The sequence below is a fragment of the Hippocampus bargibanti genome, linkage group LG11, assembly GCF_051943395.1.
Source record: "Hippocampus bargibanti isolate YZ-2025 linkage group LG11, ASM5194339v1, whole genome shotgun sequence".
In the NCBI taxonomy this organism is placed as follows: domain Eukaryota; kingdom Metazoa; phylum Chordata; class Actinopteri; order Syngnathiformes; family Syngnathidae; genus Hippocampus; species Hippocampus bargibanti.
Window position 1 is genome coordinate 11,113,234 of NC_142744.1, and position 66,949 is coordinate 11,180,182.

Below are 66,949 nucleotides of genomic sequence, written 5' to 3' on the forward strand. Positions count from 1 at the left end.
AAGGTGTTTTTAGAAAAAAAAACACCATGTATGGTAAGCCGTTTTTGTCCGGAAAAACACGACCATGCCAGGCATTTTTAGCCCAAAAAAAACGACCATTTATAGTAAGGCGTTTTTAGCTGAAAAAAACGACCATGGTAAGGCATTTTTATCTGGAAAAAAAACCGATCATTTATAGTAAGGCGTTTTTACCCGAGGAAAAGCCCATGTATAGTCAGGTGTTTTTATCTGAAAGAAAAAAAAAACAAACACCATGTATAGTAAGGCGTTTTTAGCAAAAAAAACGACCATGTATAGTATAGGCATTTTTAGCCGAAAAAAACGAGCATGTATAGTAAGGCGTTTTTATCCAAAAAACACAACCATTTATAGTAAGGCGTTTTTGCTGAAAAAAAAAAAAAAAAAAAAAACCACCATGTATGGAAGGCGTTTTCACCCGAAAAAACGACCATGTATAGTGAGCCGTTTTTAGCCGAAAAAAACCCGACTATGTATAGTAAGGTGTTTTTGTCCGAAAAAAAAACGACCATGTATAGTAAAGTGTTTTTATCTGAAAAAACGAACATGTATAGTAAGGCGTTTTTAGACCAAAAAAAAAAACAACAAAAAACGATCATGTATGGTAAGGCGATTTTAGCCCCAAAAAACCCGACCATGTATAGTAAGGCGTTTTTAGAAAGAAAAAAAAAAAACACAACCACGTACAGTAAGGCATTTTTTTATCCAAAAAAAAAGACCATGTATACTAAGCCGTTTTTAGCCGAAAACAATGACCATATCTAGTAAGGCGTTTTTAGACCAAAAAAACCCACCATTTATGGTAAGGTGTTTTTAGCCCCCCCCCCCCCCCCCCCCCCCCCCATTTAAAAAAAAAAAAAAAACAAAAAAAAAAAAAACGAGCATGTATAGTAAGGCGTTTTTAGCCCCAAAAACCGACCATGTAAGGCGTTTTTATCCCAAAAAAATGACCAAGTATAGCAGTGGTCTTAAACTCGCGGCCCCCGGAAGAATATTTTGCGGCCCGCCTTGATATGAAAGATGAATGTTAGTGCGGCCCGCATGATTGATATGAATGAAACATGTGTGTGGAGCTGAACAAGTAGGCAAGAGAAGCCATGTTTAGGACAATTCATGTTCAATATTTTCTTTATGTGAAGAAGGTTAAAGAACTGTGAATACAGACATTTGAAACTTTATTAAAATAATTAGTTTTCCTGTGTTTTTTTCAGTCGTCTGTATCTGCCTTATGATCATTATAATTATTTTATTTATGACTGATTAATTTCTTTTTTATTCATTTTCCATGTATTCATTTAATTCATTTTTTTGTGTGTTAAAAATAAAGATTTTGAGACCATTGGAATGTTTTATCTGTGATTTTCTTGTGGAAATCCTGATGCGGCCCAGCCTCACCCAGACTCTGCCTCCAGCGGCCCTCGGGTCAATTGAGTTTGAGACCCCTGATGTATAGTAAGGCATTTTTATCAGAAAAAAATGACCATGTAAATTAAGGCGTTTTTGACTTGTGTGCGTGTTTCGAAATAGCATTAGAATACTTTGTGACAGATTCTCATGGAATTCGACAGGTTTGGGTCCTGGATTGAAAAAAATTCAACAGCAGATTCATTAAGAAGCTCCCGTCAGACACACCGAAGCCGCTGTGACATTCATCCCCAGAACATCTTTTCCACATTTTTTTCAACATTGTCTGTATCGATGCTGTGCACACCGCTGGAGAGATGAGATTACCGAGTGGATGGAGGGAACACCCGCTCGTGGTCCTGATGATCCCCACCAGCCCACTTCATTCATTCATGTATGTATGTATGTATGTATGTATGTATGTATGTATGTATGTATGTATGTATGTATGTGTGTGTGTGTGTGTGTGTGTGTGTGTGTGTGTGTGTGTGTGTGTGTGCGTGCGTGCGTGCGTGCGTGCGTGCGTACGTACGTATGTATGTATGTATGTATTTATGTATGTATGTATTTTTCTTATGTGAATTGACAACCTGTGAAACGGTCTGATGGGACCTAATATAAAAAATGAAAGGCAGAATTAAAAAGGTGAAATAAATATCAGAATAACTCATCGTAAACAAATGATTGCTCATTTTATCAACGGAAAGGCACATTTGACGGATTTTGGTTCGGGAGTGAGTGTACCCACATTTTTCTGGGGGTCTGGTCACCATATTCTCTAATCACGCTTGAACAGTTGTGTTTGCGACTGCTACCGAAGCACAGCTGATGTATCACACGTAACCGTCCGTGCGCTGTGATTAAGGGTTTAGGTTATCAAAAGCACAGATTTGCCCAAGCCGCTTTGAATCTAGGCGATGGACCAAAAAGCACGACTGAACAAAACCGGAGAAGTCAACCAACTTTTTTTCATTTTACAGAAAATGTTCAGAGGAGAATCCTTTGTTAGCATAGCTCAAAATTCAGGGCGCGCGGGGGGGTTAGCCGACGAAGGCAGCTGAACTGGATGTGGAACTTCGAACGTCTTGACTTTTTTTAGCCAAAAAAATCCATCCCCTGTAGGTCAGAGTGAAATCCACTCGTGGGTCACATTGTCAGTCTGCATTAGCGGCCAAATTCTTTAGAGTCTAAAAGACCTTGGACTGTATTACGAAACACCTCAGCGTGTGTCAAATAAAGCCAGATTGATTCTGCCAACCCCCTTTTTTTGAATCGGCGATATTGATTAAAATGCAAATGTCGTTTTTAATGTCTGACTGACTTTTAACTGAGGATGAAGGGATGGAAAAGGTAATCATTAAAAAAATATATAATAATAATTTCCCAGAGAATGAAGTCCCCCACCCGCCATGAAAGACCAGCTGTTTGATCGCCTGCTTATTTTCAACCTAGACGGTTAGCAAAATTAGCTCAGGCGGCTAACCTTTCCCATCAAAGGCAACTTTCGGAAGCACCTTTTGACAACAATCTAGGAAGTAATGAGTTGATGCTTCAAAGCAGACTCAACTCTGCTTGCTAAAGGTGCGAAAGGGACACTAGCTTGAATGTGGAACCAAGACTCCGCAACAGGTACAGGGCCCAAATTAAGACTCTGATACACTTATTTTTTCTCTTATATTCTGCTGAGGAGGCAAGATCAGCTGTTTGATTGCTTGCTTATTTTTAACATCGACGGCTAGCAAAATTAGCGCCGGCGGTTGACCTTTCCCATTACAGTGATACCTTGGTTACGAACTCCTTGGCTTATGAACGTTTTGGTTTACGAACGTTAAATTTATGAAAATTTTACCTTGGCATACAAACTATTTTTCGGGATACACACAGAGCTGCCACAATGAGTGATGTGTCGTTCGCGAACAACAAAATGGCAGCCGACTGTTTTTGTCCTCTATTCCCTGCCCCCAGTCTTTCGTTAAAGCCATGTGATTGGTCAAGAACGCAGCAGTGGGGCGGTGGGGGTTACAGACAGAGAGAAACAGAGAGTTAAACATTAAAGAGACAGGCAGACGACAGAGAGAGAGTGATAAAATGGATAGAAAACAGTGAAATTTGGAGTTGTTTCAACTTTGACAGTTCAAAGGCAGAGTGTAGACTGCAAGGTTAAAACATCCCATCAATCAGGCTCCACAAACAACCCGCACAAGTCTTCTGCACACTACGTCTTTTACAATTCCTGAATACATTTTTGAATGAAAGTAAATGAGTTAAAGGACAACCGACACCATTTTTTTGTTTCCTAACTGACATCAGAAAAACATTTTATAGCATCTAAAATACCCAAAACACGCAGGCTGATATTTTTAGTCAAATGGAAAACACCAATAAAAATAAGTTAAAGTGTCCAAAAACTACTTCAAAATGACCTCGGAGATGGTGAATTTCAGAAGGTCCCGCTCCCTTGTTCGTGACGTCACGCCAGGACGTCTTGCCTTGCTCTAGAACAGCATGGGCAAACTACGGCCCGCGGGCCACATACGGCCCTTTAGGCTTTTTAATCCGGCCTGCCGAACTTGCCCAAATTATAGTAAAAACAGTGTCTGAAACTCATGACAAAAAGTTAGTGGACAACAGGGCAGATAACTGAAAAGTTGCCTGCCCCATTTTTTCACAACTTGAAGCACAATGAGACAACCAATCACATTAAAAAACATTGTCACAAAGTATAACGTTTTTTTTAAACCAAGAATGTACCTACTACAAATGCTACCTTGCTTAATTTACGGTAAATGTGCATGGCTGTAGATTTTGCTGTAGTAGTCCATTCTCATTGTGGTGCACAACGCAACGTTTGCATTGCTTCCTACGAGCCACGAAGCCCCTTTCATAAGTCTCACGTACACTTTAAAGTCACGGTTTGATATAAATTTACGTTTTATAGCGTCACATATGTTGTTAGCTTCTTTTGAATCTGTCTTCTGGGCTGAGGTTCGGTGCATCTATTTTGGAAAATGACATGCAATTGCACGACTTTGTAACGGTTGCGAAAGTCCGGAAGAAAGAAGCAGGCTTCTGATTGGCTGCCGAGCCGAGTATGCAAATTTCAACTGCAGGTAGTCTGTTTGTGTGCTCGGCGACGGTACACGTGTATTGTTAGCGCGTGAAGGCGAGAGCGTCAGTGAGGAGTTTGTTGAGCGCGCGGTCAGGACAAACCATCGATGATTTGGCAGAATTTAACACAAGTAGGTATTATTGAGCTTGAATATTTCGTTGTGTAATATGTTTTGAATGTTGAAAGTGATTCCATTTTTCAATAAATGTTGATTTCTTTAACTTTGCCCCTTCGATGGAAACTTAAAAACAGACGCAATCTTGATAAACCACAGTGCATATGTTATTTTAATCTATTTCCATTTCCTCCTCCAAGTATCTGCGAAATAGTATGTAAAGGCCATATTCCTTGAGACAAATTTATTAACTGATCAGGGATATTTTTCACATTTGAAAGACAGTTAATAAATTGGGTTCTTACTGTGCTATGAGGTTTGTACACACTACATTTAAAGGACAACCGGCACCATTTTTTTGTGTTTCCCACTGACATCAGAAAAACGTTTTATAGCATCTAAAATACCCAAATCAGGCAGGCTGATATTTTTAGTTAAATGAAAAACACCAATAAAAATGATTTCAAAATGAATCCGGAAATGGCCAGTTTCAGAAGGTCCCACCCCCTTGTTCGTGACATCATGCCAAGACGTCTTGCCTTGCTCGAGAATCAAAACAATGGCTTCAGATTCGGAGAAGATGCTTTCTTGTTACTCATCCAGTTATGAATATGATTCAAATAGTTCCGAAGAGGAAAGCATAAATGTTTGCAATTGATTCAAGGAGTCCTCCCATATCAATTCGAGACGTCAATGACAGCAATGTAGCACCCGTTGGAAATGGGCTGATTTGTCAGCTGGGAATTTGTGTCAGCGAATATCAAATAGTTGTCTTGGTGCAACACACAACGATTCACCATGGCGTTATTTATGTGTAAGTCTTAAAACGTAAACTATAGCTATATGCTGTGGAATCTTTGTAAAATACGCTCAGTCGAAGTCATTTGAAGTGATTTTATAAATTATGGACATAACTTGTCAGGAGGCGTCGGTTGTCCTTTAATGCTTTAGGTTTAGTATTTCCGACCCAAACACTCCCTCCAAATGCTCCTGGCCCGGCCCCTCTGTCAAATTTTAGAACCCAATGCGGCCCGCGAGTCAAAAAGTTTGCCCACCCCTGCTCTAGAATCAAAACAATGGCTTCAGATTCGGAGAAGATGCTTTCTTGTTACTCATCCAGTTATGAATATGATTCAAATAGTTCTGAAGAGGAAAGCATACATGTTTGCAATCGATTAAAGAAATTTCCGTATATATTTGAGCCGTCAGGAGTCCAATGTCGCGTCCCAGAAAATGCGCAAGATGGCGCCTAAGCTCTGTTGGAAATGGGCTGATTTGTCTGCTGGGAATTTGTGTCAACTAGTATCAAACAGTAGTCTTGGTGCAACATACAAGGATTCACCATCGTGTTATGTGTTTTCCTTCTAATTTCGCCATCAACACGAAGTTTTCAGACCAAACAAAGTACCAAAAATGCATTGTGTGTCGCTTTCTCTGTCAGGGGCGTTCCAAACGTGACGTCACATGAGGACTCGTCACCAACTCAAAAACAAGACTTCCTGAATATTCAGCGCGAGTCTTAAAACGTAAAATGTAGCTGTATGTGGTGGAATCTTTGTAAAATACGCTCAGTAGAAGTCATTTGAAGTGATTTTACGAATTATCGGCATCGGTTGTCCTTTAAATGTAGTTTGAAGAACAGCCGAGCTATCATTCATTTACTTGTTTGCCAAACTGATTAAAATAAAAGGGTGGAATATCAATGTTCGATCTGGACTGTGCCGGTGCCTCGTTTTCAGGGCTACGCTTCGCATGAATGGAATATGCGAATGAGAAAGTGTAATTGACTTTACAAGACCCCCGATATATGACATTGTTATTCGGTTTTGTCAATGCGTTGATACGATCATTTCCCTATATGGCGCACTTTTGATTTACACGGCAAATCTGAGGAAAAATCCGGGTTGGGCACGCAGCGATAATATGACATTCCGGGCTGAAGGTGTTTATGTAATTCCCCAGTGAAGCGTCTGCAGTGGGAATCGATAAGCGAGAGTTCTTTACGGGCGTTAGAGGAGTGACCACGTTGTGTTTAATGCACAGGTCCCAAGGCAAACCATTACGGTGTTTGTCACCGCTGGGGGACACCTGCGACCAATTAAAGGAAATCGGACACGCGTCGCTGGTGGGGAGGAGCGGTCGCGGGAATATTCTGAATGCGAGAAAGAAGGGCGGATTTTTTTGTACTCTGCGTACACTCAGGGATTGTTTTTTTTTTTTTTTTTTTGACGCTTTGGCGCTGGCTGTTCGGGATTGGGCGGACAATTGTGGCGGGGGAGGAGGGATGTCAACCTATAGGCTCTTATTTATAAATAGCCCTCTGTGTGAGTTTTTCGCAACTCCTGTTCTTGCCATTCAGCCCCTGTGACAGTGAGTAATGAGCTCTACTTACCTCTGCATATCATTTGCTGGTGAGAGCCTCATTGCGCTTCCAAAAATGACAAATTTGGCCCAAATGGGGTGGTGAAATCCAAGGGGGGGCGGAGCATGAGACTTGTCAGTGGGTGGGATCACAGGTCGTTGAGGGTGGTGGCGCAAAACATGCACCTCTTTAATAAATTGTGAAAGTATATGCCAAAAGTTGATATTTAATCCAAGCGAATAGTTTTGTTCTAGTAAATTGATACACAGTATATAATTTTATTTTTATTTTCATTTAATTATATTAAATTAAAACACATATATACACATATACACATATACATATACAGTGATACCTCGGTTTACAAACCCCTTGGCTTACGAACTTTTCGGTTTACGAACATTAAATTTATGACAATTTTACCTTGGCATACGAACTATTTTTCGGGATACACACGGAGCGCCACAATGAGTGATGTGTCGTTTGCGGAAGAGCCCATTCTCCTAACAGGAAAATTGCATCCACTTGTTTTTGTCCTCTATTCCCCGCCCCCAGTCTTCGGTTGAAGCCACATGATTGGTCAAGAACGCAGCAGTGAGGGGGCGGAGGTCACAAAAACACAGAGCTGCAAACATTAAATATAGTCAGAGAGAGAGTGAGGCCGTTCTGCAAGCAACAAAATGGCAGCCGACTTGTTTTGGTCCTCTATTCCCCAACCCCAGTCTTCGGTTAAAGTCACGTGATTGGTCAAGAATGCAGCAGTGAGGGGGGGGTTAAACATTAAAGAGACAGGCAGAAAACACTGTGAAATTTGGACTCATTTCAACTGTATTGATCGTTCAAAGGCAGAGTGTAGACCGCAAGGTTAAAATATCCCATCAATCAGGCTCCACAAATAACCCGCACAAGCCATCTGTACACTTGATGCAAAAAGCTATCCACCCAGCTAAAAGAACACAATTGATGAGGAACTAGGTAAAATGATCGCAGAGAAAGCACCTACAAGGGATGATTCCTCAAGATGGTGAAAGAAGAAGGTTACGTTCCTCATCAAGTGATTAATGCTGATGAAACCGGCCACCCCATTCCATCAAGCCATCAACGACCATCACAAAGGTAAAGAAAATGACTTTACTATACAGTACAGTTTATTTCTTTAATTATAACACCATAGCACATTTATTCTACATAAAAAATATATAGTAATATATTTATATATAGTATATAAATATAGCAATATATATATATAGTATATAGTAATATAGTATATATCTCATCTCATTTTCCGTACCGCTTATTCCTCATTAGGGTCGCGGGGGTTGCTGGAGCCTATCTCAGCTGTCTTCGGGCATGAGGCGGGGGACACCCTGAATTGGTTGCCAGCCAATCGCAGGGCACACAAAGACATACAACAGTCACTCTCACACTCACACCTAGGGACAATTTTGGAGTGGTCAATCTGCCTGCCATGCATGTTTTTGGAGTGTGGGAGGAAACCGGAGGACCCGGAGAAAACCCACGCGGGTCCGGGGAGAACATGCAAACTCCACACAGGGAGGCCGGACCGGGACGCGAACTGGCGACCTCTGCACTGTGAAGCCGGTGTGCTAACCACTCGACTACCGGGCCGCCCTATAGTATATATATATATATATATATATATATATATATATATATATATATATATATATATATATATATATATATATATATATACACACACCAGGCAAGACCCAAGGTGTAGGTTGTGCAAAGAGGCACCTGAGACAGCAGGGTGTAAGATGCTGGCAGGGAAAGCCTACATGGAGCGCCATAACCAGGTGGCTGGCATAGTGTCCCGAAACATCTGTGCGGAGTATGGTCTGGAAACCCCAAGGTCAAAATGGGAAACAACTCCCAAGGTGGTGGAGAATGACCGAGCAAAGATCCTGTGGGACTTCCAGATACAGACCGACAAGATGGTAATGGCCAACCAACCAGATATCGTGGTCATAGATAAAGGGCAAAGGAAAGCCATTGTCGTGGATGTAGCGATCCAGAGTGATGGAAACATCAGAAAGAAGGAACATGAGAAAATGGAGAAATACCAAGGGCTCAGAGAGGAGCGGGAGAGAGCCTGGAAGGTAAAGGTGACAGTCGTGCCTGTGGTGGTCGGAGCACTCGGGGCAGTGACCGCCAAACTCGACGAGTGGTTGCAACAGATCCCGGGAACAACATCGGACATCTCGGTCTAGAAAAGCGCAGTGCTGGGAACAGCACGGATACTGCGCAGAACCCTCAAGCTTCCTGGCCTCTGGTAGGGGACCCGAGCTAAAATGGGGGACAGACACCACCCATGAGGGGAGGATTTTTTTTTAATATATATATAAAATCCCTTGTCACCGAATCCATTCGTAGTGCAACTCTACCAACACAACACAAACAAAGCCAAAATCTATAAACAAATGCGCTGAGGGTATATCATGAATGCACTGAGTTTTAAATCAAATAAACCCTTTACTGGAATAATAACACTTTTTTTGGGGTCAACGTGTTGACTGGCATTGAAGCTGATGTGATCCCCTTCGCCACTTTGTTCCTTGTAGACAGCTCATTAAAATCCGAGGTCGGTCAAGAGTCGGGAAACTGGGAAATTATTCTTTTTTTGTGTGCTGCGTGTGTTGCACTGGGACCAATGCTGCCTTGGAAATAAAATACAAATAAATGTTACATCAAAAGTCAGGGATGGATGTAATACGGCTCCCATGAGCCACCATCATATCGTTTTCCCTCTCGCGGTCGTTCCTTCTTATTGATCCGTTTTCACCTTTATGCTAAATATCGATTTCATTTTGGACAGGGTGAATGTTATTGTACTCAGACATCCTCATCCCAATCAAGAAGTAATCCGCGATGCCAAACAGCATGAGTAAATCCACCGGGAAGAACAAGAAACCAATTAAGTGAAGGTACGCCTGATTAATCCACAAAAGAATTTGCGAGCAGCAACCGTGATCGCACGCCAATATTTTGATCCAGGCTGTCATTTTTTTCCTCGAGTGTTCATTTCGTGGTTCATCCGTGAGCTACTTGAATGATTTTTTGGTTAGATTTGAGATTAATTTAAATTTGAGATCCATTTGAGATTAATTTCCTGTGAATAAAGTTCTTTGTATGAAATTTAACTCCACCAAATTCGGCGACATGAAAGAAGAAGTTAGCATAAAATTAGAAAGAGAAACTTTACCACTGCTCTGGATAGAGCTAACTACTTTATGAAAGCAGTTGTGTTCATAGGTAATTTTATGTTGCTGCTACGGTTACGACGGTTTATACACTTGCGAGTAGCGCTAATAGACCTCATCTCGTACACTTTTGAAATCATTAAATGAAGCTCACAAGAAGAGATGCAAACATAGTGGATTTAAATTAAAATAATATATCTGCCAAAATCCAAACTAGAACTTTGAGTGTTTTTTTTCTCGCCCTAATCAATCCAATTACTCACATCCAGTATGATGAATCGATGATTACTGACTGCTCTTACAATAACTTTCTGCCTTTCCCCGCAGATGCCCGACAGTGCTGCACTTTCACAAGTCATCTATAATCCAAGACCCTGTTTCCTGAGCGGGGTGGAGGCCGCGTACCTCTGTCAGGTCATCACAGACACTCTTTGGCTCAGGATTTTGTTTGTGGAGCCTGTACTGTGTGTTTGAGAGATGGAGAGATGCAGAGAGATTATTATTATTATTATTATTATTATTATTATTATTATTATTATTATTATTATTATTATTATTATTATTATTTCTGTGTAGGCTCTCAGTTGTACAGGACTGGTCCATCGATGAAAAGGTTTCTTCAGCCGTCATCTGTACTTCTTTGAAGGTGTCGGACGTTTCGCTTCTTATCCAAGAAACTTAGTCAGCAAACTAAAGTCTTACTGGTACAAAATAGGATTATGAATATTGATGAGGTGATACCGGTGGAAGTGGGGCATTCAGGACAGTCGTTAGTCAGAACAATAGGAACAATTAGTGGAGTGGCAGGGAGTAGTCCTCTGCTCCCCCCAACCCGAGAGCAGGGACCTATCATAGCAGAGTCTGGACAGTAGGGATATATATAGGACCTAAACTACCAGTAAGACTTTAGTTTGCTGAGGAAGTTTCTTGGATAAGAAGCGAAACGTCTGACACATTCAAAGAAGTACAGATGACGGCTGAAGAAACATTTTCATCGATATTATTATTATTATTATTATTATACATTTCCTTTATAAGCACCTTTCAAAATGTTCGGAAGAGAGAGAGGAAGAGAGTAAGAGAGATGGAGAGATGGACAGAGACAGAGAGTGACAGAGGCAGAGAGAGTAGGACAGAGTGAGAGAGAAATAATGAGAGACAGAGCGGGAATGAGAGAGAGAGACAAAGAGAGAGTGAGAGTAAGAGAGAGTGAGACAGAGAGAACGTGAGAGTGAGACAGTGAAAGACTGAGAGAGATAAAGAGTGAGAAAGAGTGTGAGACAGAGAGCATGAGTTTGAGAGATAGAGAAAGACTGAGAGAAATGAGTGAGAGAGACATAGCGAAAGACAGGGAGACAGAGTGCGAGAGAGAGAGAGAGATAGAGAGAGAGAGAGAGAGAGAGAGAGAGAGAGAGAGAGAGAGAGAGAGAGAGAGAGAGAGAGAGAGAGAGAGAAAATAAGAGACAGAGATGAGGAGATTGAGAGAGTGAGTGTGAGAGAGAAATAACGAGAGAGAGAGTTAGAGAGAGACAGAGAGTGAGTGACAGAGACCGTGAGAGTGCGAGAGAGACAGAGAGTGAGAGAAAGTGTGAGAGTGAGAAATAGTGAAAGACAAAGAGAGACAAAGAGAGAGAAATAAAGAAAAAGAGAGATTGAGAGAGATTGAGAGATAGTGCGAGAGTGACAGTAAGAGAGAGTGAGACATAGTGAAAGACTGAGAGAAAGAGTGAGAGAGAGTGAGACAGAGAGAGCATGAGTTTGAGAGATAGAGAAATACTGAGAGAGAAATGAGTGAGAGAGAGATTGAGAGAGAGATAGTGTGAGAGTGAGAGTAAGAGAGAGTGAGACAGTGAAAGACTGACAGAAAGAATGAGAGAGAGTGAGACAGAGAGAGCATGAGTTTGAGAGATAGAGAAATACTGAGAGAGAAATGAGTGAGAGATAGCAAAAGAGAGACAAATAGTGTGTGTGTGTGAGAGAGAGAGAGAGAGAGAGAGAGAGAGAGAGAGAGAGAGAGAGAGAGAGAGAGAGAGAGAGTAGGAGATTGAGAGAGTGAGAGATAATGAGAGGGGGAGTTAGAGAGAGACAGAGATAGTGAGAGTGCGAGAGAGACAGAGAGTGAGAGAGAGACAGATAGTGTGAGAGTGAGAAATAGTGAAAGACCCAGAGAGACAAAGAGAGGGAAAAAGAAAGACAGAGATTGAGAGAGACATAGTGAGAGTGAGCGCGAGAGTGAGACAGTGAGAGTGCGAGATAGTGAAAGACTAAGAGTGACAGAGAAAGAGAGAGAGTGACAGAGAGAGAGAGAGAGAGAGAGAGAGAGAGAGAGAGAGAGAGAGAGAGAGAGAGAGAGAGAGAGAGAGAGAGAGAGAGAGAGAGAGAGAGAGAGAGAGAGAGAGTCATCAGGTTTTATTTTTCTGTGAGCACATCACCCCTAGCGGCAGACCAGACCCAAAACTCAACAAGCACAAGTCAATGAGCCCACGTAAGCCACGACCTGACACAATAGGCGTCACGTTAGTTCTGCACGAGCACCGCTTTTCATCAAACAACAGCCAATGAGACATGAATCATCCCGTGAATCATCCCAACGATTACACAAACATTTGGATTTCTGTCTCCCAGCAGCTGTTCGATACATTTCCCCACCAGGATTGATTTGCCGGCGCTTGCGTCTTTTCTTTGTCTCGCAGCATTGTGATGTAAATCCGTGACGCACAATCAAAACGTCTTTGTTTCAACACTCAAATCGGACACTTGTTGCGTTTCAAGCATCGGTTGGCGGACGTACGTACGCTTGATGAAGATTATATTTCAGATGGATACCTCAGGCAGAGCACATTATAATAAACCTTTGTTCAAACCGGTGGTGTCAAAGTCATTTTAGCTCAGGGGACCACATGGAGGAAATTCTATCCCCAGAAAATCCAAACAAAACCTATATCAAGTGGAACCTCTAGCTACAAAATTAACTCATTCACTGCCATTCCCAAATTTATTCAGGAATTGAAAATATGAGGTAGAGCGCCATTCCCGAATTTGTTCAGGTATTGGTTGTTCTTGCTGGGGTGCCGATAAAGCGCTGGCCAGACATCTGGCAATGTGTTTTCCTTCCACAAGGAGGCAGCATTTCCCATTATTCCATGTTAGCGCTTTGTTCCAGCTTCAGCTGTTGTTAAAGCCCTACATAAACCAATATGTATGTATTGCATTGTATTTTGGACAGCTGCCCTCATTTCAAGCTCATATAACTCCAGATACATGTGATTTGGGATTTTTTTTCTTGGTGAAAGAATGGAGTCTAAGGTTTCTTATGCTGCATTAAATGTTTATGCAGTCTTAAAATTCAATATTCTGTGGTCCTGCAATTCGAGTGACAATGACAAAAACCCTGGCACTGGAGTGGACATATTTTGGCACGCCTGGCAGTGAATGAGTTCATGGGTTCTGGAAGAAAATTTGTAACTACAAAATTTGTCAAGACACGTTTTCAATGTAAATCACCTAATCCGTTCCAAAGCTCCCCAAAATTCAGGAATAAAACTTTCATGAAGCTTAAAAATGCAGTGAAATATGTCACATATAGATATTATATTATAGAACAACTAATGAAAACAAAGTAAAGAATAGAAATGATGTTTAATTTAACTGCCTCTTCAATTTTTTTTTTTTTTTTTTTGCCCTCTTAAATTCTCTCTCGGTAGTGGTTTTTGTCATCAGTCTTCAAAGATAGCTCTCCATATCACCTGTAACCATCAGAAGTACAATCACGACATTGTCATTTTTTTCAGATTTCCAATAAACGAGAAAGGCCTCAAGCCTCACCCCCCCCCCATCCCTCATCAATGCCGTCTGACAGATGCAACCTGAACACATGATCACGTCCTGTGGCGTTTCAATCAGTCTCTACAGTTGACATTTCTTAATCAGAGATGACGCTACGTTGGACTTCACGTAAACATAAGTCTTTTCCTAAAACGCCGAACTGTTGACCGAGGAGACTGGGGCGGGAGGCTCGCATTCTCCATCCATCAAAGCGACAAGACACACATCGATTTTTGACAAGATTGGAAGGGAAACTTTCAATCAGCCAACGGCGATTGGGTAATACAATTCAAGTTGCGCTTGTTTGTAATTCGGAGCAAATGAGAAACCACGTTTCTTGCCCCGCAAACCATCGAGTCGCAAGAACTGTTGTAAAAGTCCCAGTGGAATTCTCCAAAGGCGTATCCCTCTGATTTATTCATCTAAAGAACATTCCCTCAGTGTATAGGCAGATGACCTTGGACGAGGGCTTTGGCGGAATACTCACATTGACAATAGGACTGCCCCACTTTAACGACAGATTTGTCAACCGGAGACCTCATGCCTGTCTATGCTACACCTAGTCTGAATAAACTCAACCGATAAACACTTGGATCAATCAAAACACCGACCGCCGACCTGCTCCCTAAAGACAAAACGTCGTTTCCGATTCACACTTAATTGAACAAAAGAATATCCCAAAGTATTATGTAAGGCCTGCGCTTATTTATCCAATGTTTTTTTTTTCTCTTCCACCGCCTGTCGATTCTTCTCGCCATCTGCCTACTTCTCCTTGTATCCCCGAGGATGTGATTAGAAGTGGCTTTTCCCTCCCGGTGGGAAATCACTTGTGTTCCTTGCTAGTATGTCCACAGTGACAGATTTGGCCCGAGACACAGCAGCTACAAAATTACTCGACGGAGACCACTGGGTCTCGGCAACGGAATAGGTGAGGTGAACATAAAGATGGATGAGGATGGAGGGCTGGCCAGAGGGTTGATGTGAGGCTCCAAGACGAAACGGGAGAGAGAAATGGGATGGTGACAAAAGATGGTGAAGAAAAAAAATAGTTCAGCGAAGAGGAGGATCAATGAACATTTTTTGCAACTCTTCCATTCAATTGCACGAGGCGTGTGGTTAACAATTACTATACTGGTGATAAATTGAAGTGCCCCCCAAATAAAATCTCCCCGTGGCCTTACCGAGATACATTCTGAAGATTTTGATTGACAAACATGAAAATCCACGCTAAAACCCTTGCTATCATGATATTGGTCAAAAATTAAGCTGAAATTTGACTTGGATGGAAAGATGGAATCACTTTTCAGGAATGGTGAATGGTGTCATATGGCTAATGAGAGAGTAGATAGAATAGAAGTTATCATATTTAAAAGGTTCATGCCGCTGAACACAAAGCCCACAATGACAGCACAGAAAATCTGGTGTCAATCTGAGGTGAACAGACAAAGCCTGTTAAACTGTCATCTTGATGTAGGAGAACTGGCCTTGTGCTAATTTACAACTTGGTAAACTCCTTCAGAGGAAGAGGTCATTATCCAGGTTCCAAATCTATCAGTTCATGAAAAGGACAACCAATTAAAATGTCTATGTTCTGTTGTTGGTGCTTGGGATGTCCAGGTGTGTGGTATTCAAATCAAGAAGACTATGTTTTACTTATGTATCACTTAAATTTGCATATACTCTCAATAAATAGCTTGGCAGAGAGCTGCAGAAGTTGGGCGTCGGTCATGAATGGCTGCGTCCCCTGCCGGTAAAAGACAATCTTCCTGTGTTCGAGCCTTTGTTCACAGTGTCCGACCGAACATCTCTGATAGGCTATTTGTGGCTGAGTTGGAAATCTGTGCTCAGTGTTGATTCATTGAAAAACAACCCCCACCACACCTGATATATTTTGTGGGTGGGCTTCAATGACAACAAACAACATGGCTGATTTTTACTGTGTTGTTCAAATCAAGTTGACTGGGTCAGATTCACACCTCCCTTGACAAATCCCTTCATTTCCTCTCTGGCCAATGTGCAAGCACCCCCACCCAACCCCCGCTCTCTGTTATTTCACGTTCTCAAATAAGTGTCACGTTTATGGAGTGACAAAGAAGCCCCCTGAGGGAAAATGACGAATAACCGACTTGATACGGAGCACACGATTTCTGCCTCCTCAGCTTGTTCACGCAGAAATGTGCCGTCGATGCGGACGTCACACACTTGACGTCCCCATAAAGATCGTCCATGGCAAAAAGTCTGGGCTTTGAGCATCTTATAAAGTGACACCATGATCCAAAGTCAAATGTTCTGAGGGGATTTTAAACATAATAGTGCGATCATTTGGTAACCGTCGAGATGTTCAAGTTCCTTGCAATCAGTCTCCCAGAACAAGAAGTGGGAGGTCAACAGCAACTCCATCCTGAGAAAGGCCCAACAGAGGATGTACTTCCTGAGGCCACTAAAGAAATACCTACCAATTTCTGAAACCAGAAACCAGACATTTAAACAGCTTCTTCCCAGCAGTGAGCGGGTGGGGTTTACAGACGGAGAGAGAGTGAAGCCATTCTCCAAAAAAGAACATGGCAGCCAACATTTTTTGTCCTCTATTCCCTACCCTCAGTCTTCAGTTAAAGCCACGTGATTGGTCTAGAACGCAGCATTGAGGGGGGTTGTTTAAACATTAAAGAGACAGGCAGACGACAGTGAGAGTTTCAACTTTGATAGTTCAAAGGCAGAGTGTAGACTGCAAGGTTAAAATATCCCATCAATCAGGCTTCACAAACAACCCGCTCAAGCCATCTCTGTACACTTGATGCAAAAAGCTATCAACGCAGCTAAACAGAACACAATTGATGAAGAACTAGATAAAATGATCGCAGAGAAAGCACCTACAAGGGATTATTCCTCAAGATGGTGAAAGAAGAAGGCTACGTTCCTCATCAAGTGTTTGATGCTGAGGAAACCGGCCACTCCATTCCATCAAGCCATCAACGACCATCACAAAGGTAAATAAAACAACTTTATTATATAGTACAGTTTGTTTCTTTAATTATAATACCATAACATGTTTATTATACATAAAATAAGGTATATTTTGTGTAGTTTTAAGGCTTAGAAAATAAGAACGTAGAAAATTATGTTTTATGGGGACCTGGGAACAGATTATTATAATTTTAACGGATTATTCTCATTTTAATGGTTTCCTATGGGAAATAAATTTTTGGGATACACACTTTTCGCCTTACACACTGTGTCTGGGAACCAATTAAGTTTATAAGCCAAGGTATCACTGCACTTGGCAATAAAGATGATTCTGATTCTGATGTACGTTGTGATGTACGTTAATGATCTGTTTTTTGTCCCCCTCTCTGAGAATACCGCGATGGGATTCAAACGGATTGGTGAATAGCGACGGGCGCCATTTCTCGACCTTGCGTGCGACTGTTTCGAAAAGGTACGATCCTTATCTGTTGCATGCCCTTATCCTCACATCCCAAGGCCCCTGTTGTAAACACCTCCCCGCAGGTGACCTGCAAGTGTAACAAAATACCAACTCGCCCGGTCCAGCCAAGATGAATAAGTGCAGTTGATCTACACCACAGAACCCGAGTGTCTTAATTTTAACCCAATTAGGGAAGAAAGTGGAGATGTTGTCAGAGTAAATGTCGCGGAACATTTTTTTTCAGGGTAATTACCTTATTGCAGCGCATCAAGGGTGCTATTTGGGGATGACCTTGGAGAGAAACAGTCACTTCGCCATTTGACTTTTTCCCGGTCACGGATAGCCATGCTTTGCGTAGGACAAAGTCGCGCATCATTTAGAAGGCCACTTCAACACCGAAATGCCAACTTCTGATTACGTGGGCTCACTTTTAATTGCCACACGGCGGTTGACATCTTGAAGTGCTCGCCGCTTTCTCGGGTAAATCTCGTTTTCGTTGTATGCGCTGGCCAAACAGTGGGATATGAGTGCAGATATGACGCTACTAATAAATCAACGTTTTTTTTAGGGTTTATACCTGTGGTGTTATTTTTTTATTGGTATAGTCGAACCTCTTTCCGGCATTTCCACCCATCGAACGAACACGTTTCAAAGTCCCGATTTTCATTTTCCATTTGCTGACTTTGCTAACAACAAACATCCCGATAAATGCCACAAAGGCCCTCGTTGTCAGGAACTGTGGGATGCTAACAGGCGACGCGACCTTGCTTAGCGCCAAAATGCACAGCGTCGTATTCCTCTCCATTGCTTAGTAACACTACAGATCGATCTGCGCATTGTTGTATGACGGAAATTGTCTGAATTGGCAAAATCGCCGTATTCCGTAATGGCACCAAATCATGGCAGAGTTGGCGGCGAACAGATTGAAAAATGAGCGTTGACGTTTTGCGGCTTTGACGCTTTTCATTTGCTGACGGAATGTTTTCAGAATGCTTTGGTTGTTTGCCTCCTATCTAAGAAAATAGTTTATTTCTTTTATTTGTGCTTTATTTATTTAATTGTATTTGTAATTGACCTGTTTATACTGTCATGTTGGTGGCCATTTTGTTGGAAATGGTCACTGCAAACTACCGAGAATGTACAGATTCGTGGCATCGTAATCTCTATTTACAAATTATCAAGATGCTGGATTTCATGACTATAAGAAGAAGAAGAAAAAGAAAAAGCAAAAGAAGAAGAAGATGAAGATAAATTGGTTGCTCCCCAGTCAGGGAGATTCACGACTTAATTAGATATTTGTTTTGTCTTTATTAAAAAGCAGTCATGCTTTTCATTCAAAATCTGGAAGCCATTTAACCCAAAAGCAGCCAACCTAAGAGATCGGTGCTGCTCTAATCAAAAGTTTTCTTTTGGGGCTTTTGCGTTGGTTTGACATTGTGGAATTAATTATTTTGCGGAATCTTGTTTGCACATTTAAAGTTGACTTTAAAGGACAACTGACATCTTTCGGACAAGTTGTGTCCATAATTTGTAAAATGGCTTCATATGACTTTTACTGAGCGCATTTTAATAAGATTCCACCGCATATAGCTATCTTTTACGTTTTAAGACTCGCGCTGAATATTCAGGAAGTCTTGATTTTGAGTTGGTCACGAGTCCGTACGTGACTTCACTAAAGGAACGCCCCTGACAGAAAAAAAAGACACATTGTAGCAGTCCTTCCACACGTCAATATATTTTGCTGTACTTGTTTGGTCTGAAAACCTCGTGTTGCACCCAAAAGCCACCAGAAGAGGGCGTCCAAGCTCCATGTAAGGAATTTATCAGCCCGTGGAAACGGGCTGATTCATTCCTCACAGCAGCTCGGTGGCCATTTTCTGCCTCTTTTTGGGTGAGACAAGAAAGCATATTCTCCAAATCTGAAGCCATTGTTTTGATTCTCCAGCAAGGCAAGACGTCTTGGCGTGACGTCGCGAATTGGGGGCGGGACCTTCTGAAAATGCCCAATTTGCAGCTCATTTTTTTGCAGTTTTTGGACACTAAGTCATTTTCATTGGTGCTTTGCATTTGAATAAAAATATACTGCGTGTTTTGGGTATTTTAGATGCTATAAAACGTTTTTCTGATGTCAGTTAAGAGACAAAAAAGTGACGTCGGTTGTCCTTTAAATGTCTGGGCTCCACCACTTGATTACACAATAATGAATAATTAGAACTAATAAATATCGATTCAACAAAAAGCCCAGGGTAATCTTAGACATTAAACATGCACCAAATGACATGATCGTGTCAAAGAAAAAACAACTTAAGTCTGCTTTGGACATTTTTGACCAGGTGTAACGTTGAGAATGTGATTTTGCTTCTCAGCGGAGATCACCATCTGCTTAAATGCCATTTTTACTGCATGCTGATCATCATGACATGACAATCATGTTAAAATCCCTCAACGGCAATCCAGAAAAGCAAAAGCACAAACGTCTCTTCACAAAAGAATGCAATTCCGTTGGCCAGTGTGAGTTTGACTTCTACCTCGGTGCACCTTATTTTCTGTCTGCGGTAAGAAAAAAAATATCTGAAGTTGCGGAGACCTTTCCTCGACTTGTTGAGAGCAGCCGCCGTGTGGGGGCCAAGTAATGAACAGCGGCGTTCATTTTTAACTGTACTCAAAGCAAGTGAGGAGGACATAACTTTGGATAATTAGTCTCGCTGGTCGTTGGAATGAAGACAATCTGATATTCCAAAGTGTATATATGACTTCCATGCACTCTGGGTGCACCACATGATCCCCCTCTTCTCCTCCCCCACCCTGGGTGAGATGATGGGAGGGGTTGCAAGGAGAGCAAAATGGTGAACCAGAAATCCACCTGGCAACTTCTGATTTCCAGTCAAAGAAGCAATTGGGCCACTTATGAAATTGGGAGTGACTTTCCAGTGTGGCATTTGCGTGTCCCCCATTTGCGTTGGTTTTCTACGGGTAGTTTAGTTTCTTCCCAGCTTCCAAAAACATGCCTGGTCGGTGAAGCGAGCGATCTAAAAATTGCACTTAGCTATGTGCAAAATCTCAACGTTGCAGCACATGACAGATTTTCACAATGATCTTTGAAGTACGACATAAAATGACGCGGCGGGGCAGGTATGGTCCCCGAGCCTTAAGTTGGACGTGGGATGTATTGATATTTTTGACGTTTGTCCCATGATCGCAACGCTAATGTGAGTGGCTGTATACCATCGGTGTCTTCGCTGACCATTTTGCTTCTCTTAATATCGTCATGTCATTTGTCCTTTTCAAATATTGCTGACCAAGTTTATTTTCATGATTTCCAGCCCGAGTGCCGCTGTTTGTCTGCATACTTTCTGTGACCGCCTGTCAAATAGAGTGGCAAAGGCAGTCGGCCATTTTGCCACTCTTCAATCTACGCACAGAAGGAAATTTTAATGGCACAGACGCCATGAATGGCCTGAAAATTTCAATTTCCCCCTAAATTGAAACGGCGTGTGAACGCTGTCAGTGGGAGGTGAATTGTCGAACTTGAGTAACTGCGGGGCGTAGTGTATAAGCGGCATGTCTGCCGAAGACGACGCCACACTGATACAGGAGATGACTTGGATCAGTACGACACTGATATGAGCAGCTTGCGTAAACCGCGGCTTATGAATGACTCACTTGGTCTCAAAATAAAAGTTGCATTCCTTTTTTTTCATAGTTTTGTCTTCATGTTGTTTAACACTTTTTGTAAACAATTGAAAATGCTTAAAGCATGACTTATGACATTATTTAGATCATGTGGACTTAGTGGACAAAATCCATCTCTGAATCCCACCCCGATGTCGCGGTCCTTTTACAAATGAGTAATACTGTACAAAAATACAAGATAAGAGTTGGCAACGGTGCCATGTGCATCATCTGGAGCAGTCCAGAATCAATATTTATCTAATAACATGACTAAGGCATAGAAATGTAAATCAAATATTGTACATTGTGCTTCCTGCCAGGTTGCGCAGCTTAGAGGGGACTGAAACCTGATTGGACAAAAATAAATCATACAAAACATTGGAATAAAAAAAGAAATAAATCGTACGGTTAAATTTAATCAATGTCATTTCATAAGACGGTTACAAAAAGAATTCAAAAGTAATGTGGAGCAATGATATTTCCTGCAAGCGCTTCATGAAATAAATTAAATAAATACAACTACAGTAAAGTCTCGTTATATCGATATCGGTTATAACGATAGTACCGCTTATTACGATATTATTTTCATTTCCCTTGCACATTTCTAGTCTTTTTATGTATAATTAGTACCGTTTAGTACGATACCCGGTTGTTACGATAATCCGGTTATTACGGTGCTCCTTTTCATCCCCCGCCGGCCATTTTTGTTGTTTACATCGATATATCCGTCGCGCCATTGGTCAACTTGGTCACGTGTCTTGTTACTTGAGCAGCTCTCCCGAGCAGACGCCATTTTCAGACGGCAGCTCGTGTGTATCAGACGGCTGCTCGTGTGTCTTCAACAATGGACTGTTTTGGATGCCATCAGAGCAATTTCCAAAGCGTGGAGCACGGTGTCCGAAAACACCATCAAGAACTGCTTCCGTCACTGCAAATTTGAAAATCCAGGGTGCAGTGAGGAAACATCTGCAGCTAACGAAGAGGATGACGACAACATTCCTCTTGCAGTGTTGGCTGAAAAGCTAAAAGTCGCCGACATTGCATCGTATGTCGCAGTCGACAAAGACATTGCGACATTCTCAAGCTCATCAGATGCGGATATCGCAGCGGAGGTCAAAGCCAAGTATGCCACAGTAGATTCCCGTGATGATGATGATGCTGATGACGATGAAGAAGTAGCGACTGAATGCACACCTTTTGCAACTTCGACAAAAGCGTTGCAAGGGGTTGCGGACATGCGATCTTTCTTTGAATCCGTAGAAAATGCATCCGGTTTTTTAGAAGTGTTAAACAAGATGGAAGTGTTCATATTAAAATATAAAAATGGGAAGCAGAAGAAGATTGATGACTTTTTTAAATAGCTTACATACATACTAATTGCAGTGTTATGTACATGTACTGTTACATGAATGCAAGCGTTTTTTGCAACAATGTTTGTTGTTTTGTCTGCTGAAGCGTCATGATTTTGAAAATGACTGTACATTCCATACTGTGCATTAAAGGGCAACCAACATCACTTTTTGTGTTTCTTGAGTCAGTCAAAAAGCTGTTGTAACGTCACCGCTGCGCGCCGGCATTCTATTCAGGCACTCTCGAACGTCACGTAAGTTATGTAAACGTTGCAGTTTTGGTTTTTCATCCATGTACAGTATTTAATTGTGTTGCATCCAGATATCTTTATTGTTTGCAACAATCACTGTTTTTCATATGATTGTACATGCTGGCGTTCGTGGCTTCGTGTGAATAGAACTTGACGATTTAGCATTGGTTGGTTGCATTTTTGAAAGGAAATAGTCATTAAAAAGTGTAAAGACGTTTTTATTTTATGCACAACTTTATTTTTCACTTCATTACTGTACAAAAAACATGTTAGATACGCAATCCATGAACCCAATGATGAAATTACATGCCATAACAAAGATGCCGCATTTACGCACCCCCCCCCCCCCCCCCACAGGATCGGATATATCGATAGTCCCGGTTATATCGATATTTTTTCGGATTCCCTTGCGTATCGATATAACGAGACTTTACTGTACAACTTTTTTAGCACTGGAAATTCAGGCTTTCAAGAGAAAAGTGATAAAATGAAGAGACGAGTCCGTTGGGAACAAATGAATAGACTTTCACAGAACAAAGTACAAAATGGGCTGGCTGGTTTCAACAAATGCAGTTAACAAAAAGCTTTTGGGTTGAAATAAAAAGTTTGACCGCTGAATTGATTTCCTTTTATTATTACAAAAAAAAATTATATACTTTTTAATCGTTGGAAATAAAACAGCATGCTTGCCAATTGTCATGCAAAACCGATCACACAAAATATGTGGAGTGATTGGTGAATTTGCTTACGCATAAGTTTGTCAATTTGTATGAGGTTCAGCGATATCTCAGGGTGAGTCGGGTCTCAAAAGACTTGAGTGTCTTAATCATGAGGGACAGAAAACACTTTCAGTTAACCAGGTCACGATAATTCCATGCGTTTTCTCTGCCCTTGGGTATTTGTGGGGTTTGGTTTTGAGGTCACAAAATGAAGTGTGATCAGCGGTGGGAATAAATAAAGTACAAACTGCAAAACCAATGAAGTTGTGACATTGTGTGTAAAGAAAAAAGGTGGTTCGCAACTTTAGCATTTGCGATATGCTCACGCAGTGGGAGGTATTGCTAGAAATATCTATATCTATCTATCTATCTATCTATCTATCTATCTATCTATCTATCTATCTATCTATCTATCTACACACACACACACACACACACACACACACACACACACACACACACACACACACACACACACACACACATGAAATTCCTTTCATCGAGGACCTTTTAGTGATACATACAACCATAGAAAATGGAACCCATCTTACATTGAATAGACCTCTTGAGTGAAAAGATAATTTAGCACACGTACGAAATAAATCAACGACAAACTTCTCGTGAAAGGCGGCATTGCCTCCAATTTTTTTTATTTTTCCAGAGGGGGAGCCGAGGAGGTTTCGCACCGGTCACCATTCAAGTGAAAACCGCCTAGGGAGCAGCTTTTGATCGTTTCTTCTTAATAGTGATTTATTTTTCTTTTCTGTAGGAGCATGATGCAAGGTAGAACAGGATGGATTGCCGACTGTTATGTTGTGTGCATTTTCCTGTACGTTGGATATAAATGGCAATACCTGTACTATGATGTTTCCGTTTTACATTTTCTTTGAGCTCGTATCAATGCAGACCCATTTAATTTTCATTTAATCTTACTAAATCAAGCGGCGCATGTCTTGTTTTTGTTTTGTTTTGTACAAATTGTTAAGAACACTTTTGTGACTGCTTCATTCACATTTGGGTTGCATTGAGTGCGGTTCTCGATTAAGGCTACACAAATCACGATGATGATGCTGATTCCCACGGCACCTGCGCGCCATGCTTGCCCCACCCCCCATAGACCCCCCCCCCCTTCTACGTCACCAACCTTCGCTCGGCCAAGAGTGATTTAAACACGACCAGAGGGAAGGTGTCTGTGGGAGAGACTGAAGCATCTGTAGAAAGAGATGTGCGTGCAGACTGCCACACGGTGGAGCAAAGACTGAGAGAACTTTTTTGTCCTCCCCCCTACCTGCCCATTCTTTTAGTACACTTTTAGTAAGTTCTGTCCCACCATCATCACGCCTCCCCCACCGAAAGATATAAACTTTTGCACCAAATTACTACACTTTGGTTTTGAATCCGAATTCCGATGGATAAATGTAAAATATTTTATTCGCTCGCTCACATTAAAAGCAAGTCCAGCAACTGTGGCGTAAGTGCGGTCGACTGTTAATATCGGTGGTGCCCACCCCCCAAACCCCCCAGTGCGCCGCCGCAGCCACGGCCGCTGCGATGCTTTTGTCCAACGTGAGCCCGAGCATCTGCTCCGGCTTCAACAGCGCCCTGCACGCCGGCGAAGGGCACCCGGACTTCGGGGGCGGCTCTCGTCACTCCACCCTCACCCCGACGGGGAATCTGATCGTCGCCGTGTGCTTGGGTTTCATCGGTACTTTTGGACTTGTGAACAACCTGCTGGTTCTGGTGCTCTACTGCCGCTACAAGATCTTACGATCGCCTATTAACTTACTCCTGGTGAACATTTCCGTCAGCGACTTGCTGGTGTGCCTTTTGGGGACACCGTTCAGTTTCGCGGCGAGCACGCAGGGAAGGTGGCTTATCGGAGCCAAGGGCTGCGTTTGGTACGGCTTCGCCAACTCGCTCTTCGGTAAGTTTCGTCACCTTCGTGGGGTTTCTTCGCGAGCGAACCGGGAGACCGCGGTCTAGCGTTCGGCGTATCGCGGGATTACCCGAGCGATACATCGGAATTTGAACAAACAAACGAGCGCACAAAAAAAGGCTCCATCCGGGACACTTCGGAGATGTCACGGAAAAAGCCGAACGCGAGTCCCCGAATGCAGCAATTAAATGGCGTCTGCCGGTGTAAATGAGCGTTGTTCCTATTGGAGGGACACTTTTGAAGACATCCCCATGTCCTGTCTTGTCCTTCCGCGTCTCGCAGGCTACGCGGAGGAGTGAGAAGGGGGTGGGGGGCTCTGGAAGGTGACAAGGCGTACGAATGCGATCCTGACAGGTGACATGTAAGTTTGTTTTTGTCGTGACAGATTGCGTGGACGTTATCGTGGCAGTAACATATTTGGGTGCTTCTGACTCTGCCTCTGACACATACACAGGGGATGAGACAAAGTGCAATTAGTCGTTAAATATCTTATTTTATTGTTATGAACTATTGTTAGTTTTGCCGGAGGCATGAGACGCCCCATTGCGCCTCATTTGGCTGTGGTGCAAGCAGGTGTTTTTGGGTTATAAGCAGGCGGAGACACGGGGCGGAATGGGAACGATTTGTCATAAGAAATGGGACCCCGGTGTACATTTGACGGGATCATAGAAAGTGAGCGTGGTGATGGCAAGTGGCCCGATAAATGCAGCGTAAACCAAGGGGGCTGAACCAATTCATGTACTGTATTCGGCATGTCATCAAAAAACAGCTTATCCAAATATTGGCTAAAATACATTGAGAGTCACAAAAGTGAAAATGACAAATTATGAGCAGTATCAAAAATGGAACTTTTGTGCATCTCGACATAATCATAGAGAGATTTATTCAGGCTATTATGGCACATGGAAAAAGGCGTAAATTTGCATTTGTGCTTATTTAACTCATTCACTGCCAGACATGGACAAAAATTTGTCCACTCCAGTGCCAGGGTTCTTGTCATTGTCACTCTAATTTCAGGACCCACACAATATTGAGTTTTAGGACTACATAAACATTGAATGCAGCGTAAGAAACCTTCATCAGAAAAAAAGAGTTAATTCCTAAGCTATATGGGTCTGGAGTTATACGAGCTTGAAATGAAGGTGGCTGTCCAAAATACCATGCAATACATACATATTGGTTTATATAGCGCTTTAACAACAGCTGAAGCTGTAACAAAGCGCTAACATCAAAAAAAGGGAAATGCTGCTCCTTTGTGAAAAAGAAAAAAACATTGCCAGAGGCCATGACTAGCGCTTTATTAGCACCCAAACAAGAAGAAACAAAACTCAAACAATTTTGGGAATGGCGCGCGTGTGTGTGTGTGTGTGTGTGTGTGTGTGTGTGTGCTATTTCATTATCATACAACAAATCAATATAATTTCATATTTGAGTCTTGGGGTGAAAACATACAAGAAGCCTCGAATAGAATACCGTGACATTATTTTGGAGAACTAACTGGGTCATCACATACGAACGATCTAGGTGAAACGTCTGTGTAAGCTCTCAGTCGTACAGGAGTGCTCCATCGATGAAAAGGTTTCTTGAGCCGTCATCTGTACTTCTTTGAAGGTGTCGGACGTTTCGCTTCTTATCCAAGAAACTTCGTCGAAGTTCGTCTGCTGACGAAGTTTCTTGGATAAGAAGCGAAACGTCCGACACCTTCAAAGAAGTACAGATGACGGCTCAAGAAACCTTTTCATCGATCTAGGTGAAAGCAGTCTCTGAGTGGCCGCATCACAGTGGTGTTCTGTAATTGCACTTGGCCCCCTGGAGGTCTGCTTGCAGGCTTCCATAAACTTTTTGGGGACTCTCGGATCTTCTGAGCGGGATCTTATCGATTCAATGAATGCTTCCTCAATGTTTTAAAGTGTACGCGCAAAAAAAATAAAAAGAACAAGGGGAGCCGCTTCAAAAAGAAGTGGAGTGTGATCACTCCCACAACAGCGGAAAAGCCCCTTTCTATCAGCGCTTAACGATGAAAATATACATTAAAAAAAAAAAGAAAACTCGACCTGCACCGTTAGATTACATTTAGGGCCAAGTATGAAAATAGAATCTTAACGTACGTCTGTGTAAGATCTCAGTCGTACAGGAGTGGTCCATCGATGAAAAGGTTTCTTCAGTCGTCATCTGTACTTCTTTTAAGAAAGAAGTACAGATGACGGTTTCTTCAGTCGTCATCTGTACTTCTTTTAAGAAAGAAGTACAGATGACGGCTGAAGAAACCTTTTCAATCTTAACGTATGTTTTGACCAACTCAAAATGTGCAAACTACTTTGCAAATAACTTTTGTAATAGCCTGGCAGGGAATAATGACTATTTTCAAATTTCTTGTAAGTATGAGTGACCAATACATAATCAATAATTTTCTAAATAGGAATCTGAAAGTGCCTTTCTGGTTTTAAATCTGTTTGACGACAATGAGCCATTTTCAAATTTTTTAACAGAATTGAAATATGTCAGCGTTGTTTCTTTGTTTTTGTCATTGATCTTGTTCTCATTACTTATTTGTGCACCTCAGGACACATCCATCAATACACCAAAATGTATGCAACGTTTCCTCCAGCTCGTCCATCTTCACAATGAAAGCTTGTCACCTTTATAAATGATGTTTAATCGGATCAGAAAGTAACGTTGAATAAAAAAAATGGATCCGTTTTTTTTTCTTTGTGAAAGCTCTGCATTCCTGCATACAAAGTGCATACAAAATGAGCCGCAGTCACCCATAATGTCTTTGCCTCGGTCAAAAGTTTTGTGGCAGGGGCTCATAAATCTTTGGCTGGAAAGCATATTGTGGGTTTTAAAAAGATTCTATTGAAAAATGTTGCTTTAACTGTTTGTTGCGTTGAAACGCAATGTGGAATCATCTTCGCCAAAACTGTTGAAAGAAAACATTGGTTCCTTTTGTGTCAAATAAAACCTTCACGTTTTTGTGCTCAACTTGACCCGCTTAAATATTTTCCTTCAACTCATGATCTTCGCTCCAATTTAAAATGAGAACCGACTCTCACGCTTTGATATCCGTAGGGATGATTTGGCAATTTCCCAAAACAGGATGACTTGATTTCAACTGCATCCCAGATAACAAAGTGGGCCATCCAAGACCCCCGCCTGAGCTTTAACTGTAGCCTGTAACTGGAGTGAGATTAAGATCTGAAGAGGTGTTCGGCGAATCTCCATAGGAGCCAATTTTAATCTGATCTGACACGAGTTCCCCTTTCGTGAGCCGAAGGGGTGACAAAATCGAAAGTCTGTATTAAACTCAGACATCATTAGCATCCCGCATATGGAATGGTTGACTTCGCCCCTAATGGCCTCATCAAAACCAAAATCCAAGACTGGATTAGATAGACCTTTCTGGCTTTTGGTTTTGAGAAAGTGACACTTTTTTAGACACATTTCGATGTAGCTTTTGACACGATGAATGTCGCTTTGACAGCGGGCAACATTTTAAAAGGGCATTGCCGTCAACAACTGGGCAGCCATCTTGGTAAGGATTGTTCGATTTGCTTTTGATCGCCTGAATTTCACTAGGGGGAGACCAGTATGTCATTTCAGTTTTACACAACTTCTTTTGCGTTTATTTTATTAGGTGCACAAACTCCTGTATTTTTTGTTGGTGTGTGTGTGTATGTGGGGGGCGGGGGGGCATGTGCATTGTCCCGTGTCATACACTATATACTACATTTGACCTAATCACCCCCGTTGGCCATTTCTGACGACATGGCTGTCCAGAGGTTCATGCCCCCCCCCAACCCCTTTTCTGAATTTAATCAACGCTGCATGTCTGCGCATGCTGATGGACTCCTGCTCCTGCCTCAAGTGGACTCAGCACTGCAAGGTTAATCCAGTGACTGTGCAGAGTCCACTTGCTGTTTTTTTTTTTTGCATTTGAAGATCTGGGATATGGCTCAAATCTATTTTTTCCCATTCAGTCTCCCTGTTTTTTAATACCCAATTGTCAGAGATGACATTGGGAACGTGATGCTTCATGGTATACTTTTCAGGCAAAGATGTATGAAAACATCTCAGGAAAGGACGAAATCAAAATGCTTTCTTTTTACTTATCTCATCATAATGCAGGAAATTTCAGGAAATTTAATTCGGAAATAGGCTGAGGCGCAATAACTCCACAACGGCACTATTCTGTATTGACGCAGGAGGCTGAACACTGTGGCAGATGTTGTAACAGCGGGTTGCCAAAGTGCGGTCGGTGCCCAGGTTGAGTCCTCGAGAGCCCCCTATTGAAGCCTGTTTTACATGATTCCCTCCTCCAACACACCTGAGTCAAACGATCAACTCATCAGCAAGCTTTGTAGATGCCTGTTCACTGCTAACCACTCAAAACTTGCTGAAAACCGGCATTGCTAAAGCTTCGCAGTTGAATCAGGAGCACGATTTGATAAAAGAAAGGGTCTTCGGTGCAGCAATCAACCCACTGTGGGCACTCTTTCCCGAATCAATGCAAGAAAGGTGCCCATTTTCTCCATATTGATCATTCAATGGGCCGTTCAATATTGTGTTTAACCAATGGCACGCACCATTGCCGCCAGATAATTAGAGGGAATCACTTTGGGCTAATACGATTATAGATCAGAAAACCACATGCGAGAATTATTATTGTGACTGCAGGCGGTGTTACCGGAATGTTAAACGTGTTACGTTAAAATTCAATGAACCGCAGAACTGAACATTTTTGATCTCAAAGGGCCCGATTTGGGTAGATTTCACGCTCTTCTTGGCGTAAAACCTAATTACTTCATTTTTGCGCAAGCGTAAATCTGGTCGAGTGCATTTGGGATCGCGTGGGCGAGCGGGTGCCCGAAGCCGCTTTGCCCCCGACGCATCTGATAATTGTGTTGAATGTGTGTATTTTAGTCTCGGCGCACTGCCATGCAGAAGGATTAAGGTTGAAAAGTTGTTTGGGAATTGTATACAGTCGTGCATAATGAATGAAAATAGAATGAAACAAAGACAAGAGGCCAGAGTTCAGTAATACACCCAGGAAAACGGGTAATGCCAGTTTTGTCGCGCCAAAAGTTATTAAAAATGTTTGAGATTGGGCCAGAGAGAGTTGTTTGTTTTTTCCAAAAGTGCATTTTAACCATTAAAGTTAATGACATTCAGTGTGTGTTATTAAAATCTCCTGTTGCTTTTTGTTCTTAACATTCATGCATCGTAAAGTTGTTTGAACTTTCTGAAGTTGGGTTTTGGTAAAGGTATTTTATTGTTTATTAACGGTAGTCATCTAAATATTAATGATCTCATCGCAGGCATTGTGTCCCTCATCTCACTGGCCGTCCTTTCCTACGAGCGCTACAGCACCATGATGACACCCACCGAGGCCGATTCATCCAACTACTGCAAGGTGTGCCTGGGCATCATCCTTTCCTGGGTCTATTCCCTCATCTGGACCCTGCCGCCACTCCTTGGTTGGAGTCACTACGGTCCTGAAGGACCGGGGACCACCTGTTCCGTCAACTGGAAAGCCAAGACGGCAAATAATATATCATACATCGTGTGTCTATTTATCTTCTGCCTCATTGTGCCATTGTTGGTGATTGTCTTCTGCTACGGGAAGCTGCTGTGCGCCATCAAACAGGTCAGTCCAAACGGGGCTCGGGGACCGTTTGCTATAGCAAAGTGGGCGAGTCAGTGTGCGTGTCTTGTTAGAACAGAAGGCACATGCGGACATTTTCCAAAAACATCCATATGCTCACCCGAACAACAACAATTTGCGGCACGGTGGACGACTGGTTAGCACGTCCACCTCACAGTGCAGCAGTACAGGCTTCAATTCTAGCTCCAACCTTTTGCGTGTTTTTCCTATGTCTGTGTGGGTTTTCTGCGGGTAGTCCGGTTTCCTCCCACATTCCTAAAACATGCCGTTGGGGGTTAATGGAACACTGGAAATTGTCCCTTGGTGTGATTATGAGAGAAAATGGTTGAGTTTAGATAAATGGATAAGAAAATGGATGGATGGAATCATTCAGATTATATACACCGAAATCACGTTAAAATAAGATCGGAGCATTGTCATCAAATGGTGAGTATAGTTTTGCTTTTTTTAATGTTGCTGTGCCGATGACCATTTTGTGTTTGGGAACCTTTTACTGAGTAGCTTCATCTTCATTAAGTTCATCGAGTTGCTTGTTCTGTAGCAACAAGGGGACATAAGCCAGTGTCTTCTTGTGGCGGTCCCAAGCACAAATACAGAGGGTTGTGTCAGGAAGGGCATCCGACGTAAAAGCTTGGCCAAAACAAACATGCAAATCAAACCTTGAAGATGGAGGACACTGATTCGCTGTGGCGACCCCTTGAAGGGAAAAGCCGAAGGGAAAAGAAGATTCACCAAAATCAAAATAAATTATGTGAATTAATACTACCCACCACTATTGAGACTTCTGATCTGTGCAACCCAATTGATTAAAAAAATCAAAACAAGAGGTGAAGTAAAAATACACAATTGAAATAATGTGGTTGCACAAGTGCGCACGACCGACATCACTTTTGTGTTTCCTGACATCAGAAAAACGTTTTATAGCATCCAAAATACCCAGAACACGCAGTCTGATATTTGTAGTCAAATGCAAAACACCAATAAAAATGATTTAAAGTGTCCAAAATCTGAACTGAAAATGAACCCGGAAGTGGCCAGTTTCAGAAGTTCCCGCCCCCTTGTTCGTGTGTCACCAAGACGTCTTGCCTTGTTGGAGAATCAAAACAATGGCTTCAGATTCAGAGAATATGCTTTATTGTTACTCATCCAGTTATGAATATGATTCAAATAGTACTGAAGAGGAAAGTATACATGTTTGCAATCGATTAAAGAATTTATTCCGTGCCATTTTGAGGCAATAGGGGGGGAAATGTAGCACCAAAAGAGAGGCAGAAAATGGCGACTAAGCTTCGTGTAAGGAATTAATAACCCCGTTTCCACAGGCTGATTAATTCCTTACACGGAGCTTTGTCGCCCTCTTCTGCCTCTTTTTGGAGCAACACGAGGTTTTCAGACCAAACAAGTACATAAAAATGCATTGACGTGATGGAAGGACTGCTGCAATGTGTCCTTATTTCGGTCAGGGGCGTTCCTTCAGTGACGTCAGGTGAGGACTCGTCACCAACTCAAAAACAAGACTTCCGGAATATTCAGCGCGAGTCTTAAAACGTAAAGTATTGCTATATGCGGTGGAATCTTTGTAAAATACGCTCAGTAGAAATCATTTGAAGCCATTTTACAAATTATGGACACAACTAGTCCGGAGACGTCGGTTGTCCTTTAAGGGCCTCAAACTCTGATCCTTAAAGGCCAGGAAACTTGGAAAATATAGCACTCAAAGACTTGAGTTTGACACCTGGTGATTTATCCCAAATGAAATTCAGATATTATTTAGACAGATAGAGAGAGAAAGAGAGGTACACACACACACAAAGTGCAGCGTTAGCAACAAGTCCCAGATCAAATTTTCCAAGATATCAATCTCTGCCGTCTGTGAGCAAGCATCATACTCTGCCAAATAAACAATGACGCGTGCACGCGTTTGTTTGCATCAGCACGTACGTGTCTTATCTTATCAAGCTGCCCAGCAATCCGATGTTTGATATTGACATAACAAAGTCCTGGAAAGACTGGACATCAGTCTTGGGACAACATTGCAGTTGTTTTTTTTTTCTTTAATCCAAGTCTACGTTTTCTCCATTTCACAGATTGTATCTCATGGATAGAAAAGAATTATTTGTGTGTTTGAAGAAAGCACCAAAAGAAAGGACTCCTATTTAGTGATTCTCACTTCATGCTGTTACATTCTGCAAAACGGTTCCTCTCATGCATAATATGCAAACGTCCAAAATGTGGCTCGGGGGCCAAATGTGGCCCGTGGTCAATTTTCTGAAGTTATGTGAATATTCAATTTCAATATCAAATTAATTTTGATATCTATGTTTGAAATGAACCAAAGCAAATCCTTAAGACATTTAAAAATTTAACTAAAAAAGAAAACGTGAAACACAAAACCTGTATTTTGTTTTTCTACTTCTTTCTTTCCTTTCATCGTCCTTTCATAACTTTGCTGCTGTGAAATGTAAATTTCTCCACTGCTAGACTAATAAATGTAAATCCAATCCAAAAATGGCGGCAACGTCCGCCAAAATTGGCCTTCCTACACTGTTAACACGTAAAATCTGGCCCCCTTTACAAAAGGTTTGGTGCCTCCACTTCTGTTGCGGAGAATGACAGCGGTGTGAGTTGTCTTTATCTTTGGCAGCCTTTGGAGTGCTCTCCCGACACACAATACAATGCCACTCGTCAGCTCTTATTGGCGAAGGTGTTGTATTATATCATTTGGGACATTTTAAAGTGGGGACTGGCCAACTGAAGGCAGAAAGCTGAAATCCCTCATCTAATAACAGGGCAGTCAACTGAACAGTCCACACGGCGGTGACTAAGGGTCCAAAGTGGGGCTTAACGGTGGGTGCAGGCAGAGGTCGATGAGAATCATTTTAATTGTCTTTAAAAAAAATTTAAGCGGGTAGAACAGCAGCTTCTTGCTTGCTGGTGTGATGTTCAGCGATTTGCTTACGATCTGATTAGTTGACTAACTTAAGCCAGTTAAATAATCATTTATGTCAGCCCGAAGTTGAGAATTGTGATTGGATAGCCTACAAGGATCATGTTAGAGCTTAACATCACGTTAGCCGTAATATGTGCCTAATATACTCACAAAATGCTGTTCGGATGACATAATGCAATCAAAAGTAATGGTTGAGTCTTCATCCCATGAGTTCTGGCTTAATGAGACGTGTCCAATGAGTAAATGAACGGGGCATCTTCACAGATTGCTTCACTTTGCCACATCCGATGCGGGGATGACTATGTCATGTAAATGTTGTCTATGCTTCGGGTGTTGAAGTTTCAAGACTATAAACTGCATGCTGAGTACAGCATAGGATCATCAAAAATATGGAGCAAAGCACTGTCTGGAGGGCAATACTATCATCATAATTGCCACCACCCCCCTTGCGTTCCCCCACGTCCCTGCCCCAGAAGACTGAGGTCTGGCGACCCACACATGTCCCCCTTACAGGTGGTCTGAATGCAATTTATAAAGTTGATGTGATATTTTTTTTAGCAATTCAATCATGCACTAAATTTTGCTAACATCCTTTAGGCTATGTGACACAGTTAGGAATGGAGTGCAAGAGGGTGGGAGGGTCAGGAGGAAAGGGGGGGGGGGATATCAAGAGAGAGCGTAGCAGTAAGAGATGAAAGAGAAGGGGTTGGGTGTGCCGGTTTGGGAATCCTTTTCAGACATCAAATGTAGTGACCTTGTATCAGTCTGGCGCAAATTCATTCGCCACAAGCATCTTCACCCCCAAGTCTCGCACCATTTGGTAATGCTAATGACTTGCTATCATATCACCCGATGTAGGCACAGGGTACTGGAGAACATTTCCATGCAAATTAGGTTCTCTTGGGATGAAAAAAAAAAAAAAAAAAACGGAACCACCCACTTCACCAATCGAGGTGAGTCAACATATGCAAACTCTTTGAGGGAAGTGTTCTTGTCAGGATTCAAGTATCATGTGTGTGTGTATATACAGTAAAGTCTCGTTATGTCGATATTCAAGGGAGTCCGAAAAAATATCGATATAACCGGGACTATCGATATATCCGACCCTGTTTGCATGTAATTTTCTCCGTGCGTGCATAGAAATAGTATCGATATAACCGGGACTATCGATATATCCGATATCGATATAATACAGTATATATACAGTGAGACCTCAACTTACAAACACCTTATCTTACAAACTTTTCGTCTTACAAACGTCAAATTTCTGAAAATTAAACCTTATAATAAGCACTATTTTCATAATACACACCCACCACGGCTGGCGGAGTGATCTTCGGCGGAAGCACACGACCGAACAGCACCAGAGGTTAAGTTACCAACAGTCCTTATGGAAGGTGACTGTCCAAAAGGTAAATAAAACTTTATTTTACAGCATTTACAGTTTATTTCTTTAATTAGTCCTCATATAAAGCGCCTCTCTTTCCAAACAGCAATTCCCCTTGACCTTCGACCTCCAACGCCATTCCATCAAGCCATAAATGACCATCCCAAATGTAAATAAAGTGATACAATTAAGTGTATTTATTTCATTACAATACAATAGCACATTTATTATACATAGACTAAGGTATGTTGTGTGTAGTTTTAAGGCTTATTTAGTTGAAAAGTATATTTTATGGAAACCCGGGAACAGATTATTCCCTTTTTAATGGTTTCCTATGGGAACTTATTTTTCGAGATACACACTTTTCGCCTTACACGCTCTGTCTGGGAACCAATTAAGTTCGTAAATTGAGGTCTCACTGTATATATATATATAAGGCGCTTATAAATGAAATGTATTATTATTATTATTATTAAGATTATTATTAAGACAAATACAATTACAGTGAGAGGTATTATTTATTGAAGACATGTTCAGTCAAGTCAGAATGAAATTCATCAGACCTTTTGAAATTTGGCAAGCATCTTTCAGCATATTTTCCATTCATGTTGTTGTTGCCAAATTTTGGCCAAGAGCTTTTGGGCTGACATTGACCTTTGAATACAGAATTGTAAGCAGTGATTCCAGGCCTGCCGTGATGCAATCAAATTTCCACAAAGCGATCGCGTTCTGGGGAATAAAATTGATGACACCTTCCAATAACCATGACTCGTGGTTGTCAAAATCCAATCATTTCATCCATATGTCCCTCGTGGCATCGAGGAGTACGGCACATTGGTGAAAATAGGACAAGTTGGAAACACGATGCCCCTAGCAAGGTTTCCAAATAGCACCGCTGGAATAAACTGACATAATTCCATTTTGCGGTTTAGAAAAATAATTGATTCAAATAACACCTCACTCACTGAATTCCACTTTGCTTGAATTGCTTCAAAACACGATTAAACAAAAAAATCAGTCGCGCACAATTCCTCACCGTCAAATAATTGATCACTTTGCTCATCCCTGATGAAAACATCAACAACTGATATTCTGCAGAAATACGTGGATGTCTTTTAACACGTATTTTTAAATCAGAAAATACTTTGTGGTTTCAAACAGCCAAATGTAATCGCAGACATGTTAGTGTGATTCCCCCGTCACACTATTGATATCCAATTCCGTTGTCGAAGGCTCGCTGCTCTTCACGACAGAGACTCCTACACATGTTGCAATTCAGTGAAACTAAACACAATCACGTCAGAATAAAAGAAGACAAATACGTGCATGCAGAATTTGATTTGGCTCTTGTCCTCATGCGATTGCATTTTGCACACGGGCACACTTTTTGTCATTGAATTCACACAATGGTCCATTTCATTTTTTTATCAATACAATGGTCCACTTTGCATTCCATTGACTGCGCCCTTCTCAAGTAGCTTTTTTGCGTCCGTGGTCTATTATCATTTGGTTTCGCCCTCCTTGTTACTCTCGGCCCAATTGGACTGTTTGAAAAGGAGCAAGACTAAAAAGTCTGGCCCTTCAGCCCGGCAGTGGGACGCAATCCACTAAAACCCGCTGATAACCTTACTTTGAGGAAGCGGAGGTCAACGTAGCCAACTTCCAAAATCCATTTAAAATCCACAGAGACGGATGTAATCAGACGGGAAGAAGGTGTAATCAAGTTGCCGCTATAAAATTGCGTAGGAAAAAAAAGTGTTCCTCTGCCAAAACAGATCAGGTAGCAAGAGGGGCAAAGTCACCAAAGATTGAATCTCGCTTGATCTTTGCAAGCTTGCTTTGCTTTTATCTTGGGACTTTGTTTGCTATCCATCATCTTGCCTGTGTTTGTTGGAATTGTGGCTCTCTTCCCAGTGGACAATTTATGGAAATAGGAAATGTACAAATATTCCGACGTGGAATGAGATTATGTATTTTTAGTTTATGAGGGGAAAAAAACGATGGGGAAGATGTGGTCCATGGGTGTCACACTCATTTTACGCCGCGGGCCACATTGCAGTTACGGTTTCTTCTAGGGGGTGTTATGAATTTGGAGAAGTCATTACAATCTTCAATCCAGTCCACATGTTACATATTGTATAGAGCACACAACAAATTAATGAATAACTAGTTTTCAAATTTGAAGTCAAAAATAATGATTGGTATTGTGGTTTACATGGGACAATTTGAAATTTTGGTTCGGATTTTGATTGGATTGGATTCGCCTTTATTAGTCTCGCAGTGGAGAGATGTACATGTCACAGCAGCAAAGTGATGAAAGTAAGAGGAAATGAAAGGAAGAAGTACAAAAACAAAATACAGGACCTGCTTTCAAGGCAGCCACTCTCGCGGCGCCATCTTGAAGTCAAAGCAACAACAAAAAAACTAAATAACAAATAATGTGACAGAACACAAAAGACACAGATAGTCATTCAATCGGAAGCACTTTCTGCACCCTCTTTGTCGGATGAAGTAGTTCGAGATGAAAGAGGAGAGGATCAAAGTGTCCTTTTCACCACTGGATCAGGGAAGTCATGGTGAAATGTGCACGTCTGCTACAAGCTAAATGTTGAAAGCAAACACGAAGCTGTAGCATCCATTGACGAAAAGAGAAAATAAAAAGAGAAAATAAAATGATGTGGTGGGCCAGATTTGCCCCCTGGCTTTTACAATGACACCCTTGACCTAAACTGTCTACTTTTTGCAAAGAAATTTGCAGCTGCGCCAGGGGCAGAAACTGTCATTGAAGCATAGTATGTCAGCCCAATTTACAAACATACTGACCTTAACACCCGTTCTTATGCCAAGCACACGGGCGGCAGTCTACCAAAATACCATTTCTTAAGTTTGCCTCGAACTAAATCTGAGGGGTTGTCATTTTGCGAGTACAACATTTTACCGGCATGCACAGGTAGATCTATGAATGCTAATTTGTAGTAGTTACCCTCATAATTGAGACATGCTCATTTAACGGCGGGTCGAAGGCCAGTTACTCGTCGTCAATTAAAAGTGATTAGAATAAGAGCGTTCAGATTTTACAGCCACTGGCTATTGAAATAATCACCATGAACTAGCTGACCTGACGCTTCGCTACAGTACTCAATTTAAAAAGTACTGTTCACCCAAAGGGCGGCTTGGTAGTTGAGTGGTTAGCACAACGGCTTCACAGTGCAGAGGTTGCCGGTTCGCGTCCCGGTCCGGCCTCCCTGTGTGGAGTTTGCATGTTCTCCCCGGACCCGCGTGGGTTTTCTCCGGGTCCTCCGGTTTCCTCCCACACTCGAAAACCATGCATGGCAGGCAGATTGACAACTCCAAATTGTCCCTAGGTGTGAGTGTGAGAGTGACTGTTGTACGTCTTTGTGTGCTCTGCGATTGGCTGGCAACCAATTCAGGGTGTCCCCCGCCTCGTGCCCGAAGAGACTCTGTTGCCAGCGCGACTCTAATGAGGAATAAGCGGTACGGACAATGGATGGATGGATGTTCACCCAAAGTTCACTTTATGTACAGTAATCCAAGAAACAACCAGTCAATTGGCTTAATAAATGCTTCCCAATGTGCATTAGTGACCCAGTAAATCAAAGCACTACTTATAAGTGGCTTGAGCTGAAAGCCATCTGTCCCATGACGTTTTGACAGCTGTCATCAAATGCCATATATGGGTACACGTCTAATTCCCCTCACATTTGGCCCAAAGGAAAAGTGGGACACAGAGTCTGAAAATAACAACCCCAATGCTTCAATATGCGAATCTTTCATCTGGACTGTCTCGAGACAAAGTTCAGAGTCAAAAGTAGGACAAAAGGGGCAAATCATTTGACAGTAGCCATATGCGGCTTCTGTGTTTCATGCGACTTCCCTCAAAAGCGCTCCATATTGAGATACATTGCAGAACAATACACTTCACTAACTAATGTCTCTTCTCGTCTGTCCCAGCGTGGAGTGTTCAGCCTTTTTAAACGGAACCATAAGTGCATTCATAACCAAATAGAGATTATCGATAGGTCTTCTGTGTCCTGTCCGCGTCCCCCAGTCACCTCTCTGTAATTGATCGAACGACATCCAAAGAGTTGGCGTAAAACTCCTTCCATTGAGTGAAAATCCTTCAAAACTTGTGCATTACTTCAGTAATGTGACAACTGCCCTGCATATTTCTTCTTTGGAATACATTTATTATCTCCTCTGGTCTGTTTATTCAATTTAATTGCGCTTCCAGTGAGTACAGATTATGCACGCAATGATTGACGGCAATTACGGTATTTTAGATGTCAAACGCATCCGATGTTTGCCAAAAGCATGCTCGCAAAAGTGCTCATTACGAATTCCCGCCTTCGCGCTTCCTATTCAGCATACTCTTCACGCTCTTCACGGCCAAAGATAATGTTGGTCCCTTTAAATCCAAAGTCCCTTTAGAAATTCAGGTTGCTACAAAATATTTGCTATCAAGAGAAGTTCCAAATGCAATCTGGAGCAAAATAATAACCCCGGGGGCCGCAATTGAAAGAGTCCATTTATTGTGTAGTGCCTCTCCCTCGCGGTCCTCGCACCGCATTGCCGTCAAATGAAAACACATTTGTGCCTACTCAGTTTGAATATATACTGTTAATATAGGTGCACATGCGCTGTTAGCTTTCTACTTTTAATGGGAAATAGATGGTCGCTCTGCATTTTGACATACAAGTTATGGGGTGTTCAGTTCGAAAATAGTCGTTTTATTTTTGCAAAGAGTTGGGTTCATTACGAGTTTGTGAACTAGTTTTATTCCAATGTGCAATCCGAATATGGTATGGTCACGCACTAATGAAAAAGCAGTGATCATCGTAGCAACGTGGTTTGGGATTTGGAATTTACGACGCAAATGAAGCCCAATTTAGCCAAAATTTAGACACGTTCAGATTGTAGTGCCAAGAGTCTTTTTAGGTTTGATTTTTCTCATGACGTTGCTTCTGTCAAAGTTGCACAAAATGTGATTCAAGCCGTTGAAAGGGAACACTGAAAAAAAAGTTGTACTTTTTCAGCGATGGGAATTATTATCAAGTTGAATGACGCCGAGACAAAAACAAAAAACAAAAAAAAAAACACTTTAATTACATTCTAATGCGCATCGCTTGCCCCGAGCAAGACTTGTAAGTCTTGAGATTTCTGTTGGAGCAGTTCAAGGATATATTGATGGCAGAAATGGCATGCTTATGCGAGTGATCATATAAGGAAAAGTCAGAGGGGGGTTGATGCGCTAGACAAGAGCATGAGATGTTATCCGATATGCCCTTTTTTGTTCCTTTCAAATTAAACAGATGCAGTGTATCACTTGCAGCATTTTAACGTTCGGCGTGCTGTAACTGATTGAAACTTGATTTAGAGCTTGCTATGTTTTCCATTGTCCATTTAGAGAAAAGGAAATTCACTCGATGAAATTTTCTAATGTCCTTTTCCTTCAATCCCGAGTCGGCGTTATCTCACGAAGAAGGTTGAGCTCACTTCGCCTCGAATGATGCGTGTTGACAGCGCCGTTTGGAAAAACATCTCTTTCAGTGGATACTGATTGCTTTCAATGATCAGGTAAAAGTTCCTGTTTCCTAAAGTTCTCGGTGAGCTTGTGTCTTTGAGAAAGTACAAAATGTGTCGAAAAGTAGGGGACAAGAACAGCTCCCCCCCCCGGAAGTTTGAAACTTTAAAGTTATCAAAATCGATTCCAGGATGCCACAGATTTTCACCCTCCCCCGAACATCCATGTATTTTCGATAACTCCACGATGCCCACAGCCTCCAAAGACTGACAGTAATTTACAGTTGCCAGCTTGGCTCAACCTTCTAATTAGTGTGCTGGCCCAGTACTGCCCTACGCAGTAGATAGCATACATTTTTTAAATAAATAAATACATACATCCACTATTTAAAAATGTTATGATAATAATAATAATAATAATAATAATAATAATAATAATAATAATAATAATAATCTTGAAACGGTCGTCTTCATCATGCGAACAAAAGGACTCCTAAAAAAATAATGAGAACAGAAGTAGCTGCTTATATATGAGTATCACATGTTATCATTGTAACAACTATAGGGAGACCGGACGACTCACAGAAAGGCATAGGAGTAGAATTATTTCCAGATTTATTGGACAACTCCTGGTCCAAACACTGAATAATATAGAATTAGAGAATAGCATGTTTTGCAAAAACAACCGAAACTTTGATCAGTTGGACATTGTTAGATTTATTTTTAATTAAAACAGCAATGGGATGATTTGATCTAATATAATGTGCCTCTGTCGAAAACATTCTTCTACATTTGTGTAAAGTTGCCGTCTTTTCCCGCAGGCGGGTCACGGTTGACATACTATATTGAGAACAGAGCCTAGTGTCAACTTTAATTGCGGCTGTGATTCTCTAGACTGCACAGTGACATTCCCACATACAGTCACTCTTTAATTAAAACAACACTGCAGCCACATCGTCGGGGGGAATGACATTGCATTTTTTAAGAGCCTAAATGTTTAACTCATCCATCTCCAAAAGTGCTGTATGCCACAGTGCGTTGTTAAATCATTTTCACACTGTTACAATTGTTGCAGGTCCTTAATCTCTACGCTGGCAGCAACAGCCTCTACCTACAAACTTTAAAAACAATTATTAACTGCTTGCCACTGGAGTACATTCTTTTTTTTTAATCTGGCCTTTTCCCAAACTCCCTCACGACTCTGGTACTTGTACCTCATTTAAAAGAGCAACTTTTAACAACGCTATGTTAAATCTTCACTTCAACACCATAAGATTGTATTCACGACTCAAAAATGGAGCCACACTGGTTTATGGGGCGATAGAATTAATGCCTGCAGCGAAAGCCGATCGACGTGACTGAGGGGAGGAACAAAGGAAAGACGCATTTTGCGCTCGGTGGCCAGTCAAAGAAGAAAGATAATGATTCATAGATTATTGTCCCCGGTACACTGAATTGAAGACTTGGACCCTCACACGCTGCATCAAAGGTGTTGATTGTTGTTGAAATTGACATTGGTAGAAATACTGTATAGTTAGCTAGCTAGCCCGCTAGCTACCTAGACAAGCCAGCCTGCTAACTAGCTAGATAAGATAGCCCGCGAGCTAGCTAAATAAATTTGCCCGCTAGCTAGCTAGATTAGATAGAAGATAGCCCGCTAGCTAACTTGAAACAAAGAAATTATATTTATTTTATAATTAATAAATTACTCTGATAAATTTCCTGCAGCATCAGGTTGCAAATCGATGCTCTGAAGTACTCTTCCTTTCTGGTGAATGGGCTTAGTTTATTATGACTACTTTTTACATGCCAATGTCCCAAAGCATTTAGACAATTAATAGTTTGATTTAATCTTTATAAAACTTTCCCATTCAAAGGCTAGGAATACAAACCGAGGTCAAGAGAATTTCTTCCTTTCCTTTCTTTTCGCTCAACAAATACATGGTGTGTAGTGCAGCGTCATTTGTGCAAAAAAAGACCAAATGAAATGAAAAATGGGCCACTCAACATTCACCATGAAGACTACCTGGAGTAAATTGTTTCACTGTCCTATTCGGTAGAAAATCGACAACAATGGGCACGAGATGTTCACCGAAAATAATGTTTTTTGTCACCTAAAGGAACTGAGTGATTGACCAATTGCTTCGTTCTAAAATTGCTATTGTACATAATGTTGTATATGTGGGGAGTTGGCTTGCTGCACTTTTTTTTGTTCAGTTGAAAGATTTTTTTTTTCCCCCGAATGCAGCAGTGTGCACTAATGACGTGTTCAATAACTGACAGTCCGCCAGGGACTCGAGAACACTCAATGCACCTTCTGTCAAGCCAGAAAGATATAAGCCATTGGATAGTTAACATACTGTAACCAAGTCAATAAGTGGGTGTGATGAGGAGTCGGGAAAGAAAAGTGAAAAGAAAGCCCAACATTTTTTTTCTATCAACCATCTTTGCTAGCACAGGATCACGCCATGTACATAATGTCCATTCCTTTTAAAGGTTGGTAAAAAGGTGTGTATTGTTTTGATATTTAGAGGTTGCCTGGCGAAAATTTCAACAAGTTGATTGTTTCCATGCCACCCTTTGACACAAAGGTCTTCGTCCAGATGTCAGACTGTCAGAGACGTTCGATCGGACACTCTGGACGAAGACTTGAACCCAGAAAGATTGTCTTTTACTGCCGCCAGGAGACGTAGCATTTCATGACAGACGTCTGACCACACCTCTTGAGTTCTAAGCACGAACAGCTGTAAGCAATAAAACATTGTGTTTTCCATGAACTGATAAATTTGTAACCCGGCTAATGAGCTCTTCCTGTGAAGGAGTTTGAAATCCTAAATGACTCCTGTGATAAGGACTTTCCCCTAGTCCTAAATTCTGTTCAAGGCCAGATCTCCGAGATTAACTTGCTGTGTCTGTTGACCTGATTGACCCCCAGGTTGTCTGTGCTTCAATTATTCGAGTATTCGAGTCACACATGTTGACTAAGCATCTAACAGCATGAACCTTTTAAATATGATAACTTCTTATTCTCTATCAAACACGTAAATTAAATACATTTGTTTGGAGACTGCTGCTTAGCATATGAAAGAGTTCCCTCATCGGAAGTGACAATTAGTAAACTCCACAGTTCGCCAAACACCTTCTGATTGCAATCATTTACTCTCCATTTCTTTAATTTGTCTGTGATTTCTGCCGTCTAATATATTGAATTAGATCCAAGAATACCGACGCCGACAGTCGTATCAAGAGAAGCAAAGTTCTGCATTGAAACTCAAAGCAAATGTCATTGAATGCTACTAAACAGGAGACAACAAAAATTGATTTGCCCGTATTAAAAGCCAAGTCGTTCATTCACGAACTGTTATTTATTGATGATTTTCACGTCAAACTAGAATGCCTTATTATTTTTGATATAATTGTATGTAGTTTGCCGTTCAGAAAACAAATATACAGTGATACCTTGGCTTACAAACTTAATTGGTTCCCAGACAGAGTGCGTAAGGCGAAGTGTGTATCTCAAAAATAAATTTCCCATAGGAAACCATTAAAATTAGAATAATCCATTCCCAGGTCCCATAAAACATAATTGTGTACTTTCTAATTTTCTAAGCCTTAAAACTACACAAAATATACCTTATTTTATGTATAATAAATGTGTCATTGTATTGTAATGAAATAAATAAACTGTATGTATAAAAAAGTCATTGTATTTACCTTTGTGATGGTCGTTGATGGCTTGATGGAATGGAGTGGCCGGTTTCATCAGCATTAAACACTTGATGAGGAACGTAACCTTCTTTCACCATCTTGAGGAATGATCCATTGTAGGTGCTTTCTCTGTGATACTTGTATCTAGTACCTCATCAATTGCGTTCTGTTTAGCTGGGTTGATAGCTTTTTGCATCAAGTGTACAGATGGCTTGTGGACGCTGATTGATGGGATATTTTAGCCTTGCAGTCTACACTCTGCCTTTGAACTATCAAAGTTGAAACTCTCTCACTGTCGTCTGCCTGTCTCTTTAATGTTTAAACCACCTCCCCTCACTGCTGCGTTCTTGACCAATCACGTGGCTTTAACCGAAGACTGGGGGCGGGGAATAGAAGACCAAAACAAGCCGGATGCCATTTTGTTGTTAGAACGGGCTCGTTTGCGAACGACACGTCACTCATTGAGGCAGCTCCATGTGTATCCCGAATAAAGTTCGTATGCCAAGGTAAAGTTTCCATAAATTTTCCGTTCGCAAAACGAAAAGTTCGTAAGACAAGGGGTTCGTAAACCGAGGTATCACTGTACGAGGTATCACTGTATAGTGATACCTCAGCTCACGAACATAATTGGTTCTCAGAAAGTGTGTGCGTGAGGCAAAAAGTTTGTCTTCTGAACATTTATTTCCCATACGAAACCATTATAATGAGAATAATCCGTTCCTCGGTCCCCATAAAACATAATTGTCTACTAAATAATCCTTAAAAATAGACAAAATATACCTAAATTTATGTGTAATAAATGTGCTATTGTATTGTAATTAAAGAAATAAACTGTATTGTAAAATAAAGTCGTTTTATTTACCTTTGTGATGGTCGATGTGGTTGCATCTTGATGATATCCGAGTGAAGTTGCCGTGCTTTCTCGGCGATAATACCCTCACTCACACTGTCCCCTGCTAGCTGCTTTTCGTGAATCCAAATTAACAGAAGTTTTTCAACCTCTTCTATTGCCTGAGACCGTTGCTGAGACAACATGGAAACACCCATCGCCACACACGCATCCTTAATAGCTTCCTTGTTCTTAAGGAAGGTAGCAATGGTCGATTTAGCGTCATGGTACTGGAATGCTGAGTCACACAAACGCAAACCTTGTTTGTGTTTTTCGATGATCTCCTTCTTCTGCTCTACCATAATTTTCTTTAGTGTCTTCTTCATTTTAACACTAGCCTGTAGTGGGATATTTTTCAGTCCCATATTAGCAAAAGTACTACACAGGATAACAAACCACGTCTGCACTCAAAGAAAGGGGGTGCCGAAAACTAGTCCGCCAGCCACCGTAGCGGTGTTCGGCCGTGTGGTTTGGTGTTTGTCCGCCGAAAACTAGTCCGCCAGCCACCATGGTGCTGTTCGACCTGTGGTTTAGTCGTCAGCCTTTAACTAGTTCGGCAGCTGAGGCTATATACTCGCAAGGCGAAAAGTTTGTGAGCTGAGTTTGTCAGCGGAGGTATCACTGTATGTTAAACTAAGCATGTGTGACGGAGTTGTGCACTAGATTATTAAATTACGACGGAAGTGACGCAACGGGGCACAGTGTGGCACCAAATCCCGCCCATAATTTCCAGAATAATCTGGACGAGAGTTATGGCGAGTCACATTTCTCTGATGGTCTGGATTAACGTGCATTTTCATGACAATATCTTATTTTGTTTCCCCTTTTGTACTGTCTAGTGCAGGGGTGGGCAAACTTTTTGACTCGCGGGCCGCATTGGGTTCTAAAATTTGACAGAGGGGCCGGGCCAGGAGCATTGGGAGGGAGTGTTTGGGCCGGAAATACTAAACCTAAAGCATTAAAGGACAACAGACGCCTTCCGACAAGTTATGTCCATAATTTATAAAATCACTTCAAATGACTTTGACTGAGCGTATTTTACAAAGATTCCACTGCATATAGCTATAGTTTACGTTCTAAGACTTGCACTGAATATTCACGAAGTCTTGTTTTCGAGTTGCTGACGATCCCCATGTGACGTCACGTTTGGACCGCCCCTGACCGAGAAAGCGACACACAATGCATTTTGGGTACTTTGTTTGGTCTGAAAACTTCGTGTTGATGGCGAAATTAGAAGGAAAACACATAAATAATGCCATGGTGAATCGTTGTGTGTTGCACCAAGACAACTATTTGATATTCGCTGACACAAATTCCCAGCTGACAAATCAGCCCATTTCCAACGGAGCTTGGGCGCAATCTTCTGCATTTTCTGGGTGCTACATTGCTGTCATTGGCGGCTTGAATTGATATAGGAGGACTCCTTGAATCAATTGTAAACATTTATGCTTTCCTCTTCAGAACTATTTGAATCATATTCATAACTGGATGAGTAACAAGAAAACATCTTCTCCGAATCTGAAGCCATTGTTTTGATTCTCGAGCAAGGCAAGACGTCATGGCGTGACGTCACGATCAAAGGGGTGGGACCTTCTGAAACTGGCCATTTCCAGATTCATTTTGAAGTCATTTTTATTGGTGTTTTTCATTTAACTAAAAATATTAGCCTGCCTGTTTTGGGTATTATAGACGCTATAAAACGTTTTAATAATGTCAGTGGGAAACACGAAAAAATGGTGCCGGTTGTCCTTTAAATGTAGTGTGTACAAACCTCATAGCACAGTAAGAACCCAATTTATTAACTGTCTTTCAAATGTGAAAAATATCCCTGATCAGTTAATAAATTTGTCTCAAGGAATATGGCCTTTACATACTATTTCGCAGATACTTGGAGGAGGAAATGGAAATAGATTAAAATAACATATGCACTGTGATTCATCAAGATTGCGTCTGTTTTAATAGTTTTCATTGAAGGGGCAAAGTTAAAGAAATCAACATTTATTGAAAAATGGAATCACTTTCAACATTCAAAACATATTATTCCACAACGAAATATTCAAGCTCAATAATACCTACTTGTGTTAAATTCCGTCAAATCATAGATGGTTTGTCCTGACCGCGCGCTCAACAAACTCCTCACTGACGCCCTCGCCTTCACGCGCAAACAACACACGTGTACCGTCGCCGAGCACACGGACATCGGCAACCAGTGAAATTTGCATACTCGGCACGGCAGCCAATCAGAAGCATGCTGCTTTCTTCCGGACTTTCGCAAGCGTTATAAAGTTGTGCAATTGCATATCATTTTCCAAAATAGATGCACAGAACCTCAGCCCAGAATAAAGATTCAATAGAAGCTAACAACATATGTGAGCTACAAAACGTAATTTTACATTAAACCGTGACTGTAAAGTGTACGTGAGACTCATGAAAGGGGCTTAGTGGCTCATAGGAAGCAATGCAAACGTTGCATTGTGCACCACAATGTCAATCGACTACTGCAGCAAAATCAGCACATTTACCGTAAATTAAGCAAGGTAGCATTTGTAGTAGGTACAATGTTGACAATGTTTTTTAATGTGATTAGTTGTCTCATTGTGCTTCAGGTTGTGAAAGATGGGGCAGGCAACTTTTCAGTTATCTGCCCTGTTGTCCGCTAACTTTTTGTCATGAGTTTCAGACGCTGTTTTTACTATAATTTGGGCAGGTTCGGCGGGCCGGATTAAAAAGCCTAACGGGCCGTATGTGGCCCGCGGGCCGTAGTTTGCCCATGTCTGGTCTAGTGTCATCTAATTAGTTTCCCTTCATTTCGAGTATCAAGTAAAATGCAAAAAGATAAGAACATTAAAAATCGAGCCATCCGTCTACTATCTATGGCAAACAAGCTCAGGCTTCCCATGCCTCAGCCACTTCTTCCAACTTTTCAAGAAGGATCTCACGATTTTCCTAAGTCGGCTGGTACTTTGTCCAGCATGTTCTAATTCACCCCCAGGAGGCCTTCCAATTAGAACACCTCACCACTAGCAAGGCACTCATCCAGAAGGCATCCTAAACCCTTGCCCGAGCCACCTCCTCTGGCTCCCCTCAACACAGAGGAGCAGCAACTGGACTCTGACCGAGCTTCTCATCTATCGCTCGAGGAGCCTTTCGGCGCAGTTCATTCCTCACCACGACATAACGATACGGACGCCGTAGTGACTCGCCTCTCGAGTTAACTTTCCACAATGAACCACATTCTCCTCCATTTCAATGCGATTGTGAGTGCAAATGATACCATGGGCATGCACAGGGCGCGGTCAATGGGGCGACAGCCCCGGTCGTCCACCTGTGCTGGGCATCCAAAGCACATCCCAGCCCGATCACTCCGTCAATAACATTTTTAATGGTCAATAATGGTCTCGGGCATCCTGAGCTTTGGACACAACTTGCCTCACACTCATGGCTTGTTTAGTTAACGTAAAGGTAATCTAGAAAAATAGCCTACATCCATTTTAAATTTTTCATGAGTACTTGCCACACGTGGGCTACCATTGAGTGAGTGTCACAGTGTGACAGCAATAGAAACAGGTGGGGACACTATATGCTATGTTAATGTCACACAATGAGTGACAGGGAGGGAATCAACAGAAATGAGCGACTTAGCTTGGTCAGTGGGAGGCAAACTGAATAATTCAGCATGTAAGAAAAGCTCCTAAACATACTTTAGCCTAGCTGACAGGGCCTTGCAGGGCCCATATATATATGTATTTATATATCATAAAGACACACACATATTTTTTATGTTACAGCAACTCATATTTTTAAAGCCAAATGAAGACAACATTATGTTGTGAACTTTTTCCGACCTCGTTTTTTTGTTCCATATAGATGTGCAGGCATGTCACATGTCCACAGAGTGTCTAGTGACAAAATAAACCATCAAAAAAAGAATGTGATCGTACAATTGCAATTAAGGAAAAAGTCAACACTAGAAAAATCATTATTCGTCTTTCAATTCTGTGTGACTTTATTTTGTTTGCGCCATCAATGCTCGCCAACAATTCAGTGTGGATGAACGAGAAAATACAATGGTATCATTTTCGGATGTCGCTACCTCTCAAGTCACTGATGAAGTTATTTTCCGTTGATACACTACCTGATCCTCTAGTTTCTTTCTTTAACCCCCCCATCCCTCTGCAACGTTCCACTTCTCTAGAACCCGCTAGCCTAATCCCGTTGTCATCACGGAGGGATCGTGAGTTGATGAAAAAAACCCTCTCTCGCCACCTCATCTCCCAGTGATGCCTCAATGGGCCAGCCAAGAAAAGGAAAATAAATAAAATTTGTGACGTGGGAGTGATTTGTTTGCTCATTTCACCTTTTTTCTTTTCATTCTGGTTTTTGTTTTGTGTCTTTGAGTGTGTTCTCCAAACAACCCCTCTTATGCTTTCCTACCTTTCTGTGTCCAGGTGAGTGGGATCAACACATCGATGAGCAGGAAACGGGAGCACAGAGTCTTGTTCATGGTGGTGATCATGGTGATCTGCTACCTGATGTGCTGGCTGCCGTACGGTGTTATGGCGCTACTCGCCACCTTCGGACCACCTGGTCTGGTCACGCCTGAAGCCAGCATTATCCCGTCAGTCCTGGCAAAGACAAGCACAGTCATCAACCCGGTGATATATGTCTTCATGAATAAACAGGTACGGTTATCTTTTTTTTAATATATTTTATATGTGACCCAGGTTCTGCCACCAGTTTTTGAACAAATATTTTGACAAGTAGAGAAGTTGTGTGACTCAAAAGACAATGGCAGTTTTTTTGTAACTCCTATAATGCAATTCCACTATGAATAAAAAAATAGGATACAATACATAACAGAGCAATTTGTCACAGGGCAATATAAACTGACTAGGTGGCACGCTATCTAAAAATAAACAGTTACCATAGGCTACATTTTCATCCTTGTAATTAATTTCTCGCTACAAGTGATGACACGTATACCACAGGGAAAAACCGGCAGCACAATTCCCAATGAAGTAATATGACAAAAACTCTCAGCGGGTCTGCGTTAAACTTGGACTATGCCCAATTTAAACATCGTGATTAAACACTTAAAAAAAATACTGTATTGGTGTTTGTTTTTGTTTTTTAATTGATTTGTCTGCATCTGACTCGGGAAAGTTGCCCTCTCGTCATCATCAAAGTCAAAGCGGGACAGACAAAAAGTCATATATAGATGAAAATAATGAGCAGGACAAAATACAGGAAGAGGAATTGGAAAATGAAAATAATGACATAGAATGAGGGCGGATTTTATGGCAACACTTGAAAATAATGATGATAAAAGTGCTAGTGTTTTTTTTTTTTTTTTATGAACACTGGAAGTGTGTGTTACAAAATTTGGATCACGGAATGAAGAGCCCAGAGGAAGAAGCTTAACCATATGAGAGAGGTCAGATGAGGAATAACATATGTCTGAAATGCCTGGATCTATTTTTTAAAACGCTTTCGTTATCTCAACCAATCTGAATTTTACCATTCAAATAGAAGATCAAATTCACCTCGCGGCCACACTTTCACACGGTCAAGGTGCATTAAAAGTCAAGCCTCGCATATCATAAATCAACTTTCCTCCTGAAAGTGACTCGGATGCCAAACGAGCATCGAAAATGTCATGATAGTATTATAGCTTTTTTAACCCATTGCAAAGATCTTCATTGTACATTATATCAGGACGTAATGTTTATTGTCAACTGTTAAGAGGAGGTCACTTGTAAAACCTCGCAAAATTGTGGCTCCACATTATATTAATACTGGGAAAAAAAAACATTTTTTATATTTTCTTCTCCCTTTGTGAATGTTGGATTGGATTAGCCTTGATTAGTCTTGCAGTGGAGAAATGCACAATTCACAGCAGCAAAGTGATGAAAGTAAGAGGAAAGGAAAGGAAGAAGTAGAAAAACAAAATACAGGACCTGCTTTAAGGCAGCCAGTCTCCCGGTGCCATCTTGAAGGCAAAAGAACAAAATAACAAATATGACAACACAAAGGCATAGACAGTCACCAATCCTAAGCACTTTCTGCACCCTCTTTGTTGTATGAAGCAGTTCTAGATGAAAGAGGAGAGGATCAAAATGTCCTTTTCACCAGTGGACCAGGGACGTCATGGTGAAATGTGCACGTCTGCTACAAGCTAAATGTTGAAAACAAACACGAAGCTGTAGCATCCATTGACGGAAAGAGATTTTCTCACATCTCCTGTCCCACGTAAATCCGCTTCAATTCTAAGCCGCTACAGTTCCACATATGCATTGGCGCTCTATGAGTACGTGTTGCACTTGTGCCACAAAAATTGATTTCTTTGAGGTTAGTTGGGTTATTGTCCAGAAAGTCTGGATGCTTTAAACCAGGCTTACATTTCCAAGACACGCTTCATCCCTTGATGTCCAACACAGACACTTCAAGTGTATTCGATCGAGCCCCTCAGCATCTGATATCGATGCGCAGCAGGTACCCTGTCGGAGCCACGTGAATCTGAAGTATGTCAACACTCTTGGCAGGCACTTGGCATGGCGTGTTATGACCTGAAATAAATATTTGATGTCGTATGAGAGGTCACATGACACTTACATGAGTAACTTTTATCATTCCCTTTTATTTTCTTTTGGTCTTAATGTGGACAACCAGTGTTACATATCTCCCAAGAAAGAAATGGTGTCATATTACCATATCCCGAAACGCAAATCCGACACGGACCTGCGCACAGCCATAAACAGATGACCTCGTGGGAAATCGTCAGAAAAGAAAAAACACATATTGCCGACTTGTGACAGCGACTCTCCAATGTCCTGTATGTCATTTTCAGTCTTCAATTCCTCCCAGCCCGTTACTATGGAAACTGTGAGTTGAGGCGAGTTGAAGACTAAAAATGCTGTACAGATACAAGGAACAGCTGGCGTGCCTTTCGACTATCATCCATCAGTGACGCCCGCCGTCAACAGAGCCAAAGAGGCCACCAGGAACAGGAACCGGTGCCGCGGCCGATTTTGCTCGGCGCGCTTTTTGATTCACTCTGTATGGACGTGACGTGAAATGAACTCAGTTCCTGAAAAAGTTGCAGACGCGGAAATTCCACTGGAGCGGATAACATTCAGATGAAACATTACGAATGCCCAATTAACTATCTGCCCATCTGAGACGTCTCGCATACCTTCAACAGCTCGCTGTGCAACGTGCACCCGTCTTGGCAATTTGGAGCAATCTTGAGGTTATGAGAGCGGCATTTCAAGTTGTCTTTCCTTTTAGAGATCTTCTTTTAAAACCGCGCGCAGTACGTGGTCTCATTCTCGTGGAAAAGCACAATCCAAATAAAAAAATAAAAAATAAACAATTAACTAATTTGCTGCCATTCCCGAATTTATTAGGGATTTGAACAGTGTGACGTGGAACGCCATTCCCGAATTGCTTCAGATTTTGGTTTTTCTTGCGGGGGTTGCTGGTAAAGCGCTGGTCAGACCTCTGGCAATGTTTTTCCCTTCCATGAGGGGGCAACATTTGCCTTTTGTCAATGTTAGAGCTTTGTTACAGCTTCAGCTGTTGTTAAAGCGCTATATAAATCAATATGTATGTATTACATTTTGTACAGTTGGCCCCATTTCAAGATCAGATAACCCCAAAGCCATATAACTTGGGAATTAACTTTTTTTTTCTGATGAAAGAGGAGAGTCTAAGATTTCTTATGCTGCATTGTAGTCCTAAAACTCAATATTGTGTGGGTCCTGGAATTTAAGTGACAATGACAAAAACCTTGGCACTGGAGTGGACACATTTTTTGCACATCATCTGGCAGTGAGTAAGTTAATTAATCTATCAGTTAATTATTTCAGTTAATTAAAAAAATGTATTCCAGATGCTTCCGCCAGTACAAAAATTTCATCCTAAATATTGAAAGTCTACCGACAAGCTCAAAGGGATTCAACTGATATTGCCGTTTTATTGTTTGGAGTTGTCAAGTTTTTGTGTGACAGGTTGACCAAAAAAAAAAAAAAAGGGAAATCCAATGACATTCATTTCCATCCATTTGTTTTGTTGCATTGTTGATTTTCATTTTAGCATTCCGATTATGTATCAACATGTTTTTTTCTTCTTGACTTACCGAATTCAGATGTGAATCGATATCGGATCTGATATTGTATTTTTGTCATCAGAAGAATATGTTGAAATAGAGCGGAACTCTTTGTGGTATGATGAGATATTTATTCCCCGTTTTTTCTTTATTTCTGCGATGCTTCTCGATAACACAGTTTATGAGGAGTAAATGAAGTCATCCAATTATCATAGTAATGCTCATTCATAAACAAAGCATCTGAGCATGATATTACTTCATTTAAATTCTTTAAACACCAATCAAGTGAATTTTAGCATCTAAGACCTCTGGAGAATTTGAAATCTTATATTTCATCCCGACGCTCAAATAATGCGTGTGCATTCTTTGGAATGTTCCCTACGAACATAAAACCGCAAAGCTGGTCTCTAAAGTGTCGACTTGATGTTTCTTGACAGAAGCAAAACTTTTTCTTTCCTCACCGGGCGAGGAGCCTACAATGTATATTGTCCTGCGCTCGCATCCAAAGCAAATAGACATCTCCGACTTCAAAAACGGACACACCCTCAAAGTACAAAATATTCTCCAGGCCGAAAAGACTGTCCATTCAGAAAGCATCGCGATCATCAGCCTCTCGAAGGCGCCTCTGACCTTTTTCCTCACTCTCTCTCTCTCTCTCTCTCTCTCAAAGTACCTTGTCACCGCATCAGGCTCTTTCCAATCTCACTGTCGTGATTTATGTTTCTGTGCCCGACTCCCTTGTTTGCTTGACCTTGTAGCCTTTTCTCATGCGCGTGTTGCGCGTTGGCATGCTATGACCCCCTTTCCATTTCCTCTTTGGTCCGCCGAGCCGCGTCTGTGTATTATTCGGACGGCTAAATGCTGTAAATGTTGCTTGCCTCCATCCTCAGATAAGCTGCGGGTTATTGACAGACAGAAAAAAAGGGGCTTGCGGGGGGGCTGGGGGTGTATTCCTTATAGAAATACGCCCTGGGGGATTTTTCTCACATTTGGCAAATATTCCAGCATAAGAAACCTTTGACTCTCTTATTTCATCAGAAAAAAAAAAAGAGTTAATTCCTAAATTATATGGGTCTGAAGTTATATGACCTTGAATGCAATACATACATATTGTTTTATGTAGCGTTTTAACAACAGCTAAACCTGGAACAAAGCGCTAACATGAAAAAAAGGGGAATGGTGCGCCGTTGTGGAAAAGAAAAAAAACATTGCCAGAGGCCATGGAGGCCATGGCCAGCGCTTTATCGGCACCCAAACAAAACCAGAACAAAATCGAGAATGGCGCTCAACGTAATATTTTCAATTCCCGAATAAATTTGTGAATGAATGAGTTAATATTGCACACATTTTAAAAAAATGTTTTGCTCTTATTTTTTGATGTTGTGTCATCTGGTTTCCCGTTTTGTGTCTTTCTACTTCTTTAAACAGGCTGCCAACGACTTTCTTTTACACTTGTGACAAAATGTAGTAGACTATAAGTATACATTCAACTCAAGGCGTATACTAAGTATACTACGTTTTCTCAAGAGTGTGATCAGATTCCACGGGTAAAGGTGAACTCAGAAAGCCAGTTGGAGAAAAAAAATGTGTGAATTGCAATGTGTGCGTTTCCCGTCTTCAACCTACACTGTGGATGGACATGTTTGGAAATGCCTGGAATTTTAAGTACAGCCAAGCATCCTCAATGAATTGTTATGCTGTCAAAATCGCTGCTGGGCTGCTCAATTATTCAGAATCTACCCATCTGTCCATCAGCCCAACCGGATACCTGGACTTTGAGCTGCGTGACACCGGGGGAATTAGGTTGTGTAGCGGTTGGTGTAAAATGGGAGGATCTACATGAAATCCGAATGCTGAAACTTCCACAAATTTTCATGGATTGAATAATCCATCAAGGGGTCATTCATTATGTATTATATTTTGACAGATGATTTAGAGACAAGAAGCCCACTCCTCACTTTCTCAAAGCAGTTTGATTTGGGTGACCATGTGATCTGTTGTGGAAAAAGTCAATGAAGAATAATCAATCGTCGCAATGAGTTTGGGAGATTGTTTGGAATTGGGACGTGTTTAGCATTCAAACGTGTAGTTAGGATGCAAACCTGTTTTACTACTGTAAATCAACAGACGATCGTTTTAAAAAGTTGATGTTTAGTTGCAAAACAGGTGCCCAAAACAGCTAGTTATTCATTGAATGCATCCGATTGTAAAGCTCGCCAAAAGAGAAGAAAACAATAACTCAAAAACTTAAAGAACAAAACCAGCGGTCTCGCGGCGGTTCTCTAGCAACATATAGCGAGAGCCTCATAAATTACAGCCGACAGTTCACTTTATCATTCCGCGATTCACTCTTAGATGAACGACGTTCATATCTGCATACCTTTATAGTTGGCCCGGTTTCTTCGTTGGTCGTTTGTCGTATTGGGTTTTAGTCGTCTCACCTTCTTCCTCCCCATCAGCGTGAGTGACAAGCACCAAGGTCCGTTCGACGACATGTAAACAAACGCAAGTCGAAAGTAAGGAGCAGATTCGTATTAGCAGATTCGTGTTTTTTATTTATTTATTTTTTTCTTCCCTTCAATTTCTGATAGTACAATGAAAGTGGTCTCTGTTTGTTTTAAGAGGGATTATGAAATGTAAATTATTTTGAGACAGCAATGCGTGTAGTTGACAAGTTGTTATACAATATCGCACACAGGACAATACAGCTCCAAACCAGGTGTCAAAACAAAAATGCCCAAAAAATGCCCAAATATGTGTAGACAACTTTTTTTTTTAACTGACCAAATATTTCAGCGTTAATAAAAAAAAAAAGCAATCAACAAGCCAGTCTGTGAAAACCAAATCATTCAGCAGACTCGGAAAGAAGTAGGCAGTCACTATGGAAATGATTTGCAACCCAATATTAAATGTGCAAGTGTTATTTTTAGAAGGAGAGATGGAATTATGTTCTCCTGTTGTCTGTGCTCTTTCACCTGCAGCCCGCAAGAGAAAATGAGCAACTTAATCATTTAGCCAATTGAGGATGCAATAATGGTGAACGAGAATCTAATTACTCGAATGTTTCATACAATTTGGAAACCCTACCAATACATTATGTCCTTGGGTGTATTTTTCTGTCTCATGTAAAAAGGTTTGCCACAATAACCCTAAAATCATGTTGTGAGAAGCAGAAGGGAGGGAGACAGAGCGAGCTTAATCAGTCATAATTACACCTAATTGCTTTAAACGCTCACCAACGAGCAATGAGAGAAATTACAGGGCCAACTTTAAACTTGCTCCAGGAAAAAAAACTTTGCTGGCAAAATACGATTTTCTCCTTTGCACGCATTTTATCTGAATTCATTCCGAAATCCAATCCTTGTCTCGTATGACTTAGTTTTACAGATGCTTTCAAGCACTGCTACATTGTGAGGCTCCTCAGCGAGGCTCCAGTGTGAAGAGTTCATCAAAAGTTGCCACCAAGCCAGTGAGGGCGGGCGCCTTGACGGGTCCTCGTCATACCAATGAATTTCCATACATGGTGGCCTCCCTGGGTCAGCCAGCGGCCGCAGTCCCCCAACTGGACCCTACTCTGGAACCCACCCATGATGTCACCAAAGCCACTTCTTCAGACTTGAACCAACCTGCCGTGGTATCACTCGTGGCCCACTTTGATGGATGAATTGTGATTGAAACTATGACCTTGACAATAGCATGAAACGGCCATGTTTTCAGGCTGGAAGGCATTAATAATGAACGGTACGGTTGGTGTGTTTGGTCCAACTGCTATGAGCCAGTTCGGATGAATAAAATAGAGATGTTGCATCAGCTGAGTTCAGGTTGCTGTAGCCAATACAAGTAATTCTGGAAGGAAACTTTTGGAATGACTTTCGGAAATTATGAGCAAGGTTGATAAAAACTTCCGTTAACCCTTTGTGTTTATCTGCAGACAAAATGTGAACATGCAAAAAAAAAAAAAAAAAAAACACACTAAAGGAGCAAAATACTTTTTAGGTGGATTTTATTTTATTTTTTTGTCAACAATGTAAATATTTTTTTAATAATTGATTGTGAATGGAAGATTGACATTTTTTCGACAGTAGGGTTTCAAGAAAGAAGCCTTAGACTAAGAATGTATAACCGGTTGTTTTCAAGTGACTCCCCTCACGAGACAAGCATGTCTTAAATTGATCAGTTGTCACTTTCAAATGATATAAAGCCCCTGCCTAGTTGACATTCCATCCTAAAACGCAGTGGCGGGCCATGGATTTCATCAATGGGCCTTTGTCCGAAACAATTCAAACTGAAAAAAAGTGTGGTGTAATTTACTACAAGTCCACTAGAGGGTACCATTAGCCAGAAAATAACTAACCAACCTTTCTTATCGTGTTCATTTTTTCTTGAAACCCCCGTCAGTAAATCTCCACCAAGTCCATTTGTTCTTCTCCGTCAGCCATTGTGGGTTGACAAAACTGCTATTAAATCAACACAATATACTTGTGTATGCAGCTCACTTCCGATACAGTGTGCTAGTTCTGGACTAGCCAAGAAGGTCTTGGTACCCCTTTTGGGTTGCCAACTCAAAATCTGATTCGTTAGAGCAACAGTTTGATCGCCACATTTGATGCGACAGGGCCCGCAGAACTGATTGTCAAGGCGTCCAGGTATATTTCTCACCCTGGTAACAAATGGTGGCTGAAATGTGATTGGTTAAATGCTTAAATACAAAAACACACATCTGGAAGCAGTGCATCAGGGAAAAGTCATGAAAGGAAACTGAAAAGACAATTTGGAATTATTTAAAGGACAACCGACGTCTCCGGACAAGTTGTGTCCATAATTTGTAAAATGGCTTCAAATGACTTCTACTGAGCGTATTTTAAAAAGATTCCACCGCATATAGATATATTTTACGTTTTAAGACTCGTGCTGAATATTCCGGAAGTCTTGTTTTTGAGTTCGTGACGAGTCCTCACATCACGTCACTGAAGGAACGCCCCTGACCGAGATAGGACACAATGTAGTTGTCCTTTCATTCACGTCAATGCTTGTTTGGTCTGAAAACCTCACGTTGCGCCAGAAGAGGGCGTCCAAGCTCCATTAAGGAATTTATCAGCCTGTGGAAACGCAATACACTGTCATGTCTACAAGAGGTCACCATTTTCTGCCTCTTTTTGGGTGAGACATTTCCCCCTAATGTTGCCTCGAAATGGCACGGAATAAATTCTTTAATCGATTGCAAACATGTATGCTTTCCACTTCAGAACTATTTGAATCATATTCATAACTGGATGTGTTACAAGAAAGCATATTCTTTGAATCTGAAGCCATTGTTTTGATTCTCCAGCAATGCAAGACCTCATGGCGTGACGTCACGAACTGGGGGCGGGACTTTCTGAAAATGCCCAATTCGCAGCTCAATTTTTTGCAGATTTTGGAGACTTTAAGTCATTTTTATTGGTGTTTGGCATTTGAATAAAAATATCATACTGCGTGTTTTGGGTATTTTAGATGCTATAAAACGTTTTCTGATGTCAGTTAGGAAAAGAAAAGTGACATCGGTTGTCCTTTAAGAAGAATTTATGGATAAAATATAATTAACATCAGTCTGTGATTCAGATAAGAAAATTCAGCAAAAAAAATTCAAGATTCAGATCAGAAAAATTAGGCCAGCTGAGAAGGCTTCGCAGGCCTCGACGGTCCGCCACTGCTAAAACGCGATTGAACGTGTATTTTGTAGCACCGCTGCCAGGTAAACGGCATTCAGAGGTGACAGCGATCAAGAAATGCACGCGAAAGAGCTTTTGCATCGTTCCCTTGGCGCATGATGATCTCAACCCATTAAATGGACACACCTAATCCAGAGGTGACATTCGGTAATGTTCCATAGATCGCACTAAAAACTTGCCACACCTAAAATGACACTGAAATCATCGATCGCGTTGCTTGTAATATAATATTCTTTTGCATGGAAACAAAATCAAATACTTCTGCTTTTAAACTCCGATGCTCAGGATTCCTTGTTTCTTAAATGGAAATGTTTGGCCGCAAAGTGTCTTGTTTCAGGGCGCTTGGTCAGCAACAGAAAAAAAAAGCACATGGGTGGATTTCACGTGCCTCCCAATGCGATGTTTACGACAACCTCTGACTATTTTGAATGACGACGATCTCATGGATACGTCGTCCGAAAAGTGTTCAACCGACATTATGATACATTTTATGGGAAAAGGATTTCGTTGTGTATCGACTGTTTGGTCCTGCGAACCGATTTCAACCTCTTTATTGTTTTGCAGTGCAAAGATAGCCAAGCCGGGCACCGGGTACTGTGTTAGCAGTGAATAGTTAAGCTTTCGGTGTTGTGTTTCTCTTTAAAAAGAACAGATGTGTTGTGTAACCCCCACCACCTTTGTCTACCGGTGATGAAGATCTTATATGTAAATCATTGTATGATACATAGGTTGATACCAAAGCTAAAGAAATGTTGATATTTTTGGAGAGGTGACATCTTAATAAAGGTTTTTTTATCTATGATGACATATGCAACGTTTTGTCGTCCAAACTACAGCAGTTGGTATTTGTTCCTACACTTGCATTTTTTTATGTTGTAATGTTTTTTAAAATGCCACTTCCTAAGTGAAAAGAAATGCCTATCGTTTCTGTGCAGATGATAAGGCTATGCTAAATAAGCGTTATTAGATTACATTACATTGCACTATATTAGCCTTTATTAGTCTCACACTGGAGAAATTGACATTTCACAGCAGCAAAGTGATGAAAGGAAGAGGGAAGGAAAAGAATTAGAAAAACAAAATACAGGAGCTGCTGTGAAGGCAGCCACTCTCGTGGCCCCATCTTGAAGTCAAAAAAACAATATAACAAATAATGTGTGACAACAAAAAGACACAGTTATTCAATCCTCAGAACTTTCTGCACCCTCTTTGTCGTATGAAGCAGTTCTAGATGAAAGAAGGGAGAATCAAAGCGTCTTTTTCACCAGTGGATCAGGGACGCCATGGTGAAATGTACACATTTGCTACAAGCTAAGTTTTGAAAGCAAACATGAAGCTGGAGCATCCATTGACGAAAAGAGATTGTCTCACATCTTTTGTCCCACATAAATTCGCTTCCATTCCAATGTCTAACAGCACCGACCTTTCCGCTGATCAAAGTGGGACTGAGAAAATGCTGACCATTACAGGCGCGAAAAAAGCGCAATCGCCCCAGAGCTTTTACTCCCAAATCCAAAACACTGCTGGCATACTTGTGCTGCCGAAAAGGCGCAACCACACAGCAGTCTCCTCCTTGTTGTGGCCAAAAATGCTGAAAAAAAACTATCCACATCTGGTCCACATGACACACAACAATACAATATGACAAAAGAAAACAGAGTCAACACAAAAACAACAAAAAAATGCCAGGCTCATGAGAGCACTTGCTGGCAGCTGCCTACTCGGGCGCCATGTTGGACTTATTATTATTATTATTATTATACAAATAAAATATTAATATATGCAATTTTATGTCACTTTTTATGAAGGTACCCGTGTTGGGTACTAAACTAACAGGGGTAAGTTTGGGGGGGAAAACTTGCATTACTCCTCCAATAAAAATCAATTAAATCAATTTGTTGATCAAATATTGACCTCATCAATGCCGTAATAACCTAGTGGAAAATATTCCACTTTGCACCTTATTTTTGAAAGTATGGCATATTTTGCATTTTTCTCATTAGGGTTCTTCTGACAAAAAAGGCATACATTATCAAAAAAATAAAAATAATTATAAACTGTCTATGGTTAGCTCTGAAGTTGCTGAAAAGATTTGACGCAATGGAGATGAAAAAAAAAAGAAATAGATCGCATTTTTATGATATTTTAATGAAGCCGCCCGTTTTGGGTACTACAGTATTTTCCGGGGTATAAGGCACACCAGAGTATAAGGCGCACCCCCAATGAATCAGAATCATCTTTATTGCCAAGTATGTAGAACACACAAGGAATTTGTTTCCGGTAGAACACGCTGCACTAGTATCGTCGTCAAAAAACTGCTAAGTGGCACTATAGAGTTCAAAGAGTTCAAAGAGTTAAAGGCTTGGGGGAAGAAGCTGTTAAAATGTCTGCTGGATTTGGTGCGCATGGATCGGTAGCGCCTGCCTGAGGGGAGTAGCTGGAAAAGGTGGTGGGCAGGGTGCGGAGGGTCCAGTAGGATTTTCCGCGCCCTAGTTTGGATTCTTGCAGTGTGCAAGTCCTCGAGAGTGGGTAGGGCGGTGCCAATTATTTTTTCCGCCGTCCTAACTGTCCGTCGAAGTCGGATTTTGTCCATTTTTGTGGCGGCCCCGAACCAAACGGTGATGGAAGAACACAGGATGGATTCGATGACAGCCGTGTAGAAATGTTGCAGCACCTCCTGTGGCAGGCCATGCTTCTTTAGCAGCCTCAGGAAGTACATTCTCTGTTGGGCCTTTTTCAGGATAGAGTTGGTGTTGACCTCCCACTTCATGTCCTGGGAGACTGTGATTCCCAGGAACTTGAATGGTGTATTCTCAAACTTTTTCCATATATAAGACGCACCGGACTATAAGGCGAACTTTCAATGAATGAAAAATGTTTTCCACATATAATATAAAATATATAAAAGTTTTCCAAATACAAAGCACACCACATTATAAGGCGCTACAGTAGAGGCAGGGGTTACACACTACTACTTCTACTGGGGGTAATGGACTCGGTGGCTGTTGACAGTAGTTGCAAGACCTGTTGGTGCTCAGTATTACTTCACATGTAAGGGGCACCTGTGTATAAGGCACAGGGTCATCTTTTGAAGAAAATTAAGGCTTTTGGGTGTGCCTTATACACCGCAAAATACAGTAAAGCTAACAGGTGTATGTTCATTTTAAGACTAATAGGCATATTTAACCAGAGGGTTAAATACCGACATATTGCAGGACGCCTCAGACATAACCTGAGCAATTAAACTGTCCCAGAAAATACACACAAAAAGTTTCCGCTTCATTTGTTATGATGGAATTCTTCCAAAGTGTAAAACGACCTTGTCAACATTTCGAATAATTGATTGTCTCAAAATGGTGCTCCGCCCCATCTAATGACGGGGAAAAAAATAATATATCCTGGCCAAGGACGGGAATGAATAAAAAGCCATTAAGTACAAGACAGCTGATTACGAAGATAGCGGCTATCGTGATCTAACTGAAATAACATTTGCGATTTGATAGACTTTGATCATTAACAGCCCCGGAGACATCTTTGAGGCACATCAAAAATCTGACCAGAAGATTTTCGAGGGAAGGAGCTGGAGAGAACGCCAGATGAAGCGCTTTAACCTTATGCCGTTATTTCATTTGTGTTATTTCTAGAAAGAACAAAATGTCCTGCAGGATAGAAAGAGAAAATAAAAATTCAATGAGCGTTCCTTTCTCACCTAATGACAAAATGAGACGATTGTTCTTTGATACATGAGCACAAATACAGTAGGGCGGTAAAAATTGACCTGGATTTTCCACAAAAAAACATGCATTTTTAACTCATTCACTGCCAGACCATGTGCAAAAACGTGTCCACTCCAGTGCCAGGGTTTATGTTATTTTCGCTCAAATTCCAGGACCCATAGAATATTGAGTTTTAGGACTACATAAACATTCAACACAGTGTTAGAAACCTTGGACTCTCTTCTTTCATCAGAAAAAAAGTTATTTCCTAAATTAAATGGGTTTGGAGTTATATGAGCTTGAAATGAAGGTGGCTGTCCAAAATATAATGCAATACATACATACAGTGAGACCTTGGCTTACGAACACCTTATGAACTTTTTGGTTTACGAACGTCAAATTTATGAAAATTAAACCTTGGAATACGCACTACTTTTCGCGATACACACCGACCACGGCTGGCGGAATGATCTTCGGATCTGGCGGAGTGATCTTCGGATCTTCGGCGGAAGCACACGACCGAACAGCGCTCCAGCCGGCGCACATTTCCACATCCCCTCTCTCGGAATTCACACGTCGATCGCCTCCGAGGAGCTTTTTGCAGATAAGTTTACTATTGTGGGACCGAAAAAAAAAACCCACCACAGGCTCATGTTCAGCCGAAGAAGACACAAAACAAAATCATCTTCGAGGAGAAGAAGGAGATCATTGAGAAACACAAACGAGGTGTGCGTTTGTGGCGTCACATGTCCACACCGCGGCTGTCATGTGAATCTCAGCCTGACACATCTCTCACGCTGTGTGTCACTTCCCTGAGAGTAACTTTCTATGACCATTCTACAAATAAAGAGCCCGGTACCGTCCACCATTGCTACTATCCTTCGCCTAAAAGCTTCACACAAAGGCGTTATTTAGTCGATGCTTTCACGTGACTAATGACACCGAAATTGTCACGTGCGAGTTTACAGCTGGGGCCGAAGTTTACAGCCGAAGAAGACACTTCAATTTCATTTCATTTCATCAAGTCGCTGTCACCTCACCAGTGACATGATTACGACGCCTCACGTCTCGCTGTGTCTTGTGCTGTCAAGTCCAAGAGTTTGCTTTGCCCGAGGTGATTGTTAGCCGCGATTGCGCAAGTTTATTGCTTTTCGGGATCGCAAGTGTGCCATTTTATTTTGCTTAGCTTGACAGGCTGGACAGATCGCCCCGCCCGCCTTCTTTTGTCGCGTTTTATTCCGCGTCCGTGGAATCATCGGACTCGCGCCTTTTGTTGTAATAAAATCTCTGCCAGCACCTACGGGACTCAATGTGGATGCAGATGACATCGAGGAGCTTGTTGCTGAACATAATGAGGTCCTCAACACAGAGGAGTTGATTTGCCTTCAAGAGGACAAGCAGAAGCAGGCCATTCAGGAGTTGATGTGCAGGCTTTAATTAAACAGTTCCATCCAGAAAAGGCTATGAGAATCATAAACGTGATGAATGATAATGTGATGCCTCAGTTACGTAAGATCTTACGAGTCAGAAAGCAACAGGTGTCAATTAAGAGCCATCAACGACCATCACAAATGTCAATAAAGTGACCTTATTATACAGTGCAGTGTATTTCTTTCATGACAGTACAATAGCACATTTACTATACATAGAATAAGGTATGTTGTGTGTAGTTTTAAGGCTTATTTAGTTGAAAATTATATTTTATGGAGATCTGTGAACGGATTATTGTCATTTTAATGGTTTCCTATGGGAAAACAAGTTTTGGGATACACACTTTTCGCCTTATACACTCTGGGAACCAATTAAGTTCGTAAGCCAAGGTTTCACTGTATTGGTTCATAAAGCACTTTAATGACAGCTGAAGCTGTAACAAAGCGCTAACATGGTAAAAAGGGAAATGCTGCCCCTTTGTGGAACGGAAAAAATATTGCCAGAGGCCATGGCCAGCACTTTAATGCGATGTGAGTGAAGTCTTTTTAGCAAGCATCAAAACAAGAACTCGCTGAACTGCTTACCAGGGGACGATCGCACGATGCACAGAGACAAATAAGCATCCACCCTTAAAATCACACCAAAGGACGTTTTTTGGATTGTTCGCTTCACAGACACATGTGGAGAAATGTAAAAATACTTGGTAGTAGCTATTTTGGCGGACAACAATGTACTTTGGATGCCAACGCTGGCGATATTTCAGTTTCCTCAACGAGCGGCCATTTTTCTTCCCAGATGAAATTTTTCTCCGCTGCGTGGCATTTAATTTGGCTGCTCAGCATTTTTATGAGTCTGAGGTGCTAAAAAAATTAATAACTGTGCTCACAGTTTTGGAACTGAATTAAATGATGACAATCGCCGTAGATGAGCCACAGATCCATATGCCACAAAATACCCCAATGGGACATTAAAACCCACTACAGGTATAAGCTAAAAAAACACCTTGATTTGAGGATAATTTGAATTGTAAAGTAATTAAAGTTAAAGTTTGGATTGTAAAGTAATTATAAAAGAGGACAGAGCGCTAAAAACAGAAGTCTTTCGGAAGGCCACACACACTGACCAATACTTACTTTTCAAACCTAACCACCCTCTACAACACAAACTAGAAGTTATCAGAACCCTCCAGCATAGGGCTAAACGAATACCAACAAGCATTGAAGGTAGAGAAAAGGAGTCAAAACATGTCAGGAGAGCACTCACGAACTGTGGTTACCCTCAGTGGGCATTGAACAAATGTCAAAAGGGAAGAATAGGGAATGAAAACAAAAATTCGGAAGATACTAAAAGGAGAGGAGTAGCAGTACCATACATTGCAGGAGTTTCTGAAAAACTACCAAGTCATTTGGCAACACAAAATTCCTACTTAATTCAAACCGATAAACACTTTAAGGCAAAAATTTGTGCATCTAAAAGATAAGCTGCCAAATGAAAAACAAAGTACAGTGATACCTCGGTTCTCGACCATAATTCGTTCCAGGACCCTGTTCGAAAAGCGATTTTTTTCGAACACCGAAACCATCTCTTTGCTCCTGTCACTTGCGAGTTGACAGCGGGTGGGTGAGGGGGGCGGGGGCACTGCGTCTCCCGGCCGTTCTCCACCTGCTGTCAATTCTCTAATCATGGACATGGGGCATTTATATGGTTCTCGATCACTTCCGCGATGATTGACTCAACTCGCCACCATACCTGGACTCTTCCTTCGATGCGCGAGTGTATCCAGTCCGAGGTACTTTCCCTGCATCCCATAAATTTATGTCATCTTCCGGGATTGCGTAATTTTGCACCATTTGCTTTTTGGCGTAGTAAGCGGGTCGGATCACCCCCTGCCTTCTTACTCGCTGTGTTTTCTTTTATTTGTGAATAAACATCCTGCTTGGTTAGTACGTCTCTGCCGCCTGCTTTGGGATCCCAAACATTCCACTACGTTCCGACGAGTCAGCTGCCGTCACTCTCGCTCGGAATGTGACAGCTACGGACACTCGGCTACAGGATGTTATTTTCTCTTCAAATATCTATCCAATGACACTTGCTCTCACTCCCACAGTCACATCACTAGATTTCACAGCCTCCTTATTCTTTAATATCGTACTGATCGCAGATTTCGCCATGCTGTATTCCCTAGCCAGATCAGACATTCGCACACCTCCTTCATATTTTGCGATTATTTCTTTCTTAAATGCAATAGTTGTACGCACTACTTTTCTTTTGTCACTTTAAGCAGCACTTACTTTCTTTGGAGGCATGATTAGGGGCTAAAACTCTTCGTACACCTATATTAAACGCTAGAGCAAAACGCAGCACGTCCGCAAGCGACAACAGTTGGTCACGGAGAGAGCGATACCCCCGTACGCCGCTCAGCACCCCACCCTCGCGTAC

General features: G+C 41.5%; 1 protein-coding gene across 1 annotated transcript; it reads left to right on the forward strand.

Moving 5' to 3' along the window:
- The first annotated feature begins 24,706 nt into the window (after positions 1-24,706).
- Positions 24,707-60,150, forward strand: LOC148891558 (vertebrate ancient opsin-like). The gene is made up of 4 exons (XM_089008672.1): positions 24,707-25,396; positions 30,724-31,052; positions 49,994-50,227; positions 57,032-60,150. Exons 1-4 carry the CDS (start codon positions 25,024-25,026, stop codon positions 57,314-57,316), a joined length of 1,221 nt encoding a protein of 406 aa, XP_088864798.1. The 5' UTR covers positions 24,707-25,023; the 3' UTR covers positions 57,317-60,150.
- Positions 60,151-66,949: the final 6,799 nt, after the last annotated feature.

Coding starts and splice junctions, on each gene's coding strand:
- LOC148891558 (XM_089008672.1), top strand. CDS start 25,024: ATGCTTTTGTCCAACGTGAGCCCGAGCATCTGCTCCGGCTTCAACAGC. Junction 25,397..30,723: donor CTTCGCCAACTCGCTCTTCG/GTAAGTTTCGTC, acceptor ATCTCATCGCAG/GCATTGTGTCCCTCATCTCA. Junction 50,228..57,031: donor ATGTCTTCATGAATAAACAG/GTACGGTTATCT, acceptor CGTATGACTTAG/TTTTACAGATGCTTTCAAGC.